The 60,948-nt window shown below is 32.7% G+C and overlaps 3 protein-coding genes across 3 annotated transcripts; 2 read left to right on the forward strand and 1 right to left on the reverse strand.

Annotated features, from left to right (window-relative positions):
* The first annotated feature begins 41,203 nt into the window (after positions 1-41,203).
* LOC139842668 (uncharacterized) lies at positions 41,204-41,773 on the forward strand. The gene has a single exon (XM_071832786.1). It carries the CDS (start codon positions 41,204-41,206, stop codon positions 41,771-41,773), a length of 570 nt encoding a protein of 189 aa, XP_071688887.1.
* Positions 41,774-43,775: 2,002 nt separating this feature from the next.
* On the forward strand, positions 43,776-51,056 carry LOC139842669 (uncharacterized). The gene is made up of 8 exons (XM_071832787.1): positions 43,776-46,189; positions 46,444-46,561; positions 46,665-46,741; positions 46,886-47,127; positions 47,227-47,313; positions 47,762-47,861; positions 47,959-49,346; positions 50,927-51,056. The coding sequence occupies exons 1-8, from the start codon at positions 44,144-44,146 to the stop codon at positions 51,054-51,056; spliced, it is 4,188 nt and encodes a 1,395-aa protein (XP_071688888.1). The 5' UTR covers positions 43,776-44,143.
* On the reverse strand, positions 50,844-60,479 carry LOC139845154 (O-fucosyltransferase 10-like). The gene is made up of 10 exons (XM_071835378.1): positions 60,066-60,479; positions 59,694-59,772; positions 59,542-59,612; positions 59,245-59,333; positions 58,854-59,051; positions 52,897-53,101; positions 52,312-52,479; positions 51,703-51,870; positions 51,417-51,604; positions 50,844-51,237 (listed from the first exon to the last, which is right to left on the reverse strand). Exons 1-10 carry the CDS (start codon positions 60,390-60,392, stop codon positions 51,078-51,080), a joined length of 1,653 nt encoding a protein of 550 aa, XP_071691479.1. The 5' UTR covers positions 60,393-60,479; the 3' UTR covers positions 50,844-51,077.
* Between the last annotated feature and the right edge of the window lie 469 nt (positions 60,480-60,948).

Genomic DNA, 60,948 nt, shown 5'->3' on the forward strand with positions numbered 1-60,948 from the left:
CAAGTAGTCAAGGAGACACCATTAAAAAAGTAATGCAATTAATAAGAGTATGTGATGATCCTTCCAAATCCCTTTGGACGAATACATCATTCATTGATTTCATAGTGAGGCTTTGACCTCTATATGATACGTTTTGTAAACATTGCATTCTTTTGAAAAGGCACACCATAAATGAATATATAAATCCAAGGTTTTCGACGTCTGATGATTTCTACGTATAGACAATCACCGTATATAATAGTTTACAATACTACATCCGTTGACAATGCAGTTAAAATAAGATACATGGTGATGATTTTGTGAATGCAAAGTTTTCTTGAATAAAGCATGTATGACTCCATTCACACAGCTTGTATAACGTATAAGAAAACAGCGGAAGACTTCTAGAAACCTGAGAATAAACATGCTTAAAAGTGTCAACACAAAGGTTGGTGAGTTCATAGTTTTAATGTTGTGCATAATCTGTATATAAAGGTGGATCACAAGATTCCAGTTGTTTCATCCAGAAACGTTTATCAAAATATTCTACATGATTGAGCACCCTGGTAACTAAACTTTAACGTTATAATAAGTACCCTTGTTTTAACATACATGCAACCAACATGTACAATACACGCAACAATGTGTACTAAACTCAAATAGCATACGTCTGTTTTATAGTTCAGGCTAGGGTTTCTATACCTGGAACAGACGGGGATGTCAAGCCCTATGGATCCATATACAACTACTCGCGCCTACCAGTTCTAATAACTGGTAGTTACTAGTTACCAAAGCTAAGGGATTTTCGGTTCAAACTCGGTGTAGAATTTAGTATGTACTTGTGTCCATTGCGTTTAAAATAAATTGCATGTATTCTCAGCTCAAAAATATATTGCAAAAGCAATTAAAAAGGGAGCAATGAAACTCACCTTAGCAGCACATATGGCCATTCACCAAAAAGTGACCGAAACTCGGAATGCAAAATTAACCGTAGATCTCAACCTAGAGAACATATGTTGGTCAATACATGTCTGATAAGCTAGGTTGGGTCATAGTGTATCACAATCCTAATGCTCGAGACCGACATGCAAAAGTTAACAAAGGTCATCTCAAAAGTCAACCTGACCCAATATGATCTTTAAATCTATACATGTTTATTAACATAGTATAAGTCTTGAAAATTAAACGAATTTACAGTTTATCAAACTCAAAATATTATTTATTTTAGGAGCTATATTATATTTGAATTATCATGGCAATTGAAAATATTTTATTATTTCACATAGTTTACCAATACTTGTAAAATCATATTATAGTGTTTATAAGGCTTTAAAACATGATAAGACAATCAACTTTGACAACTGTTCAATAAAACGAGACGTGCCTTATATAGAAATTCATTTACTCGATTAGTAATATCCAAAAATCCAATTTATCAATCTCATAGACAAGTTATTTAAATATTAATTTACAGTTTCAAACACAATTTCAATCAACGTCAAACATAATTCAGTTGACCATATCTTTTAATCCGTTCATCGAAATCACGCGATTTCTAAATGAAAAGTTAATAATTTTTCGTCAGCTTTTCAAAAACATGCATATCATATACTTTATATCAGTAGCATATGTATCAAATTCGTGATTCATCATAAGCTATCTAACGACAAAATTAAATATACAAGCATGCATAATCATATATACTCGAGCACTAAACATGGATACACTATTAATATATAAAAGATAAGATATGAATGCTCACGTATCAATATTGTGATTCAATATTGTAGGAAGGTACGTAGATGCAACGAAGATGATAAACGCTAGGTTGACCTTTGACTCATGATCAAAACCCCCGAGTAATACACATAACCTCCTTAGCTATAACCTGTAATTTCCTTAGCTCTAACCCGTTTGAAAACCCATTTTGAAATTACCCGAACAGCACTCCGTCGTAGTATTTTATGTATAAATAATAATATTACTACTAACAACAATGATTAATAATAATAATATTAATCTCATTAATAATAATAATATTAATAATAATTATAATTTTTATTTATATATATAGAGAGATCAGAGATAGATAGAAGAGCGAGTGATAAACTGGAACGAAATCGGACGAACTTATAGACGTTTTCCTATGATTGATCATAATTTAAATAATATAATAATATAATATATATAGAAAACGTGTTAAGATAGTGAAAAACAGTGAAAAACAGTAAAGCCGCCTCAATTATTTAAACATTACGCGTTTCGCGTAAAGTTTACAAATTCTGCGTAATATTTTGAAACATTACGCGTTTCGCGTAGATGGGTACGCGATCCACATATGGTGTCTTCACGAAAGTTGTAGATTTTTGAGTTACGGTCGTTTGGACTCCATAATCACCCTTTTTCGAGTCAGTATGATTTAATTATAATTTTTCTCGTGCAAGTGCGCAAATTTAGTGATTTCCATCATTTTAACTTGAAATCTTGAGATGAAATGTTGTAGTCTTTTGGTGCTCATTAGAAATCTTTATCTTATCATATTTTTTATTTTATATCATTGAAAATCCATAAAACATTTTAACAATCAAATTCTATTATATCGAAAAACGTGTCCGTACTAAATCGAATAACTATAGTTCTCTAAAACTAATTACATTCACATCTTTTTATCGAAACGTTGTAATAATAAAAATCTATTATTTCAAAGAACGCTTTCATATATTTGAACTAAATCGAATAAATATAATTTAGTTTTCCATAATTAGTTATATTCAAAATCATTCTTTAAAGGGTTTCATCTATATCGTAAAACGTTTTCAATATTAAGAAAACTAAATAATTAACTTATCAAGAGACACGAGACAATTATTGTAAAGCATGCATTGAAAATTAAGCAGAAATCTCTACTAACTTTTGTCCAGTTACCGTTAATTGATACTTTTGTTCTTACTTGTAAATCACTTTACCATTTTTCCGAATATTGTTAAAATGGAAAGATTTCTCAAATCAATGTGGACCTCTGAACAGAGATTCGTAATTGATGGTTAAAGCTAAGGGGTATAAAATACTATTAAATTTTACAAGGAAATACTATTAAATACGATACAATTTTACACAAGATATTTATTTATTTAGAGAATGGATATACTTAAACCTTGCTACAACACTTATAGGCAGTGTACCTAATCGTACAGTAGTGTAGTTTTTAGTAAGTTCGGTTCGTTCCACAGGGAAAATCTTTTAATCAAAGCTTAACGCTATATTAGTTTAATTTATAAAAATACAAATATATATAAGTAATATTATTATTATAAAGGGGGATTTTTACCGTTTAATGACCGGTTTGTCGATTTTAAAACTTTAGTCGCAGTTAAAACCAAATGTAAAATATTAAATAAATAAAAGACTTAATTTAAAGCGTAAAGTAAATAACGATAATGAAATTGCGAATAATAAAAGTGCGATAAAATAAACTTGCGATAATTAAAAAGTACGATAATTAAAAGTGCAATTAAATACAATAACAATAAATAAAAATGCGATAATTAGAAGTGCAATTAAATATAAAATAAAGGAAATTAAATATGACATAAAAGAATTATGCTTATTTAAACTTCCGTAATCATGATGTTTGACGTGTTGATTTTTGTTTTATGCCCATGGGTTAATTGTCCTTTGTCCTGGATTATTTAATATGTCCGTCTGGTTTTTATCCATAACAGTCCATCAGTCATAAATATAAAGTGCGAGTATCCTCGCCAAATTATCCTTATACCCGAAGTTTAAATATTCCAACTAATTGGGGACTTAAACTGTAACAAGATTTTAATACTTTGTTTAATAATTACACCAGGATGTCGACTGAGTGTAACCCAAGGTTTTAATACTTTGTTATCAATTATGCCAAGTGTCCTTGTACATAATTTCACCCCTGTTTTAATAATTCTAGTGGCTATTAATCCATTTCCGTGTCCGGTTAAATGAACGATTTTTCGTACATATAAATACCCCGCCCATCGTGTCCGATCGAGTGTAAATGGTTATTTATAGGGACGCCCAATTATAAATCTTTATATTAACATTAACAAACTATCATTTAGTTAAACAAATATAAAGCCCATTAATAGCCCATAGTCTAATTTCCACAAGTGTCGTTCTTTTGTCCAAACCCCAATTATGGTACAAAGCCCAATTACTCAATTTTAATATTTAGCCCAACATCATGATTACTTCATTTTAAATAAGCATAATAATAACTTAGCTAGGAGACATTAATGTAAAAAGGTTGAACATAACTTACAATGATTAAAAATAGCGTAGCGTTACACGGACAGAATTTCGACTTACACCCTTACAACATTCGCTAACATACCCTTATTATTAGAATTAAAATTAAAATTAAAATTAAAATTAAAATATAAATATAAATATATACTACGTATATAGATAGAGAGATTGATTATGGATATTAAAAATGATCAGAATTCGTTGGGTTTTATAGGGATTTTCGAATTTGGCTGCTCCACAACTCGCGGCATTTTTGCTCTTCAAACTCCGCGAGTCGCAGAGTTTGAAATTCCAGCTCACTCCATTTTGGCTCCTTTCTTGCCGACGGATTTTTATATAAATATAATATATATATAATTTATATAATTAATTATATATTATATTATATTTATGTACATAGTTAACTCGTAATTTTTAGTCTGTTGGGTCGAGCGTTGAGAGTTTACTCATGTCCCGGTTCCGGATTTTCGAACGTCCTTGCGTACAATTTAATATCTTGTACTTTGCGTTTTGAATCTTGTACTCTTGTAATTTTGAGACGTTTCTTATCAATAATTGGAACCACTTTGATTGTATTTTGTACTTTTGAGCTTTTTGGACCTTTGCGTCTTCAATTCGTCGAATCTGTCTTTTGTCTTCACCTTTTATTATTTAAACGAATATCACTTTTAAATAGAACAATTGCAACTAAAAGCTTGTCTTTCTTGAGGAATAATGCTATGAAATATATGTTCGTTTTTAGCATTATCAAATATTCCCACACTTGAGCGTCGCTTGTCCTCAAGCAATATAGTCTTGAAATACTAGAATCACTTCTTTATTCTTCACACTTTGTACATCAGTGATTTCTATACGGCGGTATAAACAATGGTAGTAACGATATGGTTTACAGTCCCACATGACTATAAAATTTAGATCCATTAAGGAAATTGGATCTTTATGAAAACATTTGATCTTTTGAAAATTTTAATCTAGCTTTTACCCTAGATAAGTTTTTCGGAATAACCCTTCACCGGTGTTTGCAAAATATTTTTGTGGGTTTGGTGGGTTTCAGATTTGAAAATTTTAGCTCAAAACTTGTGGTTTTGTGTCACCCACTTGCTAACCTTGTATTAGGAAAGCAACACATCCAGTATACTTGCTCCGTATATTACCTTTCGGTAAACTACCGTCCGGTTATAAAGGAAAGCGTTGAACAAGCAACTGTTAAGGCAATGTCCCCTGACATGCTTTTAATTATGGTCTATAACGTGTCGGACGCAATTACTACCCTTTGTAGGAGCAATAGTAAAGCTCACCCTTATGATTTTTTGGTCTGGCACAAGGTCCTGTCTTCGACCATGCTATGCAACCACCGTTCTTACGGTTGACACCCGATTTGGTTCAGATGACCTAATGAATTCCAGGTGAATTCCTAGGATTTTACGTTCAATGGTAATGAACGCATTGAAAATGGGTTTTCAGAAAACAAATCGGTTTATAATTTGATCAAAATATTTTCTCGTTCAAGCTCGAGTTTAGATATCATTGAATTCCATGAGTTTGAATTCTCAATCTTTAAGGTCAATCTCTAGGATTGAGTAATATCAGGCTTAAAAGCTGATTTTTGATCTTTTAAGGAGATTATCCTTTCTGGGGATCTGATTTATTAGTCTTATCAAGCTAATTTGCACGGTGCTCCCCATTTTACGAGATAAATCCTTCTCATGGTTAGGATAAATCTGACCACTTGGCGACCCTGTTTTATGCTGAGGTCCGTGGATTTCCTGCTAATTTTAGTGATGACTTTTCTAGATTTTTCGTCAACCTACAGCTGGTCTGGACGACAACTTCTTGACCTAAATCAAGAAGCGCGTTTCTTTTTCGGAAGACTTTACTTCCTTTTAATGATGGAATTGATTCATCGTGTAGATCCATCTCTTCTTTTCTTTCATCGGGTAAAACAGTTTAGTTTAGTCCAAAGCAAAAGTATTTTCAGTTATTTGTTACAGAAATATGTGACATATGTTTAAAATATCTTGGTAAATTTTCCCACACTTGGCTTTTATTTTCCTTTTTATTGTCCTCTATTCCATTTTAAATGAATTTTAACATTTTGGTTTGTTTCTCAATTTATGTCCTTTCCGAGGTAACAATAATTTCGGTGTTAAAACCTAGTTTTATCGTTCATAAATATGTATAAACATGATTTTGAGTTCATTTAATTGAAAATTTTGAAAATTTTTACTAGAATTGGGTAGTCAGTATATAAGACTAGGGCTGTTCTTTATTATCAGAGAGCACTAGATTCTAATACAACTACTACTTTACTAGTATTTCTAATGGTAACCAAGTGTATAAAGTAAAAATTTTAAAATCCGAAAGAATTTAACCCCTTCCCACACTTAAGATCTTGCAATGCCCTCATTTGCAAGAAATCAGTAGCAATTTAAATTATTGAGGGTGATTTGTGTGAAAATGATTAAATTTTACCAAAGTTTCCAAACATATTGGCATTTGTTTGCTGAGTGATAAATGGTGCATATCATTTGTTCATTCCGTCTTGTTGTTATATCACATTTATTTTGCATCTTGTCGTCAAAATTAGTTGCTTTTGCTGAACTTAATGCCAGTCTTTGAAAATGCGTTGTTTTACCCTGTTGTTTACATAAGATAAACTGCAAACATATATACATATTTTTGAAGTTTGGTATATTACCCCACATTCAAACATTATTAAAATCTAAAAATAAAAATTTGTAAATTATAAAAACTAATACAATTCCAACATAAGTATTAAATGTATCAACATTACAAATTATAAAATAAATAAAACTAAGTAGATTAGGGATGATACTGATACCAGTAGGGGTTCCATGCATAACCATATGTGTTATAAAATGCTTCGGCTGGGTTATACGTAGGATACGGTGGTTGGATCTCTATAGACCAGGGAGGAAATACGGGCGATGGAGTAGGAATATAGTTTCTACCTATTTGTTGGCAATAAGCTATGATTTGGTTTTGATGAACTTGCCAATCTTCAAATGCTCGATGTCTAGCATTTTCGTACTCTTGTGAAGCTATAAACCTTTGCATTTCTGTCATTTCATTTCCCCCTCCCACATTACCTTACTGTTGGTTTCTCTCAACCTGTGGATGTCTACCATGGTATTGTACTGCGGCGTTATTTCGCCTCTTCAAAACCTTCGCACCATGATATACATTTAAACCTATTGTATAGCGGGGTTCTGGTTCTTCGATTAATAATCCCCCCCGACTTATATCCACACCGAGATATTCAGCAATCAAAGTAATAAATATACCACCTCCTATTATGCTATGCGGTCTCATCCCCCTAACCATAGCTGATAAATAATAACCTACGCAATAAGGTATACTTACAGCACTTTGTGGGTCTCGAATACACATGTGGTAAAACAAATCCTGTTCATTTACCTTTTCCTTATTCTTACCTCGTTGTGTAATCGAATTGGCTAAAAACCTATGAATTACTCTTAACTCTGCTCTATCTATATCCAAATAAGAGTAATTTCCCCCTTTAAATCGGTGATGGCTAGTCATTTGACTCCATACACCATGCGTATCAAAATTTTCATCAATTTTCCTACCATTTAATATCAACCCTCTACAATCGGCAGATGCTAACTCCTCAGGCGTATATATACGTAAAGCCTGAGCCATGTCTAGTAAAGACATGTGGCGCATCGAACCTCCTAACAAAAATCTAATAAAAGATCGATCGGTTAAACTAACTACCCGATCATTTATTTCTATACTACACAATAATTCTTCACACCATACTTTATATACAGGTCTACGCATGTTGAATAAACATACCAAATCGTTAAAAGTAGAATTACCATACCTCTGTGTAAGTAATTCTCTAATTGGCCCGGCCAATTCTACAGCTTCTAATGGTTCCCATTCTATTACCCTAGGTACTTCAACAGCTTTAGAATGAAGAGTATGCAAACCCCTTTGGTATTTTGGATAATCTATCCAACGTCTGTCAAATCTCAAGTTCGGGTGCAAATCTTCCAAGTGCATATCTGAAAATGTCATGACTGGATGAGGTATATCTTGTTTGTAGTAGTTATCCACCTCCTGTTGTTCCGTATTCTCAGCAGGAGCATTGCGAGCTTGGGATGAAGATTCACCCCTTTCAGTCTGCAAAACACATCAAACACAATTTTTGTGCATCCAAATATGCATTAGTGTCAGCAAAATCATCAATCAAAATAATTACAATGACATGTTCAATTTATATCAAACTTAAGCTCATTTTCATATTTTTATCAAATCTACTTTTTTTCAAATAAGCATATACGAAAATGTTCGCCAAGTTCATAAGTATTCAACTCAAATAATATGTCAAAATAATCATTACTAGCATTTAAACAAGTTTCAAATGGCATTATTTCTCAAAAATCAAGTTCATGAATTTTAGACTTGAAAAAGTCCACTTTAATTCTCAAAATCATGTTTAGGCTCAAAGTTTGGATCATTTAATTACCTAAATATGTTACACTACTTAATTTAGCAATAATTCATGACAAACAATCGGTCATAACCTGTTTATATCAAAAAGCCCCAAATTGCTCAAGAACACAAACCCTAGATTACCCAAAATTTGAAGTTTAAGGCTTCTAATCATGTTAAATAGCATCAATCTAGGTTATACAAGCATAATACACAAGCAATTTAAGCATAATTACACTAAAAAGCATTAAAATCGAATTGGGGAAAAAATTACTCAAGAACACTAATTTTCGGATTAAATGGTGTTTAGGTGTAGAAATTTACCCTTTTTCTTGAGTAATTCCTTGATAGCATCCTTCTCAACATGATTTTAGTATAAAATGTGATGAAAAATGGTGAAAAATTGTGAATTTCGGAGGTTTTTCGTGTGTATTTTCGCAGTAATTTTGGGTTGGGTGTGTTGACTGATCTGTTCTGGCCGTTTTATTTTTTTCATGATTTTGGTCTCTCCGAGAGTCGCGGTGATTTTGTTCTTCAAACTCCGCGAGTCGCAGCGTTTTTTTTTTTTTTTTTTATAAATCTTAACTTATAAAACAAATATAAAATAAATTTAAAATTTTGTTTTCCTTTGTTATTTAGGACGAGGTCGTTTCGGATCGATGTCCTAGTTCGTCCTTCGACAAAATTTTAAAATTTGTCTTTTTGTAGCGATCGTTTTAAAAGCTAAGATTTTTGGGTTTTTTTAATGTTTTTGGCATACTTTAATTCAATAAGTTTAAAATTAATGATAATAAAAGTTCTCGTCCCTCCCTCGGGTAAAGCAATTTCGGTTCAAAGACCTAGTCTTCAACTTACGACGAATTTTAAAAATCATATTTTTAACTTAACGAAATAAAGTAAATTTTTGTTTTTAAATTCACACAACTTAAATTTAAAAATACATAAAATTAAAAATTTACACCAAACTTATATTATATTTTTGTTTTTATACATACAAACTTTAAAAATATCAATTGTTCAAATATTTACAATTTTAAATATATTAATTTAAAAAGTTTACAATATTAATTTAAGATTTATATATTAATTTTAAAAACATAGTAAAAATAAAATTAAAAATCTTTTTGGCTTTTATCCCACTTTAATCAATCAAATATTATCAAAAATATGCGCCCCTCTTTTCGGTAAAGTAATTTCGGTTCCATGACCTAATTTAACTCATGACGAATTTTTGAAATATTTTGGGTTGATTGATTAAAGATATTTATACCTTAAGAATAAACGTTAAATTTTGCAGTGATGTAATAAATTTTTAAATGATATCAATAATTTCGGTCGCCAAACCTAATTTCATCGAATACCAATTTAATACTTTATAGCGAACAAATTAGCGTTTATTATCAAAAGGTTAAAAATGAAAATAAAAAATAAAAACTGTACAGACTTACCTGTGAGATAGTATTCTTAGTGATATGATCTATCCCATTCATAAGATAGTCGGTTTAATTGATTTTCCATGGCTACATAGGCGTAACCTCGAGCTTTTCTTCTAAACATATGAACGGTCAATCTCTGCATAAAGTAACAAATTCGGTGTTTGAGTAGGTTTGATTATTTGAACATTTACCTCCATGTGACCATTTTCTGTATTTGTGACATCTTTCAAGGTGTCGTGCTCTTCTTTTCGCTGAGGATTTTGATTTTCCTTTACGAAATTGTAACTTATTATCTTCGCATCTGGATTCTTTTCTTACTCCGTTCAATCTTTCTCTGATTACTGATACTATTTCACTCGGAAGTGTGTCATTATTACGTTTAGTGATCAAAGCGTGTAGCATTAGACCATGGTTTAGTTCGCAGGAAGTCTTCATTTCGTAAAAACCTAAAAAAAAATAAAAATTCAGAATGGGGGGAGAAGACTAGTTCTTTAGGGTCTGCTAGGGAAAGACCATTCGGGTTTCATTTTCGAGAACTACACGAAAACAGACAATCTAACTCTAACAGAAATACATATTATCCTTTAAAGACTTGATTCTCCCCACACTTAGTTAGCTGTGGTATCGAAATTGTGATTAACTTCATTGTCAACTTCCATTGGACTATCTATGTACTGTTTAACTCTGTGACCATTAACTTTAAATTCAATCCCATTTGAATTTATTAATTCTATCGTTCCGTATGGGAAAACTCTTTTGACTATGAATGGTCCAGACCATCTTGATTTCAATTTTCCAGGAAATAGCTTGAATCGTGAATTGAAAAGAAGAACTCTGTCTCCTTCTTTAAATTCTTTTGAACTTCTGATTCTTTTATCATGCCATTTCTTCGTTCTTTCTTTATAGATTAACGAATTTTCGTATGCTTCATGTCTTAATTCTTCTAATTCGTTTAGTTGACTTAATCGTAGACGTCCGGCTTCATGTAAATCAAGATTACATGTCTTCAAAGCCCAAAATGCTTTGTGTTCAATTTCTACTGGAAGATGACATGCTTTTCCATAAACGAGTCTAAAAGGTGTAGTTCCAATTGGAGTTTTGTAGGCTGTTCTAAAAGCCCAGAGTGCATCCTCCAATTTAATGGACCATTCCTTCGGATTTGATCCTACGGTTTTCTCTAGAATACGTTTTAAAGCTCGGTTGGTATTTTCAACTTGTCCACTTGTTTGTGGATGATATGCGGTGGAGATTTTATGAGTTACTCCATATCTTTTGAGAACTTTCTCAAGTTGATTATTACAGAAATGAGTACCCCGATCACTTATTAAAGCTTTCGGTGTTCCAAACCTTGCAAAAAGACATTTTAAAAAGTTGACTACAACTCGTGCATCGTTAGTTGGGAGAGCTTGTGCTTCCGTCCATTTAGATACATAATCAAAGGCTACAAGAATATAGAGATTATTATGAGATTTTGGAAATTGACCCATAAAGTCAATACCCCAAATGTCAAATACTTCACATACTTGGATGACATTTTGTAGCATTTCATCACGTTGACTTATTTTTCCGGCCCTTTGACAAGCATCACAGGATTTGCAAAGAAGGTGTGCGTCTTTGTAAATTGTAGGCCAATAGAATCCAGCATCATAAACTTTTCTTGCTGTTAGTTGAGGCCCATAGTGCCCTCCTGTTGGTCCTGTGTGACAATGGTTTAAAATTTTACTAGCTTCATCTCCGAATACACATCGGCGTATTATTCCATCGGGACAACTTTTAAACAGATGTGGATCTTTCCAAAAATAGTGTTTTATATCACTGAAGAATTTCTTTCGTTTTTGGTACGATAATCCTTTTTCAAGGAATCCACATACTAAATAGTTTGCATAGTCTGCAAACCATGGAATTTCATTATAATCTATCTTCAATAGATATTCATCAGGAAAGTTGTCTTGTATGGCCGATTCATTTAGAACTTCTAATTCGGGATTTTCAAGACGAGAAAGATGATCAGCGGCGAGATTTTCTGCTCCTCTTTTATCTCGGATTTCAATATCGAATTCTTGTAAGAGTAAGATCCAACGGATTAATCTTGGTTTGGCATCTTGTTTCGAAAATAGGTATCTAAGAGCAGAATGGTCGGTATAGACCACCGTTTTTGCTAGAACGAGATATGAACGAAATTTGTCAAAAGCAAAGACAATAGCAAGGAGTTCTTTTTCAGTAGTTGTATAATTTGTTTGTGCTCCTTGTAACGTCTTACTAGCATAATATATAGGTTAAAATCATTTTTCAATCCTTTGTCCTAAAACGGCTCCCATTGCAAAATCACTTGCATCGCACATAAGTTCAAACGGTAGATTCCAATTTGGTGTTATCATGATCGGCGCATTAGTAAGTTTCTCTTTAAGAATATTAAAAGATTTGATGCATTCATTTGAAAAGATGAATGGAGCATACTTTTCTAGGAGTTTATTCATAGGAGTGGCAATTTTAGAAAAGTCTTTTATGAAACGTCGGTAAAAACTGGCATGCCCTAGAAAACTCCTAACTCCTCTAACATTGGTGGGATGTGGAAGTTTAGCAATTACATCCACTTTAGCTCTATCCACTTCAATTCCTTCTTTTGAAATTTTATGACCAAGAACAATGCCTTCTTTAACCATGAAATGGCATTTCTCCCAATTAAGTACTAGATTTGATTGTTCGCATCTAATAAGCATTCGTTCTAGATTAGCTAGACATGTTTCAAATGTATCACCGAAGACTGAAAAGTCATCCATGAAAACTTCCATGCATTCTTCTATCATGTCGTGAAAAATCGCCATCATGCACCTTTGAAAGGTTGCAGGGGCGTTGCAAAGTCCAAATGGCATGCGTTTGTAAGCAAAAGTACCATAAGGGCATGTGAATGTGGTTTTCTCTTGGTCTTCGGGTGCTATTGGAATTTGAAAATATCCGAAAAATCCATCAAGAAAGCAATAGTAACTATTTTCGGCTAATCTTTCCAACATTTGATCAATGAAAGGTAAGGGAAAGTGATCTTTTCTGGTGGCGTCATTTAATTTTCTATAATCAATACAAACACGCCATCCTGTTGCAGTCCTAGTAGGAATAAGCTCATTTTTCTCATTTGTAATGACAGTCATGCCACCCTTCTTAGGCACGCATTGAACTGGGCTTACCCATGGACTATCAGAAATTGGATAAATTAAACCTGCGTCTAATAGTTTAATAATTTCTTTTTTTACTACATCTTGCATATTCGGATTTAGTCTTCGTTGACGTTGCACATACGTTTTATGACCTTCTTCCATAAGGATTTTATGTGTGCAATACGAAGGACTTATTCCTTTTATATCATGAATCTTCCATGCAATAGCTGGTTTATGAGCTTTCAACACAGAAATGAGTTGTGATTTCTCATTTTCAGTAAGAGAAGACGATATTATTACAGGTAATTCAGATTCACCATGTAAATAAGCGTATTCCAAATGGTTTGGAAGTGGCTTTAACTCTAATGTCGGTGGTTCTTCTATCGATGATTTATATCGATATCTGTCTTCTTCTTTTAGCATTTGAATTTCTTCTGTTGTTGGTTCATATCCATTAGCTATTAGTGTAGCTAACATTTCAGCTTCATCAATTGGTTCATTACCTTCTCCTAAAGAACATTCTCCTGTTCCTTGTAATTCTGGAAATTCTTCTAACAATTCTGCATGTGAATCTATAGTTTGAATATAATAACATGTATCATCTGCAGATTGCGGTTGTTGCATTGCTCTATCAACTGAAAAGGTAACACTCTCATCCTCTATACTTAGGGTCAGTTTCTTACCAAACACGTCTATCATTGCTTTAGCCGTGTTTAAGAATGGTCTTCCTAATATGAGAGGAACTTGAGAATCTTCTTCCATGTCCAGAACAACAAAAGTACCAACTTTAACTATCATGTTCTCCATTATCCCTCTAGGATATTTTATTGATCTATCGGCTAGTTGTATTCTTATTCTTGTTGGTTTCAATTCTCCATGGTCTAGTTTAGCGTATAGTGAATACGGCATTAAATTTATACTAGCACCTAAGTCTGCCAATGCTTCTATTGAACTAAGACTACCCAGAAAACATGGAATTGTGAAACTTCCTGGATCAGATAATTTTTCTGGTATCTTATTCAACAGCACTGCTGAACAATTAGCATTCATAGTAACGGCCGAGAGTTCTTCCATTTTCTTTCTATTTGTGATTAGATCTTTGAAGAATTTAGCATATCTAGGCATTCCTGAAATCACATCAATGAAAGGAAGATTTACATTTATCTGTTTAAACATATCCAAGAATTTGTATTGCTCGGCTTCAAGTCTTTCTTTTTTCATTTTACTCGGGTAAGGAAGTGGTGGTTGGTATGGTTTAACATAAGGTTTAGCCTTAACTGTGTTATCTTCATTAACCTTTTTAACTACCGGTTCTTTTTCCTTATCTTGATCAGGTTGTGGTTCTTGTGGAGTAGGAATAGCTTCATCAGAAGTTACAGGTATTTCAGGTGGTTTAAGTGTTGTACCACTTCTTGTGGTAATGGCTTTAGCTGTTTCATTCCGGGGGTTAGCATTTGTATCACTAGGTAAACTTCCCGGTTTTCTTTCACCTATTAACCTTGCTAGGTTACTTACTTCTTGTTCCAAGTTTTGAATAGAAGCTTGTTGATTTCTAAATGCTTGAGCATTTTGTTCATTAGTTTGTTTTTGAGATGTGAAAAACTGCGTTTGAGTTTCAACTAGCTTCTTCATCATATCTTCTAAATTCGGCTTTTTATCATCGGTTTGTGGTGGTTTGTTTTGAAAATTAGGTCTTTGCTGGTTGTAAGTATTATTGGATACTTGTTGATTGCTAGGACCTTGTTGGTTGTTGTATGGAATATTTCGGTTATAATTCTAATTTTGATTGTAAATCGGTCTTGGCGGTTGATAATTATTCTGATAATTATTTCCAGGCCTTTGGTTTATGTATGAAATATTCTCTCTTTGTTCCATTGTTAGTTCAATACTGAGACAATCTTTTGTCAAATGAGGTCCTCCACACTGCTCACAACTAATTCGTATTGAGTGTATATCCTTAGTCATCTTTTCCATTCGTCTCTCGACAGCATCTATCTTTGCGGAAATGGAATCTAAGTCATGGCTAGAATCGGCTCTAGCTGCTTTAGATGATCTAACAATATCTTTTTCTTGGTGCCACTCATGTGAGTGGGAAGCAGTGTTATCAATAATTTTATAAGCATCAGTTTCGGTTTTCTTCATAATAGAACCACCAGCTGCAATATCTATGTCTTTCCTTGTAGTGATGTCGCATCCTTGGTAGAATATTTGTACTATTTGACAGGTATCTAAACCATGTTGCGGACATCCTCTTAATAACTTTCCAAATCTTGTCCACGCCTCATATAGAGTTTCATTCGGTTTCTGTGTGAACGTAACAATTTCTCCTTGAAGTCTTACGGCTTTAGATGCCGGAAAGAATTGTTTAAGAAATTTTTCAACTAAAACGTCCCATGTATCAATCGCCCCTTCAGGTAACGATTCCAACCAATCTTTGGCTTCTCCCTTTAAAGTCCAGGAAAATAACATGAGATATATCTGTTCATCCTCAACTTCTATTATTTTAAATAGAGTGCAGATCCTATTAAAGGTACGAAGATGTTCATTTGGATCTTCCTTCGGCGCACCACTAAATTGGCATTGATTAGTCACCATGTGTAGAATTTGTCCTTTGATTTCATAATCTGGCGCATTAATGTCTGGATGAGTAATTGCGTGACCTTGGCCAGTACGTTTAGCTCTCATTCGGTCTTCCATACTTAAAGGTTCTAGATTCTCCATAATTGAATTTGTTGAATCGGAATCACTAGAGGATTCTGATTTAATGGTTCGTTCCTCAACAATCTCTGTTTGAATGATTGGTGGTTCCGGAGGAAAATTTAATGGTTCAGGATCTATGAATCGTCCCTGAATATTCTCCGGATTCTCAATTGTGAGGTCGGGTTCAAAAAATGGATTATCGGAAATTTGAATTGGAGTACTTGGTTGACTGGATGACGATTCTAAAGAAAAATCAATGGCGGTAATATTTGCTAAATGTCTTGATCTAGTTACAGGTGGTGAACGTACAAAAGGTGGTGAACGTCTTGATCGGTGCATTCACTGAATATCCTATTAGTTTTTAAAAAGAAAAGAAAAATTATATAAGTTATCCAATTAATAGACTTTTCTGATTTTGCCCACGTTTCGAATAGCCAAAAGATGCAGCAGAGGGGCAGGATTCGTTTGGTCTCAATATAATTGAGGACTGTTTGGCTCCAATAACCCGGTCAACGTACAAATCCAACTATTACTATGAATCAGAAAATTTTGATATCTATCAATTTAACCACTTAAAATAAATTTTCGTAATTTTAAGAAATTTAGATAAGAAGTAGAAAAAAAAATCTATGTCCTAAAACTAGAATAGCGAGAAATAAGAAAGAAAAAGAGCGCGTCGAAAAAGAAAAAGAAAAGGGTTGAAAAATAAAAGGCGTCGGAAAATAAGAAATAAAAAGAAATGACTTATTGAACTTAAAAACACTCGACTAACCCAACCTTATTACTATCACTAACTTAAAATTATAATCGCAAATTGAGATTACTAATTGGAGTGATAATTGATACATAGGTAAAAGGCGTCGAAAAATAAAAATAAGAAAGTAGCGCGTTGAAACTTAAAAAGGCACTAAAAACTAAAAATTAAAAGTTGCTTCTAAAAATATTAAAGCTTACAAGTAAAACTATATCCCAAATGGCAATAACTTAAAAAGAAACTAAAACTTAAAAACGCGTCGCAAAATTCTAAAGCACCTAAATCTTAGTCTAAAGAAAAAGCACTTAAGGGATTTTACGGCAAGGCCTAAAAATCTATAAATAAAAATAACTATGGCAAAAACTAAGTTTAAAACTAAAAACTAGCGAAAAACACAAATATTACGCTAAAATAATTAAAAAGGGACAAAATATAAAAATATACTAAAAGTTGTAAAAAGTACAATTTTTATAAAAATATTATTTTTATATTATTTATTTTATAAAACTATTAATTTTACAATTTAATTAAACTAAATAAACTAAATAAATAAATTAAATAAATAACTAAACAATTAAATAAACTAAACTTAATTAATTAAAAAGTAAAACCTAATTAGGGTTTTTAATTATTAATAATAATAATTACATCGTAATTAATGCCTGATTAGGGTTTTGTGTACCCGTGTCAGAGTGGCTCCGCGAGTCGCGGTTCTAGAAGCTGAAAAACTCCGCAAGTCGCGGGGTTCGAAATTTCAGATTAGGTGCAGGTCAAAAATCGTTCGTTTCAGTTTTTTTTATATATATTTTCTGTTTAAATATTTAAATAAAATATTTATAAAAACTAAATAAAACTTATGTTTTAAAAACTAAAATAAAAATAGAAATACTTTATAATTTTATAAAAATAACAATCTAAAAAATAGATTTATATATATTTATTTTTTTATTTTTTTTTAAATTTTTTATATTTTAAATAAACACAAAATATTTAAATAAAACTTATATTTTTTATAAAATAAAAATAAAGAAACTTTATAAAACTTAAATATTTAACAAACTCTTAAAAATATTTATATTTTTGTTTTTCTTTTTATATTTTTGAATATTTAAAATGTATTTTTACAAAAGCGTAATTTTTTATATTAGTAAAAAATAAAAATATTTTTTTTTATATTAGCGTTGCGCTTCCGGCTTTTAAGCTAGATGTTCCCCGGCAGCGGTGCCAAAAATACTTGATGGTTAAAGCTAAGGGGTATAAAATACTATTAAATTTTACAAGGAAATACTATTAAATACGATACAATTTTACACAAGATATTTATTTATTTAGAGAATGGATATACTTAAACCTTGCTACAATACTTATAGGCAGTGTACCTAATCGTACAGTAGTGTAGTTTTTAGTAAGTCCGGTTCGTTCCACAGGGAAAATCTTTTAATCAAAGCTTAACGCTATATTAGTTTAATTTATAAAAATACAAATATATATATAAGTAATATTATTATTATAAAGGGTGATTTTTACCGTTTAATGACCGGTTTGTCGATTTTAAAACTTTAGTCGCAGTTAAAACCAAATGTAAAATATTAAATAAATAAAAGACTTAATTTAAAGCGTACTGATAGTGCTCCAAATGAACATATATTTAGTAGCAATATCCTCCCAATATGTAAATTATTTAGTTGTAATTGTCCTATTTTAAGTTGTAATCGTTTATATTAAATAAGTGCGAAGACAAAAGGCGAAAACGACGATTTGAAGACGCAAATGACCAAACAGCTCAAATGTACAAGATACAATCCAAGTGGTTCAATTTATTGATGAGAAACGTCTAAAAATGACAAAAGTACAAGTTGCAGAACGCAAAGTACAAGATATTAAATTATACGAAAAGACGTTCAAAAATCTGAAACCGGGACCTGAGCCAACTATCAACGCCCGACGCAACGGACCAAAAATTACAAGTCTACTATGCACAAGAATATAATATAATATTTAAATAATTATATAAATTATTTATATATTTTATATTATATTAAATAGTGTCGGCAGACTAAAAAACAAATGAATGTGAGCTGGTGCCAGACACCATGCGATCGCATGGCCAGAAGGCACATATCCCATGCGATCGCATGGCCCGAAAAAGTTGGTCAGGTCCTATAAATAGCCAGCTTATTGAACGAGTTTTATATATAATAATAATAATACTCCCTATGTAATATAATATATATATATATATATATATATATATATATATATATATATATATATATATATATTATATATAATATATATTAGTTTAGTTTTTTATTAGATTAGATTAGTTTGGGTTATGTAAAAGTTATTTTACGGGTTCTAAAGTTGAAATTCTGTCCGTGTAAAGCTACGCGATAAATACTCAATGTAAGTTATGTTCTCCTTTTTAAATTAATGTCTTGCAACTAAGTTATTATTATGCTTATTTAAACCGAAGTAATCATGATGTTGGGCTAAAAATATTAAAATTGGGTAATTGGGCTTTGTACCATAATTGGGGTTTGGACAAAAGAACGACACTTGTGGAAATTAGACTATGGGCTATTAATGGGCTTTATATTTGTTTAACTAAATGATAGTTTGTTAATGTTAATATAAAGATTTACAATTGGACGTCCCTATAAATAGTCATATACACTTGATCAGACACGATGGGCGGGGTATTTATATGTACGAATAATCGTTCATTTAACCGGACACGGGAATGGATTAATAGCCACTAGAATTATTAAAACAGGGGTGAAATTATGTACAAGGACACTTGGCATAATTGATAACAAAGTATTAAAACCTTGGGTTACACTCAGTCGACATCCTGGTGTAATTATTAAACAAAGTATTAAAATCTTGTTACAGTTCAAGTCCCCAATTAGTTGGAATATTTGACTTCGGGTATAAGGATAATTTGGCGAGGACACTCGCACTTTATATTTATGACTGATGGACTGTTATGGACAAAAACCAGACTGACATATTGAATAATCCAGGACAAAGGACAATTAACCCATGGTAATAAACTAAAATCAACACGTCAAACATCGTGATTACGGAAGTTTAAATAAGCATAATTGTTTTATTATATTTTTCATCGTACTTTTATTTACTCGCTATTTTATTTAACGTCATTTATTTATTGTCATTTATTTTTCGCTACTTTAATTATTGTCATTTATATTTTGCATTAGGTTTTAGTTGTAACTTAAAATATAAAATCGACAAACCAGTCATTAAACGGTAAACCCCCTTTTATATATTATTAATATAATATATTTTGTACAAATATAATTGTTTAAAAATATAGTGTAAAATAAGCTAGCTCCCTGTGAAACGAACCGGACTTACTAAAAACTATACTACTCTACGATTAGGTACACTGCCTATAGTGTTGTAGCAAGGTTTAGGTATATCCCATCTGTAAATAAATAATTAAAACTTGTGTAGTTTGTATCGCTTTTCGTACTAAAAATATATAGTATTTTCGTACCCCCACGCTGCACACATCAAGTTTTTGGCGCCGCTGCCGGGGACTCGGCGAAACGGTATATTTTTAATATATATTTGTATACATATATTTATATATCATTTAAAAAAAAAAAAAACTGGACTTACAGGCCCATGCGATCGCATGAGCTAGAAGCCTCAACACCATGCGATCGCATGGCCTGCCCTGACAGGTCTGTCTCGAGCATTAAATATGTTTAGGGTTTATAAATAATTATTATTATTAATTAGGGTTATTTATTTAAATATTTAGTTTTAGTTTTATTTAAAATTAGTAATATTAAGTTTTAATTAGTTTTATTAATATATAAAATTAATACTTTTATAAATAATTATATAAAAATAATATTTTTATAAAAATAGGTAATTTTATCATTTTTTGTCTCTTTTTATAATTTGTATATTTTAATCATTTGTATATTTTTCGCTCGTAATTAGTTTTTAATTTAGTATTTGCCATAGTTATTTTATATTTATAGATTCTTAGGCTTTGCCGTAAAATCTCTTAAGTACTTTTTCTTTAGATTAAGATTTAGGCGCTTTGGAATTTTGTGACACAGTTTTTCGCTTTAGTTTTAAATAAATTTTAGTGCCTTTAAGTAATTGCTGTTTTCTGAATAAAATTGTATTTACCTTTAGACCTTTAGGCGCAACTTTTTAGATTTAGTTTTTAGACTTTTAAGTTTCGACATTTTTCTTTCTTATTTTTATTTTTCAACATTTTTCGACGCGCTCTTTTTCTTTCTTATTTCTCGACACTCTACTTTTTAGGACTTAGAATTTTTTCTATTTCTTCTCTAAAATTTCAAAAATGAAAAATTATTTTAAGCGGTTAAATTGACAGACATCCAAATTTTCTGGTTCGTAGTAATAGTTGGATTTGTTAGTGGCTGAGTTGTGAGCTTCCGATTTAAAGAGTTCTGGCTCCCTGCTGCATCTATTGGCTATTCCAAACGTGGGCAAAATCAGAAAAGTCTATTAATTTGATAACTTATATAATTTTTATTTTTATAACTAATAGGATAATTAAGTAAATGCACCACATTGTAGCTAAAATTTAGTAATAAGCGCATTATGGAAAATCTCGAGAATATTTTGGAAACTCTTTATGACATCCGAAATCAATTTAATCAATACTCTCAAACGGGTGTTGATGAAAATTCGTTCAGTCAATCTTGGATCACGAATGACGAAACAATAACTGGTTGTGAAATCTGTGGAGATTATCACTCAACATGGGAATGTTATTATTACGTTCCTATGGAAAATTATGAACCCATGGAACCTGAAGGGAACGATTATGAAGAATACAATTCAAATTGGGATTATTCCCAAGAATATTTCCAAACTCCACAACCAGAAGATGAGGAAAATTATGTGTCTGAAAAATTCTTTAGATTATATGAAAATCAAACTCGAAGAACTTGATGCTCAAAATGAACAAATGAGAGAGTTTGTAAATAGGCAAGCTGAAACTCTATCAGATTACGCACCTGTTGATCTGAGGAGTCATGTACAAGAAAATCTCATATCGTCGAATTTTGATGAATTCGAGAGCTCCGAAATCACCAACTATCCCGATGATACTTTTTATTCAGTTTTACCAATTTCACAACATATCGACACATTAGCCTCTACCGACAAAATCATCGATCCATCAATAAATGAAGAAGAAGTAAGGGTGACAAATTGGTACTCTTGGGAAAACGATAACGTTGAAAATTTTACCCCCGAGACCAAAATGGTGAGACCAATAAGTACCATTAATGAAGAAGAATTTGCTTCGATCCCGAAATTCACCATTCCACAACCTTCCAAACCAATATTCTCAATAGACGAGTCATCTACCAAAGATGAACTACAAGCTGTAATAGATATTGACACCTCGAATTTCACCAAATTGGGTAATAGAGGTGAAAACCTTGATCCCGATAATGAACGAAAGGAAATGTTAGGAATTGTCCACCCTATAGAAATATGTATGTCGGTGTATATCGATCCATTTGACCAAGAACCAGAAAAGAGACATATCCATTTACTAAAAGCTACACTTAAAAAAGAATTAAGTAGTGACGATCGGGTGGGTCTAAACTTTAAACCCATTGATATATTTTATACCACCCGAGATGTAAATAACTGGCTCACTATTTTAATTCGTGGAACTTATTCTACCGACTTCACATGTCGTCATCTAAGTATGGGGAAGTCTAACCCCACTTAACGTTAAATTAGGGGTTCGGGTTAGTGAATAACTCGTTAATAAACATGCATAATAAGTTAGGGTAAAAGACGCATTTTCAAAGATTAGCAAACAGTTCAGAAAAGCAACCGTTTTTGAAGAAAAACATGTGTGATAAAACAAGAAGGAATTAACGATGAGGCGCGCCATCTATCATTCGATGAGCTTTGTAATTACAAACTGGGTATTTTCAATCACTTTTCTACACTAATCACCCTCATGAATTTATAATTAGAGTCTGATTTCATGCAAATGAGGGCATTGCATGATCTCAAGTGTGGGGAAGAGTTATAAATTCTCTCGGGTTTATACTTGGTTTATTTTCTAAATTTTGTGAAAATTTTAAAAAAATTTCAACTAAATGAATTCAAAATCATATTTATACATATTTATGAACGATGAAAAATAGGTGTTAATACCGAAATTATCGTTACCTCGGAAAGGACATAAATTGAGAAACAACTAAAACGCTTGAATTTATTTATTAAGATATAAAAAGACGCATGAAAAAAGCCAAGTGTGGGGAGAATGTACCAAGTTATTCAATTAAAAACTATCTATCACATGTTTCTGTAAAGTTTATTGCAGGTGCTTTTGTTTTGGACTAAATTGACTGTTTTACCCGTAATATTATAATAAAGATAAAAGAAAAGATGGATCTACACGATGAATCAATTCTATCATTAAAAGGAAGTAAAGTCTTCCAAAAAAGACACGCGCTTCTTGATTTAGGTCAAGAAGTTGTCGTCCAGACCAGCTGTAGGTTGACGAAAAATCTAGAAAAGTCATCTCTAAAATCAGCAGGAAATCCACGGACCTCAGCATCAAACAGGGTCGCCATGTGGTCAGACTTATCCTAACCATGAGAGGATCTGTCTCGTAAAATGGGGAGGGCGCCGTGCAAATTAGCTTGATAAGACTAATGAATCAGATCCCTAGAAAGGATAATCTCCTTAAAGATTAAAAATCAGCTTTTAAGACTGATATTATTCAATCCTAGAGATTGACCTTAAAGATTGAGAGTTACAAACTCATGGAATTCGATGATATCTAAACTCGAGCTTGAACGAGAAAATATTTTGATCAAATTAAAACCGATTTGTTTTCTGAAAACCCATTTTTAATGCGTTCATTACCATTGAACGTAAAATCCTAGGAATTCACCTAGAATTCATTAGGTCACCTGAACCAATTCGGGTGTCAACCGTAAGCACGGTGGTTGCATAGCATGGTCGAAGACAGGACCTTGTGCCAGACTGAAAAAAAATTATAGGGTGATCTTTACTATTGCTCCTACAAAGGATAGTAATTGCATCCGACACGTTGTAGACCATGAACATCTGCATGTCATTAGACATTGCCTTAACAGTTGCTTGTTCAACGCTTTCCTTTACAACCGGACGGTAGTTTGCCGAAAGGTAATATACGGGACAAGTATACTGGACGTGTTGCTTTACCAATACAAGGTTAGCAAGTGGGTGACACAAAACCATAAGTTTTAAGCTAAAATTTTCAAATCTGAAACCCACAAAACCCACAAAAACATTTTGCAAACACCGGTGAAGGAGTATTCCGGAAAACTTATCTAGGGTAAAAGCTAGAATGAATTTTCAAAAGATCAAATGTTTTCATAAAGATCCAATTTCCTTAAGGATCTAAATTTTTATAGTCATGTGGGACTGTAAACCACATCGTTACTATCATTGTTTATACCGCCGTATCAAAATCACTAATGTATAAAGTGTGAAGAATAAAGAAGTGATTCGTGTGATTTAATTTCAAGTTCTGTATTACTTGAGGACAAGCAACGTTCAAGTGTGGGGATATTTGATAGTGCTCCAAATGAACATATATTTAGTAGCAATATCCTCCCAATATGTAAATTATTTAGTTGTAATTGTCCTATTTTAAGTTGTAATCGTTTATATTAAATAAGTGTGAAGACAAAAGGCGAAAACGCGAATTGAAGACGCAAATGACCAAAAAGCTCAAATGTACAAGATACAATCCAAGTGGTTCAATTTATTGATGAGAAACGTCTAAAAATGACAAAAGTACAAGTTACGAAACGCAAAGTACAAGATATTAAATTATATGAAAGGACGTTCAAAAATCTGAAACCGGGACCTGAGCCAACTATCAACGCCCGACGCAACGGACCAAAAATTACAAGTCTACTATGCACAAGAATATAATAAAATATTTAAATAATTATATAAATTATTTATATATTTTATATTATATTAAATAGTGTCGGCAGACTAAAAAACAAATGAATGTGAGCTGGTGCCAGACACCATGCGATCGCATGGCCAGAAGGCACATATCCCATGCGATCGCATGGCCCGAAAAAGTTAGTCAGGTCCTATAAATAGCCAGCTTATTCGACGAGTTTTATATATAATAATAATAATACTCCCTATGTAATATAAATATATATATATATTATATATAATATATATTAGTTTAGTTTTTTATTAGATTAGATTAGTTTGGGTTATGTAAAAGTTATTTTACGGGTTCTAAAGTTGAAATTCTGTCCGTGTAAAGCTACGCGATAAATACTCAATGTAAGTTATGTTCTCCTTTTTAAATTAATGTCTTGCAACTAAGTTATTATTATGCTTATTTAAACCGAAGTAATCATGATGTTGGGCTAAAAATATTAAAATTGGGTAATTGGACTTTGTACCATAATTGGGGTTTGGACAAAAGAACGACACTTGTGGAAATTAGACTATGGGCTATTAATGGGCTTTATATTTGTTTAACTAAATGATAGTTTGTTAATGTTAATATAAAGATTTACAATTGGACGTCCCTATAAATAACCATATACACTCGATCGGACACGATGGGCGGGGTATTTATATGTACGAATAATCGTTCATTTAACCGGACACGGGAATGGATTAGTAGCCACTAGAATTATTAAAACAGGGGTGAAATTATGTACAAGGACACTTGGCATAATTGATAACAAAGTATTAAAACCTTGGGTTACACTCAGTCGACATCCTGGTGTAATTATTAAACAAAGTATTAAAATCTTGTTACAGTTTAAGTCCCCAATTAGTTAGAATATTTGACTTCGGGTATAAGGATAATTTGACGAGGACACTCGCACTTTATATTTATGACTGATGGACTGTTATGGACAAAAACTAGACTGACATATTGAATAATCCAGGACAAAGGACAATTAACCCATGGTAATAAACTAAAATCAACACGTCAAACATCATGATTACGGAAGTTTAAATAAGCATAATTGTTTTATTGTATTTTTCATCGTACTTTTATTTACTCGCTATTTTATTTAACGTCATTTATTTATTGTCATTTATTTTTCGCTACTTTAATTATTTTCATTTATATTTTGCATTAGGTTTTAATTGTAACTTAAAATATAAAATCGACAAACCAGTCATTAAACGGTAAACCCCCTTTTATATATTATTAATATAATATATTTTGTACAAATATAATTGTTTAAAAATATAGTGTAAAATAAGCCAGCTCCCTGTGAAACGAACCGGACTTACTAAAAACTATACTACTCTACGATTAGGTACACTGCCTATAGTGTTGTAGCAAGGTTTAGGTATATCCCATCTGTAAATAAATAATTAAAACTTGTGTAGTTTGTATCGCTTTTCGTACTAAAAATATATAGTATTTTCGTACCCCCACGCTGCACACATCACGTACAGCAAATAACAATAATGAAATTGCGAATAATAAAAGTGCTATAAAATAAACTTGCGATAATTAAAAAGTACGATAATTAAAAGTGCAATTAAATACAATAACAATAAATAAAAATGCGATAATTAGAAGTGCAATTAAATATAAAATAAAGGAAATTAAATATGACATAAAAGAATTATGCTTATTTAAACTTCCGTAATCATGATGTTTGACGTGTTGATTTTAGTTTTATGCCCATGGGTTAATTGTCCTTTGTCCTGGATTATTTAATATGACCGTCTGGTTTTTGTCCATAACAGTCCATCAGTCATAAATATAAAGTGCGAGTATCCTCGTCAAATTATCCTTATACCCAAAGTTTAAATATTTCAACTAATTGGGGACTTAAACTGTAACAAGATTTTAATACTTTGTTTAATAATTACACCAGGATGTTGACTGAGTGTAACCCAAGGTTTTAATACTTTGTTATCAATTATGCCAAGTGTCCTTGTACATAATTTCACCCCTGTTTTAATAATTCTAGTGGCTATTAATCCATTCCCGTGTCCGGTTAAATGAACGATTATTCGTACATATAAATACCCCGCCCATCGTGTCCGATCGAGTGTAAATGGTTATTTATAGGGACGCCCAATTGTAAATCTTTATATTAACATTAACAAACTATCATTTAGTTAAACAAATATAAAGCCCATTAATAGCCCATAGTCTAATTTCCACAAGTGTCGTTCTTTTGTCCAAACCCCAATTATGGTACAAAGCCCAATTACCCAATTTTAATATTTAGCCCAACATCATGATTACGTCGTTTTAAATAAGCATAATAATAACTTAGCTACGAGACATTAATGTAAAAAGGTTGAACATAACTTACAATGATTAAAAATAGCGTAGCATTACACGGACAAAATTTCGACTTACACCCTTACAACATTCGCTAACATACCCTTATTATTAGAATTAAAATTAAAATTAAAATTAAAATATAAATATAAATATATACTACGTATATAGATAGAGAGATTGATTATGGATATTAAAAATGATCAGAATTCGTTGGGTTTTATAGGGATTTTCGAATTTGGCTGCTCCGCAACTCGCGGCATTTTTCCTCTTTAAACTCCGTGAGTCGCGGAGTTTGAAATTCCAGCTCACTCCATTTTGGCTCCTTTCTTGCCGACGGATTTTTATATAAATATAATATATATAATTAATTATATATTATATTATATTTATATACATAGTTAACTCGTAATTTTTAGTCTGTTGCGTCGAGCGTTGAGAGTTTACTCATATCCCGGTTTCGGATTTTAGAACGTCTTTGCGTACAATTTAATATCTTGTACTTTGCGTTTTGAATCTTGTACTCTTGTAATTTCTAGACGTTTCTTATCAATAATTGGAACCACTTTGATTGTATTTTGTACTTTTGAGCTTTTTGGACCTTTGCGTCTTCAATTCGTCGAATCTGTCTATTTTCTTCACCTTTTATTATTTAAACGAATATCACTTTTAAATAGAACAATTGCAACTAAAAGTTTGTCTTTCTTGAGGAATAATGCTATGAAATATATGTTCGTTTTTAGCATTATCAGTAATCATATCACAATGTTTCTGATAATTCAATCATTTGATATTATCTTCTGATTCCATCGATAAACATAGTGAAGCAAATACGTTCATGCAAAGTATTATACGTTTAATACTTTGTTAACATTCTCAAGTTATAATATATATATATATATATATATATATATATATATATATATATATATATATATATATATATAATGGTTCGTGAATCATCGAAATTTGGTCGAGACTAAATGAAAGTATGAACACAGTTTAAAATTCTTGGGATTTAACTTAACAAACTTTGTTTATCGTGTCGGAATAATATAAAGATAAAGTTTAAATTCGGTCGGAAATTTTTGGGTTGTCACAGTACCTACCCGTTAAATAAATTTCATCCCGAAATTTGATTGGGATGGTCATGGCTGACAATAAGTATGTTTTCATGGCGCATACGAGCTGAAAATTAGAGTTTTATCATCATTGAGTAACAATTCGATTTTGTGAAGAGTACAAGTGAAGTTATCACAAAAGAGTGAAATGAATAAATGTAGATTCGTCATATATTTTGACGTAGATAGGATTGATTTCTGGAGTTCAAGGGATTTATAGAAAATCTCCGTAATAAGATTTGATTCTTCGGTAATTAAGGAAATTTGGATTCACTTTTATTAAATGCGATAATCTGTTTTGATTGTTCTATCAGATATATTACTATATATCCACCCCCTTCGTTTCCTTATTTCCATAACTCACACCTTCCATTCTTTCTTCCTCAACTCATACCTTAAAGTATTCCTCAATATGCTCCATCCAGTTCTGCTTCTTGATATATTTCTAACTTTCATATCTGTCATTCTTCTTTTTCATTTGCCGCCGGAAGAATCTATTTACTTCTACTATACTCTTGGTTTTATAGTGTTTTTAGTTCTCCCGTGTCTTTATGTTGCTATATGCATCGATATATATGGTTTGTAATTTCTGGGTTGTTGTTGGGTTTTATATCTTCCCTTATATTTCGATGTCTCTACTTCTGTCTTTCTATAACCATTGACATATACGGTTAATGCTTTTTTCCATTTGCTGCGATTTATACTCCCAATTATATTTCGGAGCTTCATGCTTTTGTCTTCTCTTCCCGGCTTCAAGTTAAGCGAATAATGGTTCGAAATTCCTAGATATTAATTTCGGAATGAACATAGTTAATGTTCTAAGAAAGAAATTGTAATAGCACGGTCTTGATTTTTCAAATTACCAGAATATTCGGAAAAGACCGAATCATCAAGAAAAATATTTTCTTGATATGTTTAGAGGTTAAATAGAATGAAAGAGTTATGTAACATGGTTCATGACGAGGGTATGATCTGTGAACCTTTATCACGTTCCATTAGAAACTCAACATGACTTACTGTAATATAATCACGTTGATCAAGTGTCATTATATTATACTAACTCATGCTTCAATTCCCAACACTTTTTCAAAATATTCATAATTTAAACTCGAAGGTTTACAGAATATAGAAACTAAACAGTTTCATTTATGATGTAATACAGATAACGCGAGGAGATAAATGATTTCAGATAAGAATAGTCATGAGGATATCTCCAGAAATATCGAGGATATTTATAATGAAAGATACGATGATATCTTAGAATTTCTAATATCGAAAGATGATAAAGAAGATTTGTCCGTAAAGGTTTAGAGTCAGGAGTAAGGTTTTCGTTAATGACTTCAGCAGATACTAAATCATTTGGATTCTTTGAAGGCAGGTTTAGTCTTTGTGATTTGTCCACAGCCTCCTTTATGGTTTGCTCAATCCGTTTTTCCAGTTCCAAACCTTCTCTTTTTATGAGCTTTGCCAACACACTATTCTTTATCATCAAACTTTTGGCTGTTAAGGTCGTTTACAGTTTTTGCTACTTCATCAGCATTCAAAGTTATCGTAACCGAATCGTCGGTTATCAATCCGAGGTGTTTTCAAAAGTTTGAAGGGTTTGCATGAAGATTGTAATTGTCAAGATACGTAAGATGTTCTAGAATTTTGAATGATACAGAAAAATTTTTATGGGTTTATGAATAGAAGTGTTGTTCTAGCACAGTTTTGAAGTCAAAGTATAGCTTTGAAAGATGTAAGAATCCAAGAGTGATGTTTTCTGTTAAATCTTGGCTTGGATTCTGATTTTTCAAAATCATAATATGTAATCAAATTTGAATGCGAATGGTTGTTTTGATTTCTAGGAAAGAATGTATATCGTTGTGAAAGTAGTGAGTATAGTTGATGATTTGTTGAATCAGAATCAAAGAATGTAACATATTATTTGTGAATTTATATATCTTTTGGGTATTACCTACCCGTTAAAAGTTTCACAAATAATATTTTGTACAAGAGAATTTTATTACAATTTTTATGAAAATATTAGTATGTATATTTTCTTCAAATGTAATACAGATTTAATGAGTTAATATCATATTAAACTCATTTGATTTTCAGCTGAAACTAGAAATGAATAATCTCTAAAACATTAAAGATTTAATAATCTTCACGGAGTATTTCACTAATGTAATCAATACTTCGTTATTCAGTTTTATTGATATTTCCTCAGTGAATCATGTTGGTGTTCATGGAACTCTTGCTAACTTCGCAAGGTACAAATGATGTTTTCTAGAAAGTTTTGAGTACATCGAAAATGAAAGTGTAAAATCAAACATGTAATTGAATAATACACTTAGTTTATTATGAAAAGGAATTCAATGAATTTGAAACAGAGGTTGTAGTTAACAATGGTTATGTCATTAATAAAGGATGTACATCATTGCATATTAGTAATATGAACTAACCGAGTAGTACCTACTAGTTAAGATTCACACGTAATAGCTTAGTATGAAAATATTTATTTTGATCTCAAAATTCATATATATATAAAATATACATATAATTTCCTCAGAGGGAATGAGTTAATACTTCATAACTCGTTGATACGATATACACGTTATTGATTAGTGATGATGTTTGCGGTGATTATGGATCTGGCGGAGCTTGTGATGTTGTGTATGCTGCTGATAAAACAGATCTAGCTTGTAAATCGTGCACTATTCTGGTCAGGGTTTCTACTCTTCCTTCTATCGTTTCGGTCTACTCATCTGATTTACGGTTACGGTTGGAATAGATAATCTATAAGATTGTAGAGATTACATAATTGCCGCGGAATGTTTCTCCACTGAAGTTATGAAACATTACTTCATCGGTTATTGTTGCTGGTACTTCTTGGTAACTACGGTGCGTATGATGTTGATGTTCATGGAACAGATTGTGAAGTTGAGGTTTGTGATGCGGTTGTTGGTGGTGGTAATGGTACTGTTGGTGTTGATGATGGTGGTACTGTTGATGCTGGTGATGCTGCTGATGCTTGTAATCTTTGCACCATATTCTCCAAAGCCACTACCCAAGCGCGAAGCTCGTTGACTTCTTCTATTACACCGGGACGATTGGTGGTTCGGATGAGTGGATGAATAAGATCCAGAATTTGAGATAGTATATAATCACGACGAGATACTCTGGAGATGAGAGAGAAAATGGTATTACGAACAGGTTCGCTGGTAAGTGCTTCAAGTTCTTCGCCAAGAGGGGAATGTGGTGGATGGAAGGGATCACCTTCTTCTTGTCTCCAATAACTAAGTAGGCTACGAACCCATCTCCAATTCATCCAGAATAGGTGATGGCTGATTGGTTGATCCATTCCGGTTACACTATCTTCGGAGTTCAGGTGAATATCCATATCGGAATAGCTGTCGGAGTTTTAGGAATTTGAACTAGATATGGGATCCATCTTGTATAATTAGGGAGATGATTTTTGATATGAAATAGATTATAGAATTTAGATTGGTATTCTTCAATACATAATTTACATATGTATATATAATACCAAAATTTCATAAATCACGGAGATATTTTCGGAAGATGTCAAACAAAGTTTACATTAATAGATATACTAAGATATGAATTCGTCTGTACACTATGTATGCAATAAATGCAGGAAATATGTCTAGACTTAAGAATGATAAGCATGTAATTTCCGACAAGAAATGATAAGTAAAACTCGTTAAAAACATATACGGTCATAGTCCAGACTCACTAATGCATCCTAACAATTACCAGTTAAACACACTAATGAAAATTCTGGTTCCCTATGACCTCAAGCTCTGATACCAACTGTGATGATCCTTCCAAATCCCTTTGGACGAATACATCATTCATTGATTTCATAGTGAGGCTTTGACCTCTATATGATACGTTTTGTAAACATTGCATCCTTTTGAAAAGGCACACCATAAATGAATATATAAATCCAAGGTTTTCGACGTCTGATGATTTCTATGTATAGACAATCACCGTATATAATAGTTTACAATACTACATCCGTTGACAATGCAGTTAAAATAAGATACATGGTGATGATTTTTGTGAATGCAAAGTTTTCTTGAATAAAGCATGTATGACTCCATGCACATAGCTTGTATAACGTATAAGAAAACAGCGAAAGACTTCTAGAAACCTGAGAATAAACATGCTTAAAAGTATCAACACAAAGGTTGGTGAGTTCATAGTTTTAATGTTGCGCATAATCTGTATATAAAGGTGGATCACAAGATTTCAGTTGTTTCATTCAGAAACGTTTATCAAAATATTCTACATGATTGAGCACCCTGGTAACTAAACTTTAACGTTATAATAAGTACCCCTGTTTTAACATACATGCAACCAACATGTACAATACACGCAACAATGTGTACTAAACTCAAATAGCATACGTCTATTTTATAGTTCAGGCTAGGGTTTCTATACCTGGAACAGACGGGGATGTCAAGCCCTATGGATCCATATACAACTACTCACGCCCACCAATTCTTATAACTGGTAGTTACTAGTTACCAAAGCTAAGGGATTTTCGGTTCAAACTCGGTGTAGAATTTAGTATGTACTTGTGTCCATTGCGTTTAAAATAAATTGAATGTATTCTCAGCCCATGAAAGGACCCGTCCTAATCTATCTGGATGAATACATTACATTTGGTTACATCGCGAGGTACTTGACCTCTATATGATACATTTTACAAACATTGCATTCGTTTTAAAAGACAAATTTTTATTTACATCGAAAGTTGATGGCATGCATATTATTTCATAATATATCCAACTATAATTGACTTAACAATAATCTTGATGAACTCAACAACTCGAATGCAACGTCTTTTGAAATATGTCATGAATGACTCCAAGTAATATCTTTAAAATGAGCAAATGCACAACGAAAGATTTCTTTCATACCTGAGAATAAACATGCTTTCAAGTGTCAACCAAAAGGTTGGTGAGTTCATAGGTTTATCATAAAATAATAAAATTCATCATTTTGATAGACCACAAGATTTAAATCCTGCATGGTACGAATGGGCCCGAATCCTATACGCACCTGTAATGTACATGCGATATCTTTTAAATACAGTACACCTTTCTCGTGTACGAAATCATCTTTCATAAATCTTAGTAACCGTACACATATCTTGTGCACAAAAATAACATACACATAACATGTGTATAAAATCATTCTCTCGATACATAACATTCACTTTTCATTGCTTTCATAGTTTGGCTTGGTAACCGACCTTAACATATAATGCGCATAATAATATCCCCAAAATAGAACATCTCGTCTGTATAATAATCATATAAACTTCGAAGTACTAAACACCACGCCCACTAGCCCTTCCGTCTAGTGAACATTCTGGGTGGGGGTGTTAAACCCGGTAGCTACTTTTAGGATTCGCGTCAATTAGGCGTGCACTAATTCTCAAAATTAGTGATGTTCCCTAATTCTTAGGTTACCAAGCAATAATAATCAGGGGAAAAATATTCATATCAATTGTGGCAATTATCACGTCCACATAATTCAATGGTGGCAATTATCACGTCCACATAATTCATTCGAGGAATGTTTTGCTTGTGTCGATCTCGTCAAACATTTATAAAAGCATTTCATGTATTCGCAATTCAAAATGTATTTCAAAAGCATTTAATAAAACAGTTGTAAAAGTAGCGCATGTATTCTCAGTCCCAAAAATGTAAAGAGTAAAAGGGAATCAAATGAACTCACGCATATAATATTGTAAAACAATTATTAAAACATTGCATGTATTCTCAGCCCAAAAATGTAATGAGTAAAAGGGAGCAAATGAACTCACATATTGTATTTTGTAGTAAAAATACATATTACGACATTGAACAACTGAATAATGCAGGGTTGGCCTTGGATTCACGAACCTATATCATTTGTATATCTATATTAAAACATATACTTGAAGAGACAACTATGTATATTATTAGTAATATAAGTTTTAATATTAATAACTTAGGTGTTTCATTATATTCATTTTACTTATTTTAATAAATAAGATATTACTATAGTTTACTTTTGTGTTATTGACTATATTGTTATATGAATATCATTTGCTAGTTAAATTAATGAAAATATTATGATATGGATGATAATACTATTAGATTTAATAATAATAATGATAATGAAAATAATAATTTTGATAATAATATATAATACTTAATGATAATAATTATTATTATACGATCTTATTACTAAAGATAATTTTTATAATAATACTTTTGTTAATAATAATAATAAGTCTACAATGATACAAATACTAATATTAATGATAATAATAATAATAGTTTGTATTATTTTCATAATAACAATTATAATAATAGACCTAATCATAATCATACTTATATTGATATTAATAATACTAATAATTATAAATAATATTTAATGATTTTTCATAATAGCAAAATGATAATAATAATAATAATAATAATCATAATGTTACTAATACCTAATAATAATAGTAATTGATAATTACATACTTTTATTAATAACATTAATAAAAATAATAATTTTATTATTTATATTATTAACAATAACAATAATAATCATAACACTAGTAACAATAATAATAATATTTAGTAGTAATTATCATACTAATAATAATAAGTATTAATTAATAATAATACTAACAACAATAATAATCACATTAATAATAATAATAATAATAATAATAATAATAATAATAATAATAATAATAATAATAATAATAATAATAATAATAATAATAATAATAATTACAAAACTAAGAATAATTATAATACTTACATTAATAATAATAATCTTGATCATAATAATAATAATGACAATAGTACTAATAATAATAATAATAATAATAATAATAATAGTAAATGATAATAAATGATGATAGATAAATATATAGATAACTACCTCAAGGAAATGGCTAACAAAAAAAATGCTTCAGTTCAGCCTCGAACTCACGACCCCTTGCTCACTCAACAAACGTCCCAACCATTCCTCCAACTCAGTTTTCTTGTTTGAATACACTACCGAAATATATATAAACTGCTTTATTCTGTTTTAGTTTCATCTTCACCTTCTTCATGAAATTAATCGACCACCGATCAAAATATTCATACTAATGACTTATTTACTGGATTGGGGTAATAATATAGAAAGAGATACATTCACTTGGTGAATTAAAAAAAAATATATAACCCACAGCAACAGTAGTTGTTACGCAGAAAAGAAAAAAATAATAATAAATAAACTCAAGTTTTGATTTTAAATTCTAAATAGTTTTAGCTTGTACTCACAACATGATATATGCTCTAAATCATTCCTATAATCTTTAGGAATCGTCAATTTAACTGAAGACACCAATACATTTATGAATTTCTCGATGAACAAAAACGTTGACCTTTTAAATATAAAGTTTGACTCAGGAAATTCGATTTCAATACAATGAACTGGAATCTCAAATTTTGCAGATATATTCACTAGAGGATTCCTAACCTAACCTCATTTATAGATTTTAAAAATTTATACAAAATCGAGTAATTGCATAATCGCCTGTCAAACAGAGGTGTCGAGCTGTATGAAAAAAAAAATCGCTTTTACCAAAAATATTCAAACACAGGAAGTTGTAGTTATGTATTGAAGGTGGAGAAGTTGAAAATAAATTGCTATCAAGGTGTATATAATCGACTGATTCATGGATTTGCAAAAAGATCGACCTATTTACTATAGCAGGTAGAAAACAAAAAATAAATAAATAAATAAATAAAAATATAAAGTTTGATATATAGCTCTAACTGATTTTGTCATGTTTATCTGATTTGATTCGATTTGGAATTCATTTAGGAGACAGAAACAAGGATTCAGTAAGGTTCGATGTTTACATATAACAAACCGTACGAACTTCTTGATTTTTTATATAGTTTATATATTTAATAAATATATTAGTAGTAATAATAATTGTATTAATAATAATAATAAATAATAATGATACTAATAATAATAAGATGATAATATTAATATTATTAATGTTAATAAGATGTATTGTTTCCTAATAATTTTACATTAATACTAATAATAGTAATAAAATTGATAATAATAATAATAATATCACTAATACTAATAAATAATAATTATTATAATAATAATTAATAATATAATAATGATCATAATATTAATAATAAAATTAATAATTTCCAATGATAATACTTGATAATACAAGTAATAACAAGTTTCATGTTTCCTTTTTCATATCCATAAAATACATATTATAATAATATTAATAATACAAATAATAATATTACAATTAATATTATTATAATAATGAGGGTAATAGTAATATTGATATAAATATATCACTATATCTAAACTTGAAGTCTTATTTAATTTATTAATATTATATATGTCATTTAATATTTATACATTTTATATATATTATGATATACATACAACATTAATTTTGTACAGAATCGTATATATATAGATATTCGTTTTAATAGCAATTTAATTATTTTTGCAAGCTGTTTTTCATAATTAACTCAAATGATTAAATTGTATTTTTATTATTTCAATTTAATATATTTACTTATTTTTATACTTATATATATATATATATATATATATATATACATATATATATATACATATTTATTTACACACAAATGTTCGTGAATCGTCGGGAAAGGTCAAAGAGTAGTTGAATATGTAGAATCAGTTCAAAGTTTTTAGACTCAACATTATAGACTTTGCTTATCGTGTCGAAATTATATTAAGATCAAGTTTAAATTTGGTCGGAAATTTCCGGGTCGTCACAGCACATAAGGTCATTCACCAAAAAGTGATCGAAACTCGGAATGCAAAATTAACCGTAGATCTCAACCTAGAGAACATATGTTCGTCAATACATGTCTGATAAGCTAGGTTGGGTCATAGTGTATCACAATCTTAATGCTCGAGACCGACATGCAAAAGTTAACAAAGGTCATCTCAAAAGTCAACCTGACCCAATATGATCTTTAAATCTATACATGTTTATTAACATAGTATAAGTCTTGATAATTAAACGAATTTACAGTTTATCAAACTCAAAATATTATTTATTTTAGGAGCTATATTGTATTTGAATTATCATGGCAATCGAAAATATTTTATTATTTCACATAGTTTTCCAATACTTGCAAAATCATATTATAGTGTTTATAAAGCTTTAAAACATGATAAGACAATCAACTTTGATAACTGTTCAATAAAACGAGACGTGCCTTATATAGAAATTCATTTACTCGATTAGTAATATCTAAAAATATAATTTATCAATCTCATAGACAAGTTGTTTAAATATTAATTTACAGTTTCAAACACAATTTCAATTAACGTCAAACATAATTCAGTTGACCATATCTTTTAATCTATTCATCGAAATCACGCGATTTCTAAATGAAAAGTTAATAATTTTTCGCCAGCTTTTCAAAAACATGCATATCATATACTTTATATCAGTAGCATATGTATCAAATTCGTGATTCATCATAAGCTATCTAACGACAAAATTAAACATACAAGCATGCATAATCATATATACTCGAGCACTAAACATGAATACACTATTAATATATAAAAGATAAGATATGAATGCTCATGTATCAATATTGTGATTCAATATTGTAGGAAGGTACGTAGACGCAACGAAGATGATAAACGCTAGGTTGACCTTTGACTCATGATCAAAACCCCCGAGCAATACCCATAACCTCCTTAGCTATAACCCGTAATTTCCTTAGCTCTAACCCGTTTGAAAACCCGTTTTGAAATTACCCGAACAGCACTCCGTCGTAGTATTTTATGTATAAATAATAATATTACTACTAACAACAATGATTAATAATAATAATATTAATCTCATTAATAATAATAATATTAATAATAATTATTATTTTTATTTATATATAGAGAGAGATCAGAGATAGATAGAAGAGCAAGTGATAAACTGGAACGAAATCGGACGAACTTATAGACGTTTTTCTATGATTGATCATAATTTAAATAATATAATAATATAATATAATAATATAATATATATATAAAACGTGTTAAGATAGTGAAAAACAGTAAATCCGCCTCAATTATTTAAACATTACGCGTTTCGCGTAAAGTTTACAAATTATGCGTAATGTTTTGAAACATTACGTGTTTCGCGTAGATGGGTACGCGATCCGCATATGGTGTCTTCACGAAAGTTGTAAATTTTTGAGTTACAGTCGTTTGGACACCGGAATCACCCTTTTTCGAGTCAGTATGATTTAGGTATGATTTTTCTTGTGCAAGTGCGCAAGTTTAGTGATTTCCATCATTTTAACTTGAAATCTTGAGATGAAATGTTGTAGTCTTTTGGTGCTCATTAGAAATCTTTATTTTATCATATTTTTTATTTTTATATCATTGAAAATCCATAAAAACATTTTAACAATCAAATTCTATTATATCGAAAAACGTGTCCGTACTAAATCGAATAACTATAGTTCTCTAAAACTAATTACATTCACATCTTTTTATCGAAACGTTGTAATAATAAAAATCTATTATTTCGAAGAACGCTTTCATATATTTGAACTAAATCGAATAAATATAATTTAGTTTTCCAGAATTAGTTATATTCAAAATCATTCTTTAAAAGGTTTCATCTATATCGTAAAACGTTTTCAATATTAAGAAAACTAAATAATTAACTTATCAAGAGACACGAGACAATTATTGTAAAGCATGCATTGAAAATTAAGCAGGAATCTCTACTAACTTTTGTCCAGTTACCGTTAATTGATACTTTTGTTCTTACTTGTAAATCACTTTACCATTTTTCCGAATATTGTTAAAATGAAAAGATTTCTCAAATCAATGTGGACCTCTGAACAGAGATTCGTAATCATATCACAATGTTTCTGATAATTCAATCATTTGATATTATCTTCTGATTCCATCGATAAACATAGTGAAGCAAATACGTTCATGCAAAGTATTATACGTTTAATACTTTGTTAACATTCTCAAGTTATAATATATATATATATATATATATATATATATATATATATATATATATATATATATATATATATATATATATAATGGTTCGTGAATCGTCGAAAGTTGGTCGAGACTAAATGAATGTATGAACACAGTTTAAAATTCTTGGGATTTAACTTAACAAACTTTGTTTATCGTGTCGGAATAATATAAAGATAAAGTTTAAATTCGGTCGAAAATTTCCGGGTTGTCATAGAGTAACATAATAAATTAATTTATAAATTTAAAGTTGAATTTCCAAATTTAAAAAAACATACTCCGTAAAAAAAAATTATTGACATTTAATTGATATTTATAAAAAAAGACAATAATTTTCGGATAAAAAAATAGAAAGGAAGACAATTTTGTTGAGACAGATGAAGTATGAAGTTTTTAACAAAACAAAAAAAAAGGTATACTCATTTCAAATATTTGATGTTCATGAACCAAATCTTCATCTTAACTAATTAGGTAATGCCTAAGGATTAAAAATAATTATGATTATTGTCGTAAGATCACCTTGTTATTTTTGAATTACGTATTACTCCGTATTATGTTACACTTTAACTCGATTAACATGCATGATTGTATTTAGAGATTAATGTAATAGATGATTAGAATAGACCGACTATATCACGGTGTCTATTGTGAGTATCGGCTTATTGGACATATTAAACTTATGCAGTTTAGTGTTTAGGGTTTATTGGCCATTAGAGTTACGGGTTTATCAACAACAACAACAACAAAATCTAATACCACATGAGTGGTGTATGGGGGAGGTGAGATGTAGACAATCCTTCCCCTATCCGAGAATAAAAATAAGTCATTTTTTCACCCAGAGTGAAACACTCTCAAAAGTAGAGGAAGTCATCCATCTCTCTATTCGACGGATAAAGAGATTGCTTCCGAGTTTCGGGTTTATCAAATTTTCTATAAAACCCTAAATTAAGAGTATTAGTAGTTAGATTTGGTACATTTGATATTAATTTTTATTCCAGTAAAATTAATTATTTTAATAAATAAAACCTACATATACAAGGAGGGCATTAACCCAACATTAACAAACATTCAAAATATAAAGGCTCTAGTCATCAACTAATACAATTATTTCCACTCCACATTCCAAATTTTCTTTCTTTCTTTAACTGCATGTGAATGTTTGACTTTAAGAGTCAATAATTTAACCCTTATATAACCTTGCATAATCTCAGTTAATTCTTGCACATTTCTCTTCTTCCCACTGAATTATCTCATGTTTCTTTCCCACCACATATAATACACAGAAGCAGATATAACCAACCTCGTAATAACACTCCAAATCTGATTTTTAATACGGATAATTTGACATCAAACCAATAATATCCCGAAGCTTATTATTCACAGATATTTCTTTATACCCTAAAAAAATCAGATTTAACATTTATGTTTTTAAAAGTAAATTAAGATATATTTCATATTATATTATTCAATTGAGTATATATTATATTATTTAGTTGAGTATATATGTATTTTTTAAAATTTAACGGAGTTATAAGATGTTTTTCCAATATAAATATAAATATAAGAATTTATTTAAAAATAGCTAAAGTTTATCTTTAAAAAGTATAGTCATGCTTAAAATGTTTGGTATATGATCCTCACACGCCATTATTTAATCCATGTACATCTAGCTATCAAATATACCCTTAATTATACTTAGAATAATAATATAAGTTTAACTAACTAAATTAATTCAGGAGTATAATTGCGAGTTTATGAGATAAAAGTGTACATGAATCAAAAAGTGATGTGTAAAAATCACCTTCCAAAATATTTGGACATTAATGTTAATCACCCATCAACTACTCTTAACCAACTCAAAGAACATGATAATTTGGAATGAGACTTGGATTGGTAACGAGAAACTAAAGCACAAATTCAAGAGATTGTCAAGACTTGAAACGAAAATAGAAGCTTCAATTAGTGAAAGACTCTCATGGGATGGTATAAAGTGTGAAGGTACTTGGTCGTGGCTAAGAGCACCAAGAGGTAGAGCGAGTGATGAACTACGACTTTTGAAGACCTTGATCTCGGACGTGAAGTTCAATCCTCAAACACGGGACTCGTGGAAATGGAAAGCGGGTGGTAACGAGATTTTTACAACAAAAGCACTAACAACCCTTATTAACTCAAGAGTTCTAACTCCAAGTAACTCTCCTTGTGAAACCTTGTGTAACAAAATGGTCCCAAAAAAACTTGAAGTATTTGTATGGAGAGTGAGGAAAAAGCGCATGTCGGTGTTAGTGGAACTTGACAAAAGAGGTATTGATCTACATTCGGTCCGATGTCCTTTATGCGATGATGCCATTGAAACGGTTGATCATTCTCTTATTTTGTGCAAGTATGCTTTCCATGTGTGGTGCAAAGATTTCGATTGGTGGGTCGCGGGAGAATAACCTTTGTTAATCTTGAAGATCTTTTCCTTGACTCGAGGCAATCGACTACATGTGTGGGAAAATCTATTTGTCAAGCTTTGGTTTGGACCACTAGTTATCTAATTTTGAAAACCGAAACCAAAAGGTTTTTTCAAATAAATGTTGGAATATACTGATGGCGCTAAATGAGATACAAATTAAAAGCTTCGAGTGGGTCGCGAGAATGTGTAAATCAAAAGCGATCGATTGGCATTCATGGCTCCATAATCCTCTAATGTTTATTACCTAAATTTACCTTGTATCTGTGATTTTCTCATTGTGTGTACTGATCAAAGATATTGATCATTGTGTGATTTGTATGTACCGTTAAAACCCGAGTCCCACATGTGATGTGGATATACTGTAAATATTGTTGAAAGTAATAAAAATAAGTAAATGCCTTTCAAAAAAAATAAAAAAAAAAATACAAGATAATTATGATTTAACTTAGAAAAAATTACGCCATTGGTACCTGTGATTTGTTCACTTTTGCATCATAACACCTAAACTTTAAATTTTGCGTCGTTAGTACATGTGGTTTCATTAACTTACCTAGTTAGTACCCCCTTTAACGGTCGTTTATTTTTAGAGTTAACCCCTCAAATATGCCACGCATGTGAGGGTAATTTCGTCTCTTTATTTAATTTTCTTCCATATAAAAATGGATCAACAACTCCAAATAAATGAGTAAAGCTTACAGCACCCAAACCATATGAATCTCCATTATCGCCCTCAAAATTTTGTAATCAATTGGTACTAATTATATCTAAATATACAATCATCACCGTCGTCATCAATACCAATACTTAATTGCCGGCCATCATCTCCCTCTTTCAGTTCTCAACATAACTTTGCCGATCGTAAGATCATCAACATCAATTTTGAATTCTCACTGTAACTGGTATGTATGAGGTGTATAATTTTGTTTATGTTCTCTTTAATATCAGTTTTATAGGTTAAATTTGAATTGCACTTTGTCTTCGAGTTTAGCAAGCGAACCGGTGAAGTTTAAATTCATCCGATCGCTGTCGTGGATTGACTTCAATGAAGTGAGCTTGAATTTTCGATTTTCTGAATTGTGAGGTTTATGTTTGAGGTTTTAAAGTTGATTAATGAATTTTCGGGGTTTAGGTTGAATGAGTTGTGGTTAATTGTCGGAGTTTTGAATTGGAAGGACTGAAGAGGTTTTTTTCCAGATGTCGAATTCGAAGTTAGTTTATGATGGATGAATGGTGAGGTATGAGAGGAGGAAGATTGGGAGATCGTTTATACATGTGAGGTATTTCGTACTTGAAACACGTTTACTAGCTGTGTTTTTGAATTTTACTTTGTATTAACTCGTGATTATCTCTGTTACTTGTGGTACTACATGTGTTTTTTATAACAGAAACACTGAATTCTAGTTGAAAGCAGGGTGACAAGAGCAAATATTGTGAATATGAGGCTTATTTTTTTTGACATTGTAATGATTACTAGTTTATGTATGTATACTTTGTTTTTCATTAGGTTCCAATCAAAACTTTGGTTATCGATGGCAACTATCGAGGTTAAAAAACCCAGCATGGATACGTGAGTCTTTAATCAGAGTTTACAATTGAAGAAGACTAGAGTTTCAATCGAAGAAGAAGAGAAAACAAACGTTTTTTCAATCTAACATGCTTCTGTATCGTACTTATGCAGTTTTATGGATTAAAATTGTGAAACGGACGAATATACCCTCACATGCGTGGCACATGTGAGGGATTATCTGTTAAACAGTGATGACAGTTTGGAGTGGGTATGAATCACGTAAGTTACACAAAACACATGTACTAACCATGCAAAAAAAAAAAAAAAAAAAATTAGTTTAGGTGTTATGATGCAAAAGTGAACAAACAGCATGTAGCAACGACGTAATTTTTTCTTTAATTTAGTTGAAATTTTTTTAATATAAATATAAATATAAATAAATACGGAGTACGTATTGAAAGAAAGAAACATTACATATGTTTGAGAAGTCCAACTAAATACATCGGAGAAAGAGGGTTTTGCCGGAAAAGGTTACAAACTACAGATACCTACCTGACATCTCTTTCAACGCCCCCACTCACATCCAATCCAATCCAACTACTCTGATTCAATTCATCCTCAATTTCCCTAATTTTTCACTAAATTATTGGTAAGAAAACCTAACTTTCTTAAATACATAATCAATTTCATTATTCTCGATTCTTAATTTCATATGTAATTCGAATTTCAAATTGTAACCCTAGATCTGTAAACAATTTCAATCGTTTCCATGTCTATGACGCTGGATTCAAAAGAATCTTGATAGAATTTAGGATTTCCTTTTTTAATTTTTTAATTAACGAGATGAAAGAAGTGGACAGATCTGTTAATTCTATAGATATAGTAAAAAAGAAAAGTTCATCTGGGTGTTTAATAATTAAAAAAAAGGTACCAGTACCAGTACCAGATTGTGTTGGTGGAGTTAAAGGGTTTAGTGATTCATCTTCTAGAAACTTGTTTAGCTCCCTAAAGGATAAAAAGAGACCTAGACAGATTCGGAGTGATTCCGAGTCTAGCGAAGACGGATTTACCGAGCCGAATCGTCGAAAAGTCGATAACTTTCAGAGCGGTTCGGGATTTGGTAATGTGGGGTTTAGGGAAAACAGAGGATTAGAGACTCGAGAAAGGTTGAATTTGAATAATTTGATAGATGTGCACGAATTCGATGAGCGTGATGGATTTCGGGATAAAAGGGTTAAGGTTAGGAATGATGGTTATGATTTTACGCATCGGATGAATTCAAATCGGCAAAACGGGGATGATAAGGCTTCTGGAAGTGGTGGTAGTAGTAGTAGGAAGATATATGATTACCGAAAGGACTTTGTCGATGATAATCGGAGTGGTAATTTTGGTGCACAGAGTAGTAGATTTACTCATGGTATCAAAAGTCATTACAAGATGGAAGATAACGAGCCACGTTTACCTATTTTGTCATCGAGTGGGAGAAATCGAGAAGTTTCGGATCAACCAATTAGGTTACAGGGCAAAAACGGCGTTTTGAAAGTGATGGTAAAGAAACATAAACCGATAAGTATACCGCAACAAAGTTATGATCGTGTAGAATTTGCGGATCGAAAAGAATCAATACCGGTACTTTACAAGGAGAAACATCCGAACGTACCGCATAAAGTCAACGATCATTATGAAGATACTATTAAGAATAAAAAAGTGGCTATGGGGTCTTCATTGTACTCTACTTTAAACCGTCCCGAAAAACCAGTTTCATCCAAGAAACGCGACCTGGAATTGACAACTAATGAAAGTGAAACGCCGTTACCGTTAAAAGTATCTAGTATGCAGCGTTCTGTTCCTGAAAAAAAGGTTAAAAGTGAACAAAGAGTAAACGTGCAAACAAAAACTTTAACTCCGGTTAAAGGGAAGGAAACTAAGGTTGTTAAGCGAGGGACTGGCACTGAAAAACAATTACTAAGAGAAAAAATTCGGAGTATGCTTCTTAGTGCGGGCTGGACCATTGATTATAGACCAAGAAGAAACAGAGACTATTTAGATGCAGTTTATATAAATCATTCGGGAACTGCTTATTGGTCGATTATTAAAGCTTACGAAGCTTTTCAAAAGGAGGAAAAAGATCGTTCTCGAGTTTTACCCGCTGAAACACTCAGTAAGTTAACTAGACAAACCCGTAAGAAAATCGAAAGAGATTTGAAAAAGAGACGAGACGAAGAGGGTGCGGAAACATCTAAAAGACGATTAGTGGAAGTTAGTCAGGATAACGAAGATGATGATGTTGATGACGATGATGATGATTCGAATGATAGTTATTATGGGGTAACAGATAAAGTGAAAAACGTTGGGGCTAATGCGGATACGGTATGTGCACGTAAAAGCAATAAACTTGGCGGACGTACTTCGTTAATACGCAGTGACGGGATAAAACATGAAAACGATCAGTCTGGTCATGATTCGGGAAAACTTACTTTGCTTTCTTGGTTAATTGACTCTGGAAAGGTTAAAATGTGCGAAAAGGTTCAGTATATGACCGAAAGGAAGACGATGGTAATGAAAGAAGGTTGGATTACAAAAGAAGGAATTCGTTGCTGTTGTTGTAACAAAATTTTGACAGTTTCGAAGTTTGAAGTTCACGCGGGAAGTAAACTTTGCCAGCCGTTTTTGAACATTTTTGTAGAGTCAGCGGGACAATCTTTGATGAAATGTTTAATCGATGCGTGGAATAAACAAGAAGGTTTAGAAAGAATCGGGTATCATAGTGTTAATGTTAATGGAGACGATCCTAATGATGATACGTGTGGATTATGCGGTGATGGTGGTGATTTGATTTGTTGTGACGGTTGTCCGTCCACCTTTCATCAGACCTGTTTAGGGATACAGGTACCAATTTTATTATATCAATAAAATTTATATTTATTTATTTAATTTAATAAATTGATGATTTAAGAGGTTTTATGTGTAAAAATAGTACTTTTTGGGGCGACTTATGGTTGGTGTGTGCCATTTTCTTCTTTCGAACACATCTTGACCTGTTAGAGAGATTCTGCATAGCCCGAACCCACATCTACCATTATAAATGTGATGTTTTTTAAATGTTTTGCTTCGTTAAATGCTTGATCAATTTCGTATTTCAGATGCTTCCTAAAGGAGATTGGCATTGTCCAAATTGTTCGTGCAAATATTGTGAAATGGCCAACATGAGCGTTGGACCTGAGAGTCCACTTCTTGTATGCGCCCTCTGTGAGAAAAAATGTAATAGTACTCTCTTGTAACATTATTTATCTATAATATGTATATGTATTTGTATGTTGTGTTTTTTAATAGTTCGTTGGAATACAATTTTTTGATGTTACAGATCATGAATCATGCAGCATGGAATTGGATAAACCTATTGATCCAAATCTATCCTTCTGTAGCCACAAGTGCCTACAGGTACTAAACTTTTTAGTTTTTAAAATTTTATTTCTATAAATGAATTATTTATATGTAAAATGTAAAATTTTGCGCTCAAGTTTTGTGGGATGTAATTATATTGATTAAAAGGATGGAAATGACGACCGCCTGTTGGTTTTGTAGGTATACGGGCACTTGAAGAAGCTTATTGGGGTGAAACATGAACTCGGTTCAGGATTATCATGGTCTCTTATTCGTAGATCAGATATATCGTCAGATACGTGTTCATCGAGAGAATTAGCTCAGAGGGTGGAATGCAATTCTAAGCTAGCTGTTGCTCGTTCAGTTATGGATGAGTGCTTTTTGCCTGTTATTGACAGGAGAAGCGGGATCAATTTAATCCACAACGTCGTCTATAATTGTGGGTAAGTTACTCGTATAACATAGTTGTAACACGAAAACTTTTAATATTTTGTTTTTGGTTTACAAATATGAGAATTCTAACCTTTTGAAATATTTTGTAGATCGAACTTGAGCCGGATGAACTATAGTGGTTTTTTAACAGCTATTTCGGAGATCGGTGATGAATTGGTTTCTGCTGCGTCGATCAGGTACGGTGATCTACAATTATTATCTGTAAATCGAATTACAAACTTTGTTTCGGTGTAAACAGTGGACTAAATGTGGTAATATGTTTTAAGTTTCTGTTACGAATGAAAATTGAAAACGTATTTATAGTGCGGAACCCGCAGAAGCATTTATTCCCTTTTTTCTTAACCTATAGTATATAATTTGTAATTGCATCAAATATCACTACACAAACCGTAGTATTAAGGCACTGATCTAATCTTTGAGTTAGAACTATGGTTGTGTTTATTAGAATAAATTTTAAGTGACTATTGACCGATTCAGTTTTTTGCTTACTTTTTTTTTTTTTTTATAAAAAAAAAATTCACCCAATTTAGCACACTAGTGAATGGGTCTATATTTGTCACCCCTAAATGGATGTTGCGAGTCGCATCAACTTTTAACGTTTATTGTTTATAATAATATTCTCAGGATCCATGGGACCCAACTAGCAGAGATGCCGTTTATCGGGACCCGCCATATGTACAGACGACAAGGAATGTGCAGCCGGTTATTATCTACTATTCAATCAGTAAGAGAATTATGCTATTAATCCTTCATTGTCACTTTGTCAGATACTTGTATTTTATAGTGTTTACTCACGCGGTCCATAAATGACTTGTTTTCAGGTGCTGTCTTCGATTGGTATTGAGAAATTGGTTATTCCTGCTATTGCTGAGAACATGGATGCATGGACTGGTGTTGGTGGTTTTAAACCTCTCGAGGAATCACACAAACATGAATTGAAATCTATGAATATTTTGGTGTTACCTGGAATTGCTATGTTGCAGAAACCACTAGTTTCAGCGAAAGGTTCACTAAGAAGACACACGCCAAGTATTGATGTGGAAAAATCAGAACCAAATTCGGTTGATGATAAAGAATCTGTACAGAAATTGGCTCCTGCAATGGAAAACTTCGAACCGGATTCTAATGATGATAAAGCTTCTGTTGAGAAAAAGGCTCCTGCAATGGAAAAATTTGAACTGAATTCTTTTGATGGTAAAGAATCTGTAGAGAAAGATTCTTCTACAACTGAAATATCGGAGCCGAATTCTTTTGAGGATAGAGAATCTTTGGAGAAAAAAGCTTCTACTATAGTGGAAAAATCAGAAACGAATTCGGTTGATGATAAAGAATCTGTAGAGAAGAATGCTCCATCTGAAATGGAAAAATCAGAGCTGAATTCATCTGATGATAAAGAATTCGTAGAGAAGAATGCTCCTCCTGCAACGGAAAAATCCGAACCAAATTCTTTCGATGGTAAAGAATCTGTAGAGAGAAATGTTCCTACGATTGAAAAATCAGAGCCGATTTCTTTTGATGATAAAGAATCTGTAGAGAAAAATGTTCCTGCAGCGGGAGAATTCGAACCAAATTCTTCTGATGATAAAGAAACTGTAGAGAAAAATGCTCCTACGATTGAAAAATCAGAGCCGAATTCGGTTGATGGTAAAGAATCTGTAGAGAAAAAGGAAATGGCTCTTGCAATGGAAAAATTCGAACCGAATTCTTTTAATGATAAAGATTATGTAGAGAAAAATGTTCATGCAATGGAAAAATCAGAGCCGAATTCTTTTGATGGTAAAGAATCTAATGCTCCTGTAATGGAGAAATCAGAGCCGATTTCTTCTGATGATAAACAATCAGTAGAGAAAAAGGCTACTGCGTTGGAAAAATCCGAAACGAATTCTTTTGATGATAATGAATCTGTAGCGAAAAATGCTTCTCCAACGGAAAAATCCGAACTGAATTCTTTTGATGAAAAAGAATCTGTAGCAAAAAATGCTCCTATGGAGGAAAAATCAGAACCAAGTTCTCATGATGATAATGAATCTGCAGATAAAACTGCTCCTACAACGGAAAAATCAGAGCCAGATTCTTTCAAGGATGGAGAATCTTCGGAGAAAAAGGTTCCTACAGATTCCTATCCTCAATATCCACCCAATTCGTTGCAGGTTTTAGCAAGAAAGGATACTGCTGTTCACCTTGACGGTGATCAGTGCCATACTCGAAGGTATGCAAAATGATGCAACCTAATAGAGTATTCAAATATTTGGAGCCTTCAAATTTGTACTAATTGATAGTAATATATTCAAACCGGGAAAAAAAAAGTTGCCATTTATATATCATGTTGTAATGTTGTATGATAAAAAATTTCTTTATCTGTTTTTGGAAAGTGAAAGTTTTACATACATGACATTATCATGTTTAGTTTACTTTTACCTTCTTTTGTATTGTGTGCACTAAATCTTCACTATAAGCGTTTTGAATTAACATATATAAAATACTTTATAAGGTGATAAACATTCTTCAATTGTATGATTATGGTGTGAACTTGGGCATGTTAGTAAATTCGTCTTAGAAGATTGTTTTCACGGCAAAAACAATAACATTAAATCAGTTTAGGGTCGGCGTTTTTGGCAAGCAATTGGTTTGTGGGTACGTGCTTTGGAGAAGTAGGAACCAAAAAGTCTCCAAAAACAAGTGTTGGAGCAGGTGAACTTGCGGGCATAGCCCATCGGTTCCCCTATGTACTTTGTGTCATGAGATAGAGGTTATGGGTTTGATCTTTAGGGATAACATGATTTTCTTTAAAACAATTGACCAATAATGGTGGTATATATTGACCCTAGAGGGAGGTTTTACCGAATTCGTTCACGGACCCTCTACCTGGACCACTGCCCGAATAGATGTGCTCACGGGTACCGTCGATATGGTTTTCAGCCCGAACGTGTGTGTTACGTGCAAATGATGAGGGTCGTTGAAATAAATGATCTACTAATGCCAAAAAATCGCCGTTAAAAAAAAATGTTGGAGCAGGTCGGTATTATTAAATGAATTTCAAGTTAAGAGTTTTAAATGGATCGTTAATCGAGTAAAGAAGAAGAATTTGGGTTGGTATCAATGGTTATCGCATCCTAATTGTTATTCAACAGGTCGCTGCTGATTTTCTGATGGTTTTTTGTTGTATTTCGATAGTTTTGCTGCTGTATATATTCTTCTGTTTCATGCGCATGGCAGCCTTAGCCTTGCTATTGTTGTGTAAATATTCCTCATATATTATGTATATAAGCACTCAGTATCTCATTATATTGTATCCGCGCTTTGAATGAATACATGAAAACATATAAAACCATGAAAACATTGAGAACCGACAGATTATAAGGTTAGATTTTGAAAGAATACATGTGAATATTCCTCAAATTCGAACCTTAGAAAGAGTTTCTAAATATTTTTATACGGTTAGATTTCAATGAAAACCTAAAAAATCACGTAAACAGTGAGAACCAACAGATCACTGAGAACCAACAGATTATAAGGATTTTATACGTGTAAAAACGTAACAAATTACATACAAGTGTTATTTAATGCTCATATTATTGAAAAACAAGTGTCAAAAAATCACGCAATGCACATGTGAACGAAAATTCACATGTTAGAGAGACAATTGTGAACCGAAAATTACAAAACTGTAACTAGTCAAAAAACAAGTGATGAATGCCAAGCCAAGCCAAAAACAAGTTGGTGAATACTTCTAGTCTACTTTTTTACAAATTATCAATGGGTAAAACTTTCTTGCCACCTCTTGTGCAGACCACTACCAGAACTTGTATCTCACATGTACATGAATCTCTATGGAGGTTTTGTGGGGAAAGGAGACGATCTTCTAACCATGTTATTTGCAGTTGTGAAATTTGGGAATGCAAAGGAATTTTGCAAATGAAATATGAGAAAATAACTATTCTCAATTGGAAAATAATGATTCTTGAAGACACTGACACTCTGGAAAAGGGTTTGCATATATAGTGTTCTTTCTTGTCCATTTCTTTATTTTAGGTATCGCGATACCCTTGTGGTCACTTTCTTCTAGCATTACCTGCATTTCGCTCTTGAAGGTTTGCCAACTGCAAACAAGTCAAACCAACCTTTTTGTTATCTATTGGTAACATTTGGTTAAATTCGGATGAAATGAAATATTCATTATAATTTAATTTAATCACGTAGTATTACATTATGTTCAATTATTTGATTGTAAATATGTGAAAATATGGCGATTATGTAGTAAAATTTAAAAGGGAAGCACCTTAGTGTTGTATTATGTAGTAAAACAACAAGCTTGCGCTTATCTGGAATGATGGTCTTTGAATGCCAGTATTGAAATTTACGCTGACCCATCAGGAAATGGGGGAAATTTCCACCCTGTGTGGTTACAAAAACTTCGCTCACGAAGCAGACAATATAATCCAAAGCAGCCAACCTTGAAGAATAGCCCTACACACGAGCAAACAAGTTAGTATATCAAAATTATATTAATGAGTAATCTGAGGTTAACAACAGCATGAAATCAATTTGATGAGATGAAATCATACCTGAAATGATGCAAGCTCGTTTGGTGTAGCAAGCAAGTCCTTGGAGCGTAAGAGGGGGAACATTTTCCTCAAAGGAGCTAAATTTTTATCAGCTCCGTAGATTTTTCCCGCTGCCAAATAAATCGGAGTTGTGTTGGCAAATCCCATACCCCTTAGCATCATCCCTACCTATGCTAACAAAAAAAAAAAGAAAGAAAGAAAACTACTTGATGTACAAGACATTATGTATCAAAGAAAAATGATACTTAGACCTAAAAAGATAGGCCTAAAATTTGAATAAACATATTATTGGTTTACATGTCAAAATGATGTTAGAGATGATGAGGGATAATAATTGAAAATACAAATGTCACGCAATGTTTTGTTAGGCACAAATTAGGTTTAAATTTTAAGGCTATTATAGTATTTATTAAAATCATGACATAAGTTGACACACCTTCAAATCTTTCACATTTGAGGTAACCAAGTTACTAAATTACAAAATGCAGATGAGCACAAGTATTAATTTCAGCGTTCAAAGAAATTGACCCTTAAAAAGCATGCAAGGATGATGAATAAAGTAATATAAATACTACTAAATAAATAATGATAGCAGTTCCAATAACTAACCTCCAAAGGGGTCATGGGGCACCTCCCGCTGATTCTAAAACGACCAGGATCGATGACATAATCTTTACGCTTAAACTTGTCCCCCCACCCCTTTTCGCGTATCGATTCCATTTCAAGTTGTTCAGATTTTCCTCCATCATACACACAGCATGAAAATGCAACCATGTCCTACATTTTTCCAAATAGATTGAGAACCTAAATTGACTATCTAATTCTTATCTTATAGTACATTAAAAGGCGAATACTAGTAATATACACCGCAGTCACAACGATGAAAATTATTGAAGAACTATAAAGTCAAATTAGAAAGGATGCATTTACCAAGAAATCAATCACATACAAAGTAATCACCAGTAGCACAACAATTCTGATAAGTTTTTAAAGATGGAAAAAAGGAAGTGTTAGGTCAACCTGGTCTGACACAACCCGTTTCAGGCCATACCATCAATCTATTTCAAACCACACCTTTTTTTGGTCGGTTACGTAACCCACTTGACCCGCCTATATTGCTAACTCTACGATCCACATGATAACCATAAATCTTGTGACCAAACAAGCCCCAAGTATGATTGAGTAGTATCATACCTCCTCAAAGCGAAGGTGAACAGAAACATATTTCCCACCAGAACCTGAACTGTCAATGGTCATTCTTTTGACTAGCTTCTTAGCAAGTGTTCTGATAGGGATAGAGAATCTCAGTGCTTTAAAATTAGCCAGGCATCTAAGATACTGAATATGAGGAGGGAGACTTGAATCCAATCTATTTGCGAAAGGAGCAATTCGAACAATCCTGCATTAGATTTTGTAAGCCATTAATTACAATAACAGAGTATCTAAACAAGGCTGATTGCATACAGGATTAACCAACTTTGGCCCATTTTTTACAGATACCTTTTTTTTTTTTGGGTCCAGAAAAAGCCACTAGATATTTGAACAAGAGAGGCTAACTTTTAACACAAATTTCCATGTAAATAAAACCAAATGTCATAAAAAGATGCCGGAAAGAGTATGTTTAGATCCCTATCATGCACTTATGTACTGTGCTCACGAGTTTATTTATCGATCCTGCAATGTACAACTATATGATATATAATGAGCACGAACCGAGTTCGTCACTGTGAGTCATAGGGGTTGACCATTGGCAACAAAAGTGACAAGTAGATCAAGCACAAACACTTTATTGTCCATACTAAAAAAAATTAAACAGATCAAGCACAAACAATATAAGGGCCACAATGGAGTTCCGAGTTCAACATTTGTTTCTAAACTCCATGCAGTTACTCTAAAACAAACTTACTAAGAAGAATATGGTTGTTCCTGTTAATGTGTGTAGGCTTCGGTAGTTTAAGCCCAAGAAAAACGGGCCAGGAGTTTACTTGGTGACCAAGTTAGGGTTTGGCCAACCCTAATTGTTTGGGCCGTTTTTTATTGAGGGTCCTAAGTCTATATATAGTCTCTCAATTGTACATGTATTGTATCACCTCCAAATTAATAATAATACTCTCTAGTTCCAAAGTGGATGTAGGTTTCACATCGAAACCGAACCACTATAATTCTCGTGTCTTTTTATTTTCTGTGTTTTATTATCTCAGCTACTATTATTGTGTGCTTGTGATTATTCTGATCAGGCAGGTTCAAGCTTAACAATTGGTATCTAGAGCTTAGGTTTAATCCTAGCCGATCACAAGCTGCTACAGGTTATAGGTGTTAACAGCAGCTGCTGTTACAGAAACCCTAGCCGTCAAACATCAGATCACACAAGTTCTTAACCCTAGCCGATCACAACAAACCTTTGCAGCTGATCAGATCTGCTGCTATTTACAGATCAGAGTTGTTGATCTTTTGCTGCTGCTACTGTTCTGTTAGGGTTCATCCCTAGCCTGCTGCTATTAAGATCACAGGTGGTCCGCTGCTGTTACAACAAGGTTTGTTTTGCTGTTGTTCATCAGATCTACTGCTACGTTAAGCAGATTGCAAATCTGCTGCTGCTGCTGCAGATTAAAGGATCACAGGTTCTAATCCTAGCCGACATCTACTTCAAATCTGTTGCTACAGATCAGTTTGTTGTTGCTGTTATTGATCAGATTGCAGATCAGAAAGCCTTTACAATGGCAGAAGAAGGAAGGATTAAAATCGATAAGTTTGATGGGCAAGATTTTGGGTGGTGGAAGATGCAGGTTGAAGACTTGTTATGTCAGAAGGATTTGATTGATGCTTTGAGTGAGAATAAACCAGAAAAATTTAAAGACGATGAATGGAAGACGCTTGACAGGAAAGCCCTAGCTGTTGTCAGGCTCACACTGACAAAAAGTGTTGCCTTTAATATTGTGAATGAAACCACTACACATGGTTTGATGAAGACCTTATCGAATATGTATGAGAAGCCGTCTGCTTCTAACAAGGTGTTTTTGATCAGACAGTTGGTAAACACCAGGTTGAAAGAAGGTGCTTCGGTAACAAACCATATCAATAACTTCAACAATATTATCTCTCGATTATTGTCTGTTGATATCAAGTTTGATGACGAAGTTAAAGCTCTTTTATTATTATCTTCATTACCTGAAAGCTGGTCAGGTTCAGTCACAGCTATCAGTGGATCCACAGAGTCCTCAAAGCTAAAGTTTGAAAGCATTCGTGATTTTATTCTTGGAGAAGATATAAGAAGAAAGAGTTCAGGAGAACCATCAGGAAACTTGCTGAGCACGGAGCACAGAAGAGAGGGGTAGGAGAAAAGGCAGAAGTAACACCACCAGGGGCAGGTCAAAGTCAAGAAGGAGGAGTGTGTCGAGAACGAGGAATGATATTAAGTGTTGGAATTGTCAGGAGACTGGGCACTTCAGAAACCAGTGCACTAAGCCAGTAACATCATCAAAGCCAAAGGAAGTTAATGTTGCAGTTGCAACAGATGATTATGATAACGTCCTTGTTTGCTGCATTGAGAATACAATTGATGCATGGGTTATGGATTCAGGAGCATCGTTTCATGCTACCCCAAATCCACATTTGATGAAGAATCTGCGAACAGGTAACCTTGGTAAAGTTCGTTTGGCTAATGATCATTGTCTTGACATTACAGGGATTGGAGACTTAGAGCTGAAGACCTCTTTGGGCACTAACTGGACCTTGGAAAATGTCCGAGTTATTCCTGGCCTAAAGAAAAAACTAATCTCTGTTGGACAGCTTGATGATCAAGGATATAGTGTGCTATTTGGTGAAGGTCAGTGGAAAGTAATAAAGGGGAACTTAGTAATAGCCAAGGGTAAGAAGAGAGGCACTCTTTATATGGCAGAAGTTCCAGCTAATGAAGTAAATACAGTTTCCAATTATCGAAGCTTAACCAGTCAGTGGCACCAACGTTTAGGTCACATGAGTGACAAAGGAATGAAAATGCTAGTGTCTAATGGTAAAATTCCTGGTCTAAAGAGAGTTGAATCGGACTTTTGCGAGTCATGTGTTCTAGGAAAGAAGAAGAAGGTCACCTTTGCAAAAGCAGGCAGAACTTTAAAGGCTCAGAAGTTGGAGCTAGTACACACGGATGTGTTCGGGCCTACTCCTGTTTCTTCATTGGGAGGAGCACGCTATTATGTTACTTTCATTGACGATTCAACACGCAAGGTAAAATGCTTGAAGTCGGATAATGGAGGAGAATACATCAGCACCGAATTCGTTAACTATTGTGCTGATCATGGTATTCGGATGATCAAGACGGTTCCAGGTACTCCACAGCAAAACGGAGTTGCAGAAAGAATGAATCGCACTTTAAATGAGAGAGCACGTAGCATGAGACTTAATTGTGAGCTACCAAAGACTCTATGGGCTGATGCAGTAAGCACTGCCGCTTATTTGATCAACCGTTCTCCATCAACTCCGCTTGATTTCAAAATACCCGAAGAAGAATGGAGAGGTAAAGCAATCAGTTATGAGCATCTAAAAATCTTTGGGTGCAGTGCATATGATATTAATAAAGATGGTGACAAACTTGATGCAAAAGCAAAGAAGTACGTGTTCATTGGTTATGGGGGAGATGACATGAGTTACAGGTTATGGGATAACAAGGGAAAACATGTTATCAGAAGTAAACATGCCACCTTCAATGAAGCAGGATTGTACAAGGATTTCAACTCAACACCAAAAGAAAAAGAATCAGTTGAATTTGAGGTTGACACAGAGACAACTAGAGAAGATGAAAGGGAAACTCCAGAGTATGAAACTGAAGTTCCAGTGGGAGTTCCTAACAGTGAAAGCTTAGAGTCTGATCACGAGCAGACTTCGGATAGTGGGAGCTCAGATTCTGATGACGAGCAGCCCCCACAGCCCCCATTACAATCTGACCAGTCAAATTGGGTCAGGAGATCTACAAGAGTCACAAGACAGCCAGAGAGGTTTAGTCCAACAGTTAACTATCTTCTTTTGACAGAAAATGGGGAACCAGAAAGTTATTCCGAGGAATTGAAGGTGAAAGATTCGTTCCAGTGGGAGCAGGCTATGAAAAGCGAGATGGAATCTTTATTGAAAAATCAAACTTGGAAGTTGACCAAGTTACCACCAGGAAAAAGGGTTTTCAGAGTCAAAGATGAAGGGGATGGTTCTAAACGATACAAAGCAAGATTAGTTGTCAAAGGATTTCAACAAAAGAACGGAGTCGACTATGCTGAAATCTTTTCTCCAGTAGTGAAGATGACGACTATCAGATTGGTTCTAAGTATGGTTGCAACCGAGAAGTTACACTTAGAACAGTTGGATGTTAAAACAGCCTTCCTGCATGGCGACATTGAAGAAGACATTTACATGTCTCAACCAGAGGGGTTTCGTGTCAAAGGAAAGGAGAGTCTTGTGTGTAATCTAAAGAGAAGCTTGTATGGTTTGAAACAAGCTCCCAGACAGTGGTACTTGAAATTTGATAATTTCATGGAGAAGACAGGATTCGTGAGAAGTTCTACAGATCATTGCTGTTATTTGAAGAAGTTCAAGAGCTCCTATATTATATTGCTTCTTTATGTCGATGATATGTTAATTGCAGGTTCTGATATGGTTGAAATACGCAATTTGAAGAAGCAATTATCTAGAGAATTTGAAATGAAGGATCTCGGGCCAGCTAAGCAGATTCTCGGTATGAGTATATGCAGGAATAAAGATGGGTCAGTTTCTTTATCTCAAGAAAAGTATATTCGCAAGGTTCTTGAAAAGTTCAGAATGAATGGTGAGTCTACAAAGCCAAGAAACACGCCGTTGGGAAGTCATCTAAAGCTTTCTAAACATCAGTCTCCTAAAACTGAAGTAGAAAAAGCAAAAATGGCTAAGGTTCCTTATGCATCCGCAGTGGGTAGTCTAATGTACGCTATGGTGTGTACAAGACCTGATATAGCACATGCAGTTGGGATGGTTAGTCGCTTTATGTCAGCTCCGGGGAAAGAACATTGGGAAGCAGTGAAGTGGATAATGCGGTATTTAAAGGGTACTCCCAAAGTTGGGTTATGTTTCAAGGGCAGGGATACTACTCTCAGGGGTTATTCTGATGCAGATCTGGGTAGATGCAATAATACCTTCAAGAGCACCACCGGGTATGTATTCACTATAGGAGGAACAGCAGTGAGTTGGATGTCTAGGCTTCAAAAGAGCGTGGCTCTATCTACTACTGAAGCAGAATACATGGCCTTGACTGAAGCCAGTAAAGAACTAGTGTGGTTGAAGACATTCATGAAAGAACTGGGCAGCAAACAGACAGAATTTGTCTTATATTGTGATAATGAGAGCGCAATCAAGTTAGCAAAGAATCCAGTCTATCATGCTAAGACGAAGCACATTGGCATGAAGTATCACTTTATCAGAGAACGGATAAGCAAAGGAACATTTAATCTGGAGAGCATTTCAGGTTCAAAGAATCCAGCAGATATGTTCACCAAACCAGTAACGCTGGATAAGTTGAAGCTGTGCATAGCTTCAACTGGCCTTCAGGAACATTGAAGAGAAGGCAGGAACTAGAGAGAGAAGAGACGAGCTAGGTCTTGCATTGCAGAAGTACAAGAGTACAGATCGATGTATTCGAAGCCTCCAAGTGGGAGATTGTTAATGTGTGTAGGCTTCGGTAGTTTAAGCCCAAGAAAAACGGGCCAGGAGTTTACTTGGTGATCAAGTTAGGGTTTGGCCAACCCTAATTGTTTGGGCCGTTTTTTATTGAGGGTCCTAAGTCTATATATAGTCTCTCAATTGTACATGTATTGTATCACCTCCAAATTAATAATAATACTCTCTAGTTCCAAATTGGATGTAGGTTTCACATCGAAACCGAACCACTATAATTCTCGTGTCTTTTTATTTTCTGTGTTTTATTATCTCAGCTACTATTATTGTGTGCTTGTGATTATTCTGATCAGGCAGGTTCAAGCTTAACAGTTCCAACTTACTATTTGCTTGAAAATTAAGACTCCAGAGCACATACTGTCTTAAGGGGCAAACAGACAACAAGTTGCTAAAAGGCTATGAACATATCAAAGGCGAACATCCTGTATGATGGAATTTATAAGTGTAGCTATAAAACCAACCTCTGCTCTTTGAGGACTGGATAAACTTCTTCCAAATAATAACTGGCAGATGCCCAAGCTGGTACTCGAAAGTTTGGTATATTGCTTATATTAAAATCATAATCTTCCAATAATTCTTTTGGGAGCTCCCGCACTACATTAACATATTCTTTAAGGGTTGCTATAAAATGTTCTTCATCATATATGTCCCCAAACTCACTGAAATATAAACGCAAAGAATAATTAAGACTGCGTATATGTCAATCCTCTACACCAACTATAAAAGATAATAATCTCTCCATTTTAACTTGCAAAGCTCAAACATAAAGCTGAAGCATATTATCTTTATGAAAATTCTACAACCATTTACTATCTTAACGTAAGTATGACAAAAGATAATTAGTTAACTTGCCTAGAATCCCTCCAAACATTATGGAAATCAAAACGAGGAATGAGTAGTGATGCATTCAAAAGACCTGCCACTGCCACAGCATTACATATCTGCCATTTAAAGATTTATTGTCATCTAACACATTTAGAGAGCACATTAAGTATGGTAACACAATCAAAGCGTAAAAAACTGTATAAATTTATCTAAAACGGCATGTAGATGCGACATCCTGATCACATGTTCCACTAATACATCTATCAATCTGAACAGCAGGTGGATAATAGAGAATAAATAAGTAATTAGAATTGTGTTGCCTACCGATCCACGCTGTTGATTCAAACCGCCATTTGCCTCCACAATCAAGTAATGCTGATTGCCTATGTTAGCTTCTGTGACGAAGTTTTCATTAGTTCATACGTCTCTAAATAAAAAGATGTTTCTAGATAATCCTTCGGGAGTATTAATAGTACCAAGATCTTGACGAGAAGTTGGTGTCTCGCAAGGCTTCTTCTCTTTTAACTTCATTTTATATTTCCATACATCAGACAACTAAAACACAAAGATATAATTTTTCAATCAGCTTCACGCATATAATGCAATAAATAACTAACATTAGTAATGTTATAACTTATAACAATTTGGTACATAAAGGTATAACACAAAATTAAAAACTCCTTTTTTTCGAACGGCGATATCTGCTCTCATAATTGCTTGTTTTTAGCAATAACAAGCCATTAAACACATAAAGAACAACCAATATTTTACAGAAGATACAACAATTATCAATAAATAGATTGTTGATTAATGATTATATTGATGATTAATGATTAGTAACAATTAACCTGAATTTGTAACGATGTGTCAGACTGTATCTCTTCCAGAAGGTTCTGGAAGACCTCATGGCTACGGTAAACAGAGCCAGGCAAAGGATTGAGATACAACATTGTGAAAAACGGACCGACGAACGTGATCGCACCTGATAAGAATAAAAGTAAAAGAAGTGCGTATAAATAGATTCTTCGTCGGAAAAACTTTCCGATTAGGGGAGATTCACGGCGTCGGTGAAGTCGGCGGCGAGTGGTTTTATCAGGAGTAGGTGAGCTTAATGAGCTGGCACTGCTACTGCTGCTGCTGGTGTTATTGTTGTAGAAATTCAATGTGGCATCCATTTTAGCAGTGTCAGATCCAGAAGCCAAAATTGGATTTTAGAGAAATTTGCTCATTTCGCAAAATAAAGTTAGGGTTTGATAATTTAATCATCGTGAAACATGCATAGTGGTTTAATGTATGTATGCATATGCATTATTACATACTTTGATTTATTTGTGATAATAAATAGTAATAATAATCTGTCTAATTTTTATGCATAATGGTTTAAAGCAAAATTGTTAAAAAGAAGCCGTCTACTAAACATAAGGTTGATGCGCGTTCTTAGGCTAAAGCTACTTGCTCGGTGAGTGTTTAGTCATTTTCTGTTCAAGATCAATTTACTGATGAGGCTAAAGATTGTTGATCCGACTACATCATTTTCGACTAGCTTGATGCGGATTTCTTGTTTTGATAAGCGAGAAAACTCTCATATGAACGAGCATCATAGAAGGTGAAACATCGGGTAATCAAGCTCTCCGAGCGCGATACCTGTTACCGGGTGAATTGTGCATTATGCGCACCCTCTAGTCACACTCCCTTTTTGAATACCAGGAATTGAACTAGGGTGTTGTGCTT

The sequence above is a fragment of the Rutidosis leptorrhynchoides genome, chromosome 4 (assembly GCF_046630445.1).
Source record: "Rutidosis leptorrhynchoides isolate AG116_Rl617_1_P2 chromosome 4, CSIRO_AGI_Rlap_v1, whole genome shotgun sequence".
Taxonomy (NCBI): Eukaryota; Viridiplantae; Streptophyta; class Magnoliopsida; order Asterales; family Asteraceae; genus Rutidosis; species Rutidosis leptorrhynchoides.

Excerpts from the sequence above, each read along its gene's own strand:
- LOC139842668 (XM_071832786.1), top strand. The coding sequence starts at position 41,204 with ATGATAATTTGGAATGAGACTTGGATTGGTAACGAGAAACTAAAGCAC.
- LOC139842669 (XM_071832787.1), top strand. The coding sequence starts at position 44,144 with ATGAAAGAAGTGGACAGATCTGTTAATTCTATAGATATAGTAAAAAAG. Across the intron at positions 47,128-47,226 it reads AACGTCGTCTATAATTGTGG|ATCGAACTTGAGCCGGATGA; the intron begins GTAAGTTACTCG and ends AATATTTTGTAG. Across the intron at positions 49,347-50,926 it reads GATCAGTGCCATACTCGAAG|ACCACTACCAGAACTTGTAT; the intron begins GTATGCAAAATG and ends CCTCTTGTGCAG.
- LOC139845154 (XM_071835378.1), bottom strand. The coding sequence starts at position 60,392 with ATGGATGCCACATTGAATTTCTACAACAATAACACCAGCAGCAGCAGT. Across the intron at positions 59,613-59,693 it reads AACTTCTCGTCAAGATCTTG|AAGCTAACATAGGCAATCAG; the intron begins GTACTATTAATA and ends ACTTCGTCACAG. Across the intron at positions 59,052-59,244 it reads AATGTTTGGAGGGATTCTAG|TGAGTTTGGGGACATATATG; the intron begins GCAAGTTAACTA and ends TTTATATTTCAG.